The following is a 72,089-nucleotide window of genomic DNA, read 5'->3' on the forward strand; positions in this document are numbered from 1 at the left end:
GGTATTTTAGAAGGAGATCCTCATATCTCCTCCCCTAGGACTCTTACTCTAGCTGCTAACCAGGCCTTACAAAAGGTGGAAAAAGCCTTACAGAATGCACAATTACAACGTATTGAGGATTCGCAGCCTTTCAGTTTGTGCGTCTTTAAGACAGCACAATTGCCAACCGCAGTTTTGTGGCAGAATGGGCCATTGTTGTGGATCCATCCAAACGTATCCCCCAGCTAAAATAATAGATTGGTATCCTGATGCAATTGCACAGCTTGCCCTTAGAGGCCTAAAAGCAGCAATCACCCACTTTGGGCGAAGTCCATATCTTTTAATTGTACCTTATACCGCTGCACAGGTTCAAACCTTGGCAGCCACATCTAATAATTGGGCAGTTTTAGTTACCTCCTTTTCAGGACAAATAGATAACCATTATCCAAAACATCCAATTTTACAGTTTGCCCAAAATCAATCTGTTGTGTTTCCACAAATAACAGTAAGAAACCCACTTAAAAATGGGATTGTGGTATATACTGATGGATCAAAAACTGGCATAGGTGCCTATGTGGCTAATGGTAAAGTGGTATCCAAACAATATAATGAAAATTCACCTCAAGTGGTAGAATGTTTAGTGGTTTTAGAAGTTTTAAAAACCTTTTTAGAATCCCTTAATATTGTGTCAGATTCCTGTTATGTGGTTAATGCAGTAAATCTTTTAGAAGTGGCTGGAGTGATTAAGCCTTCCAGTAGAGTTGCCAATATTTTTCAGCAGATACAATTAGTTTTGTTATCTAGAAGATTTCCTGTTTATATTACTCATGTTAGAGCCCATTCAGGCCTACCTGGCCCCATGGCTCTGGGAAATGATTTGGCAGATAAGGCCACTAAAGTGGTGGCTGCTGCCCTATCATCCCCGGTAGAGGCTGCAAGAAATTTTCATAACAATTTTCATGTGACGGCTGAAACATTACGCAGTCGTTTCTCCTTGACAAGAAAAGAAGCCCGTGACATTGTTACTCAATGTCAAAGCTGCTGTGAGTTCTTGCCAGTTCCTCATGTGGGAATTAACCCACGCGGTATTCGACCTCTACAGGTCTGGCAAATGGATGTTACACATGTTTCTTCCTTTGGAAAACTTCAATATCTCCATGTGTCCATTGACACATGTTCTGGCATCATGTTTGCTTCTCCGTTAACCGGAGAAAAAGCCTCACATGTGATTCAACATTGCCTTGAGGCATGGAGTGCTTGGGGGAAACCCAAACTCCTTAAGACTGATAATGGACCAGCTTATACGTCTCAAAAATTCCAGCAGTTCTGCCGTCAGATGGACGTAACCCACCTGACTGGACTTCCATACAACCCTCAAGGACAGGGTATTGTTGAGCGTGCGCATCGCACCCTCAAAGCCTATCTTATAAAACAGAAGAGGGGAACTTTTGAGGAGACTCTACCCCGAGCACCAAGAGTGTCTGTGTCTATGGCACTCTTTACACTCAATTTTTTAAATATTGATGCTCATGGCCATACTGCGGCTGAACGTCATTGTTCAGAGCCAGATAGGCCCAATGAGATGGTTAAATGGAAAAATGTCCTTGATAATAAATGGTATGGCCCGGATCCTATTTTGATAAGATCCAGGGGAGCGGTTTGTGTTTTCCCACAGAATGAAGACAACCCATTTTGGATACCAGAAAGACTCACCCGAAAAATCCAGACTGACCAAGGGAATACTGATGTCCCTCGTCTTGGTGATGTCCAGGGCGTCAATAATAAAGAGAGAGCAGCGTTGGGGAATAATGTCGACATTTCCACTCCCAATGATGGTGATGTATAATGCTCAAGTATTCTCCTGCTTTTTTACCACTAACTAGGAACTGGGTTTAGCCTTGATTCAGACAGCCTTGGCTCTGTCTGGACAGGTCCAGACGACTGACACCATTAACACTTTGTCAGCCTCAGTGACTACAGTCATAGATAAACAGGCCTCAGCTAATGTCATGATACAGGGAGGTCTCATGCTGGTTAATCAACTCATAGATCTTGTCCAGAAACAACTAGATGTATTATGGCAAATAGCTCAGCTGGGGTGTAAACAAAAGTTTCCGAGATTGTGTGTTACTTCCATTCAGTATGAGAATTTTACTAGGGCAGCTAATTTGTCAAAAAGTCTTTTTCAGTATATGTTACAGAATTGGACGGCTGAATTTGAACAGATCCTTCGGGAATTGAGACTTCAGGTCAACTCCACGCGCTTGGACCTGTCCCTGACTAAAGGATTACCCAATTGGATCTCCTCAGCATTTTCCTTCTTTAAAGAATGGGTGGGATTGATATTATTTGGAGATACACTTTGCTGTGGATTAGTGTTGCTTCTCTGGTTGGTCTGTAAGCTTAAGGCCCAAACTAGGAGAGACAAGGTGGTTATTGCCCAGGCGCTTGCAGGACTAGAACATGGAGCTTCCCCTGATATATCTATGCTTAGGCAATAGGTCGCTGGCCACTCAGCTCTTATATCCCATGAGGCTAGTCTCATTGCACGGGATAGAGTGAGTGTGCTTCAGCAGCCCGAGAGAGTTGCACGGCTAAGCACTGCAATAGAAGGGCTCTGCGGCATAAAATGAGCCTATTCTAGGGAGACATGCCATCTTTCAAGAAGGTTGAGTGTTCAAGTGTCCTTCCCCCAGGAAAAACAACACGGGACCAGACCAGGACCCCTCTGGGTGATGAGCCTGGGAGGAGGTTATGTGTACGGCTCCTTTACCTACACACTGGGGATTTGACCTCTATCTCCACTCTCATTAATATGGGTGGCCTATTTGCTCTTATTAAAAGAAAAGGGGGAGATTTTGGGAGCCGCCCCCACATTCGCCGTCACAAGATGGCGCTGACATCCTGTGTTCTAAGTGGTAAACAAATAATCTGCGCATGTGCCAAGGGTATTTTACGACTACTTGTACTCTGCCTTTCCCGTGAACGTCAGCTCGGCCATGGGCTGCAGCCAATCAGGGAGTGATGCGTCCTAGGCGAAATATAACTCTCCTAAATAGGGAAGGGTTTTCGGTTTCGTTATTGGGGTGGCTTTCGCTTTTGGGGCTGGGGGTTTGCGCTCCTAGCTCCTGAAGATGTAAGCAATAAAGTTTTGCCGCAGAAGATTCTGGTCTGTTGTGTTCTTCCTGGCCGGGCGTGAGAACGCTATTAAGACATGAATCCAGTCTTTCAAAGGATAATAACCAGAAAACACCAACAAAAGGACAGAAACTACACCCTAGAAAAAGCAAGAAAGTAACCCTTCAACAAACCTAAAGAAGAGAGAAGAGAATCCCAACTTTAGCAACAAAATAACAGGAAGCAACAATTATTTTTCTTTAATTTCTGTTAACATCAATGGACTCAAATCCCCAATAAAAAGACATAGACTAATAAACTGGCTAAACAAACAGGACCCAACATTTTTCCCAATTTTTTATTAGGTATTTTCTTCATTTACATTTCAAATGCTATCCTGAAAATCCCACATACCCTGTGCTCCCTCCTTACTACCCTACCCACCTACTCCCATTTCTTGGCCCTGGTGTTCCCCTGTACAGGGGCAAATAAAGTTTGCAAGATCAAGGGGCCTCTCTTTCCAATGATGGCCAATTAGGCAGTCTTCTGCTTCATATGCAGCTAGAGACACAAGCTCTGAGGTTACTGGTTAGTTCATATTGTTGTTCCACTTATAGGGTTACAGAACCCTTCAGCACCTTGGGTACTTTCTTTAGCTCCTCCATTGGGAGCCCTGTGTTCCATCCTATAGGTGACTGTGAGCAACCTCTACTGTATTTGCCAGGCACTCGCATAGCCTCACTCGAGATAGCTATATCAGGGTGTTCCAGGGAAATCTTCCTCCCATATGCAATAGTGACTGCATTTGGTGGCCAATTATGGGATGAATCCCCGGGTGCAAGAAAATCCAGAACACCATCAGATCCCACTAAAAATGCCATACTCAACAAAACTGGAAATCCTGGAAGAAATGGACAAATTTCTAGACAGATACCAGGTACCAAAGTTAAATCTGGATCAGATTAATGACCTAAACAGTCCCAATCCCTTAAGGAAATAGAAACAGTCATGAATAGTCTCCCAACCAAAAAAAAACCCAGGACCAGATGGGTTTAGTGCAGAGTTTTATCAGACCTTCAAAGAAGACTTAATTCCAGAGCTTCTCAAGATATTCTACAAAACAGAAACAGAAGGTACTCAACCCAATTCATTCTATGAAGCCACATTTACTCTGATACCTAAACCACATAAAGACCCAATAGAGATAGAGAACTTCAGACCAATTTCCCTTATGAATATCGATGCAAAAATACTCAATAAAATTCTACCCACTTTCTCCATACCTATTCAACGTTGTAGTTGAAGTCCTAGCCAGAGCAATTCGACAACAAAAGGAGATAAAGGAATACAAATTGGAAATGAAGAATTCAAAATATCACTTTTTGAGGATGATATGATAGTATATATAAGTGACCCTAAAAATTCCACCTGAGAACTCCTAAACCTGTTAGACAGCTTCAATGAAGTAGCTGGATATAAAATTAACTCAAACAAGTCAATGGCCTTTCACTACACAAAGGATAAACAGGCTGAGAAAGATTTTAGGGAAACAACACCCTTCTCAATAGTCACAAAGAATATAAAATACCTTGGCATGACTCTAACTAAGGAAGTGAAAGATCTGTATGATATGAACTTCAAGTCTCTGAAGAAAGAAATTAAAGAAGATCTCAGAAGATGGAAAGATTTCCAATGCTCATGGATTGGCAGGATCAATATAGTAAAAAATAGCTATCTTGCCAAAAGCAATCTACAGATTCAATGCAATCCCCATCAAAATTCCAACTCAATTCTTCAACGAATTAGAAAGGGCAATCTGTATATTCATCTGGAATAACAAAAAACCTAGGAAAGCAAAAACTCTACTCAAGGATAAAGGAACCTCTGGTGGAATCACCATGCCTGACCTAAAACTGTACTACAGAGCAATTATGGTAAAAACTGCATTGTACTGGTATAGCGACAGAGACATAGGCCAATGGAATAGAATTGAAGACCCAGAAATGAACCCACACACCTATGGTCACTTGATCTTTTACAAGGGAGTCTAAACCATCCAGTGGAAAAAAGACAACAAATGGTGCTGGCACAACTGGTGGTTATCATGTAGAAGAATGCTAATTGATCCATTCCTATATCCTTGTATTAAGGTCAAATCTAAGTGGATTAAGGAACTCCACATAAAACCAGAGACAGTGAAACTTATAGAGGAGAACGTGGGGAAAAGCCTTGAAGACATGGGCACAGGGGAAAAATTCCTGAATAGAACAGCAATGGTTTGTGCTGTAAGACTGAGAATCAACAAATGGGACCTGATAAAATTGCAAAGCTTCTGTAAGGCACAAGACACCGTCAATAAGACAAAAAGTCCACCAACAGATTGGAAAAGGATTTTTACCTATCCTAAGTCAGATAGGGAACTAATATCCAATATATATGAAGAACTGAAAAAGATGGACTCCAAAAAAATCCAATAACCATATTCAAAAATGGGGTGCAGAGCTTAACAAAGAATTCACAACCGAGGAATAACGAATGTCTGAGAATCACCTGAAAAAATGTTCAGCATCCTTAATCATCAGGGAAATTCAAATCAAAACAACCCTGAGATTCTAGTTTACACCAGTCAGAATGCCTCAGAGCAAAAATTCAGGTGAGAGCAGATGCTGGCGATGATGTTGAGAAAGAGGAACACTCCTCCATTGTTGGTGGGATTGCAAGCTTGCACAACCACTCTGGAAATCAGTCTGGCAGTTCCTCAGAAAATTGGACATAGTACTACCGGAGCATCTCTCAATACCACTCCTGGGCATATATCCAGAAGATGTTCCAACCATTAAGAAGGACACATGCTCTACTATGTTCATAGAAGCCTTATTTATAATAGCCAGAAGCTGGAAAGAACCCAGATGCCCCTCAACAGAGGAATGGAAACAGAAAATGTGGTACATTTACACAATGGAGTAGTACTCAGCTATTAAAAAGAATGAATTTATGAAATTCCTATGCAAATGGATGGACCTGGAGGACATCATCCTGAGTGAGGTAACCCAATCACAAAAGAACTCACATGATATGTACTCACTGATAAATGGATATTAGCCCAGTTACGTAGAATTCCCAAGATATAAGATACAATTTGGGAAACTCATGAAACTCAAGAAGAATGAAGACCAAAGTGTAGACACTTTGCCCCTTTTTGAATTGGGAACAAAACACCCATTGAAGGAGTTACAAAGACGAAGTTTGGAGCTGTGACGAAAGGATGTATCATCTAGAGACTGCCATATCCAGGGTTCCATCCCATAATCAGCCTCCAAACGCTGACACCATTTCATACACTAGCAAGATTTTGCTGAAAGGACCCTGATATAGCTGTCTCTTATGAGACTATGCCGGGGCCTAGCAAACACAGAAGTGGATACTCACAGTCAGCTACTGGATGGATCACAGGGCCTCCAATGGAGGAGCTAGAGAAAGTACCCAAGGAGCTAAAGGGATCTGCAACCCTATAGGCGGAACAACAATACGAACTATCCAGTACCCCCGGTGCTTCTGTCTCTAGCTGCATATGTAGCAGAAGATGGTCAGTCAGCCATCATTGGAAAGAGAGGCCCATTGGTCTTGCAAACTTTATATGCCTCAGTATAGGGGAAATCCAGGGCCAAGAAGTGGGAGTGGGTGGGTAGGGTAGTGGCATGGGAGGTTATGGGGCACTTTTGGGATAGCTTGGAAATGTAAATGAAGAAAATAACTAATTTTAAAAAATAAAATTAAAAAAATATTTCAGTTCTAGTTCCATTAAGGGAAACAGTACTGGATTCCCTCCTAGTATCCATCTGCCCACAGAAAATATAAACAGTGACATTTATGAGTTCTAGCTTGTGGATAGGGTCTGTAGCCTAAGAAGAAAGTAGTTGGTCTCTCCTATAACATTTTTTTTCTATGTTTTTCTTCTTCAAACTTTTTTTTTATAATTCTGTCTTTATCTCCCTCCTGGTTTGCCCTGTGACTATTCTTCATCTCATGCTTTGTCCCCCTTCTCTAAAAGGATGTCTCCACCTCTATCCTCCCCACTCTCTGGGGCCTCAAGTCTCTCCAGGGTTAGGGGCATCTTCTTTCACTTAGTCCAGATTACACAGTACTCTGCTGTATATACATGTTGGGTGCTTCACATAAGCTTGTATATACTGCCGGGTTGGTGGCTCAGTGTCTGAGTCATCTCTGTGGTCCAGGTTAGTTGAGACTGCTGGTCTTCCTATAGGGTTGCCCTCCTCCTCAGCTTCTTCCAGCTTTAATCAATGGATAGATCTCATCAAGCCCATAATTGCTGAACATGTCAGGGTTCACAGAAGGATGGTATTGCTGAGTCCTTTTCTCCTGCAGTACTGTATGTGGCACCTTTAAAGAATGATTTCCACTTGACTTTTCAACCTGTTTCTATACCATCTATGGACAGATGGGCAGCATACAAATCTTCAAAGTAAGTGCCAGTTTGATTTCTTCATGTTCTGTGTGTTTAGTATGTGCTGTCTTCAGCCACCAAGTTTTGGAGAATTACCAGCACCAGGGGTAATAGCCTGTGAGTTTTGGTTGTGGCTTAGATAGTGCTTTGGGAGTTAATTGGCAAGCAACTAGAAAAAGAAATCACCTAAACCTGAAAGAGAAGTTTACACACTTCTGTAAGGCAAAGGACACTGTCAGTAGGACAAAAAGGCCACCAACAGAATGGGAAAAGATCTTTAACAATCCTACATCTAATAGAGGGCTAATATCCAATATATACAAAGAACTGAAGAAGTTAGACTACAGAAAATCAAGTAACCCTATTAAAAATTGGATACAAGGCTAAACAAAGAATTGTCAACTGGGGAATATCAAATGGATGAGAAGCATCTAAAGAAATGTTCAACATCCTTAGTCATCAGGGAAATGCAAATCAAAACAGCCCTGAGATTCCACTTCACACCATTCAGAAAGTTTAAAATAAAAAACTCAGGTGATAGAAGATGCTGGCGAGGATGCGGAGAAAGGGGAACACTTCCTCATTGCTGGTGGTATTGCAAGCTGATACAACCACTCTGGAAATCAGTTTAGCAGTTCCTCAGAAAATTGGACATAGTACTACCTGAGGACCCAGCAATACCACTCCTGGGCATATACCCAGAGGATGCTCAAACTTGTAATAAGGACACATGCTCCACTATTTTTATAGCAGCCTTTTATAAAAGCCTGGAGCTGGAAAGAACCCAGAAGTCCCTCAACAGAGATATGGATACAGTAAATGTGGTACATTTACACAATGGAGTACTACTCAGGTAGTAAAAAGGATGAATTAATGAAATTCTTAGGCAAATGGATAGAACTAGAAAATATCCTCAGTGAGATTACTCCATTTCAAAAGAACACAAGTGTTATGTACTCACTGATAAGTGGATACTAGCCTAAACGCTCCAAATAACCAAGATACAATTCACATACCACAGGAATCTCAAGAAGAAGGAAGACCAAAGTGTGGGTGCTTCAGTCTTTCTTAGAAGGAGAATAAAATACTCACAGGAGCAAATATGAAAATAGAGTAGAGCAGAGGCTGAAGGAAAGGCCATCCAGAGTCTGACCCATCTGAGGATTCATCCCATATACAGTTAGTTACCAAACCCAGACCCTATTGTGGATGCCAAGAAGTGCATGCTGAAAGGAGCCTGATATGGCTGTCTCCTGAGAGACCCTGCCAGAGCCTTACAAATACAGAGATGGATGCTTACAACCATCCATTGGACTAAGCACAGGGTCCTCAATAGGGAAGTTAGAGAAAGGACCAAAGGAGTTGAAGGGGATTGCAACCCCACAGTGAGAATAACATCAACCAACTGGTCCCCCAAGGGCTCCCAGGGACTAACCCATCAACAAAGAAGTATAGAAAGCTCCAGGTACATAAGTTGCAGAGGATGTCCTTGTCATGCATCAGTGAGAGGAGTAGTTCTCAGTCCTATGAAAGCTCGATAGATGCTCCAGTGTAGGGAAACTGAGGTCTGAGGGGTCGGAGTTGGTGGGTAGGTGGAGGAACATCCTCATAAAAGCAGGGAGAGGGAGGATGGGATAGAGGGTTTCCGGGGTGGGGGGACCATGAAAGGGTATAACATGTACAATATAGATAAAGAAAATATCCAAAATAATTACTCATACCCAAATAAAAAGAAATTACAAAAAATAAAAATCAAAGAAGCTTACATTATTTATCATGAGATGTCTACGTGAGGGACTGTCCAACTAGTATAGTGCTGATTTATTAAAACTCCTTTGAAATATGCAAGTGAATGTATTACAGGAAGCCCCAATAGCAGCAAGTGTCTGTATAGGTTTTCAAAAGACACTTAGTCAGAGTTATTCTTCTCCATATTTCTTGGTCTACTTTCTCTCTTACACACACCCAAATCGAACTCTTCATGTTCCATTATAGCCTTTCATCCTTTATAAGACTGTATTCTACCTCCTCATTTTTCATCATGCCATGACTCTTACAAATTCCTGAATTTGAAGGTTATTTCAATATAATTATTTATTAGGCTAATAAATGATATGTAATTGTCAATTAGCCAATATAAATTTCACAGTAGAAATTATGGATATGTGCTTGTCCTAGACAACCCTAAGGTCTCTAAGCAATTAATGACCAGTTATTCTTTCTTTTTGTCCTATTTCCACATATATCCCTTTTGAGTACTGGTAATTTCATTTGAAAAATAAAGTGCAATGATATCTTATTTCTCACACGTTTAAGTATATGTCCTTTGTGCCTGAGACAATATTGTTGCAAGTTTGAATATCAATAAATGTTTAGAACATACAATTCTTAGATTTATAATCAGAATTTTTACTTTTCATCACTGAAAATCAAAACTAAATCCCTAGTTTTTTATTATACCTAGAGCAGACATGTGTTGGAGCTATGTATTTATTAATGATTGCTAAATCCATATCTTTGCTTGTATGTCCAGGATTACTTAATTACAAATGAAATTCTCTAGATACTATCAATGTATATTAGATCTGTGATAAGAATTCATGAGTATATCAGAAAACAAGTCATGATCTTCCTGAAAACAAGTGGATATGGGAATAACCCCAGGATTCAGGTGGGAAAGACCAGTTTCTGTTAATAAATTCGTCATTTATAAATGTCCTGGGTCCAACATGGGAAAAGTTGTAATGAAGCAACTTCCTGGGAAATTACAGAATCTGAATGACACATTGCCAGTTTTCTAGAAGGACTTAGTGTCAGAATAATTTTGCAGAAGTGAAATAGTAGGGAGGAAAGTACTCTGTAGAAACTCACATAATGAGTCCCTTGTTCTACCCTGGAGCGCCCCAATTCACATCTGATGACAAACTCAATTCAGAACTTAGATTCTCCCGGAAGGAAACATGGAAACCCTTCCCTAACTTCTGCCCAGGTACTCATTAACATCTAACAAACTCCTAGACATCATCAGTAAACATCAGAAAGGAATGGAGATTTGCTCTGGGGATAAATGATATTCCTTCATTGGAGGTATCCCAAAGACACCATGCAGACAAATGTGCGGATGCCACAGATGATACAATAATAAACTCTCTGAAGGATGTCATGTCCCGGTGCCCTATTATTTTATGAGCCTGGAAACTAGGACTTTGTTGGGTTATCTTTACAGCATTGCGTGGAGAATAAGAAACCATTCCGAATTTCATTGCATTCTTTCTCAGGCAAAGAGTGACACAGAGAAGTTCCTCAATTCGGGCACTAGGAAATATGCTTCTATAGGAGCTGTGCTCTGCAGCTGGCCTTCAGATGAGCATCTTCATCCTGACTGAGTCTCAGAAGGTGGGATTCTTCCAACCATAGACTTCTACTTAAAATTCTTTCCTCTTTTCTTCAGTGAAAATTGTCTTCTGAAGCCAACATGAAACATTATTTCTTTCTGAAGTCTGCAGGTTAACTTGAATAGGTTAATATTTTGCTTTCATGTCAAAGAAATGTCTGTGTCCTAGATTAGTACTCAGGAGAAAACAGCATTTAGTGTAACATATGCATGTAAGATAATGAATTATACCTGGTGGATGGAGGCCCTCCTGCTCCTATAGAAAACATATAAACAAGTAAAGTGCAGACTAAGCATCAGCTTGCAAAGGGTATTGGGATTATATTATATTGTATTATATTATATTATATTATATTACTGCAAAGGGATTGTGTTAATAATTTTGGAGGGAATCTGCAGATGATGCAGGTAAGATTCTGGCACCTCACATTTAGAACAAAAATTATGATCAGTAAAATTAAGATTAAATGGAACTTGTTAGCAAGTTTTTTTTTTTTTTCATATGGAGGACATATATGTAAGCCTGTGTTCATCTGTGTCATTACAACACAGGTGGCTTTATCAGAAGTATTTGGTGTTTTTTTTTTTTAATTTTGAGGATGAATAGTATAAAATTTTCACAAAAGCCAACAACTTAATTTTCTACAACTGAATTCAGTTACACAACTTTATTATTGAGTGCAATATCATATTGTTCCCATACATACTATTTTTAATATGTTACTATAATACACAAAATTCAATTAATTATTTTTATGTTGCATTTATATATTCTTTTATTTGTTATTGATTTAGTTACATCCCAATTGAAGCGTTTCCTCCCTCCTAATTGTATTGAATTCTGATGATGGAATCACAGACTCATAGTAGACTCTTTACTGTCTGTATTCATATGCAAAGACCTTGGTGTGGCAAAATGTGTGTTATTGTGCTCTTGACCTACTGAACCAATAAAGATGTAGTTGCAATACAAAATTTACATTGAGGCAGGAGTAATAAAATCAGTATAAAATTTTATTTGAGTTATTATACATTCATTGTTTTTCAGGCAATTTGCCTGTAGTGTGATAGAATAGTGTCTCACTTATCAAGTGAAGAAATTGTGTCAAATCAATTGGTAAGTGTGGACAATAAAACAGAGACCCGAGGAGAGTAGTGTCCGACCTAATCATCACTCCAGGGTCCTGTAAAGCCCTCTCCATGTCTGCTCATGGTAAATCCGTGAAAACCACTGAGGAAGTGGCTCTCCAGATCCTCTTGCTTTGCCAGTTTGGGGTTGGAACTGTGGCCAATGTCTTTCTGTTTGTCCATAATTTCTCTCCAGTCTTGACTGGTTCTAAACAGAGGCCCAGACAGGTGATTTTAAGCCACATGGCTGTGGCCAATGCCTTGACTCTATTCCTCACTATATTTCCAAACAACATGAGTGCTTTTGCTCCCAAAACTCCTCCAAATGAACTCAAATGTAAATTAGATTTCTTCAGTCACATGGTGGCAAGAAGCAAAAATTTGTGTTCCACCTGTGTCCTGAGTATCCATCAGTTTGTCACTCTTGTTCCTGTTAATAGAGGTAAAGGTAAACTTATACTCAGAGCAAGTGTCCCAAATTTGTGGAATTATTCCTGCTACAGTTGTTGGTTTTACAGTGTCTTAAGTAACATCCACATTCCAATTAAGGTCACTGGTCCACAGATAACAGACAATAACACTGACTCTAAAAGCAACTTGTTCTGTTCCACTTCTGGATTCATTGTAGGCATGGTCTTCTTGCAGTTTTCCCATGATGCCACATTCATGAGCATCATGGTCTGGACCAGTGTCTCCATGGTACTTCTCCTCCATAGACATCGCCAGCGAATGCAGCACATCCTCACTCCCAATCAGGATGCCAGAGGCCAAGCTGAGACCAGAGCAACCCATACTATCCTGATGCTGGTGGTCACATTTGTTAGCTTTTATCTTCTAAATTGTATTTGTATCATCTTTCATGCCTTTTCTATACATTCTCGTCTCTTCATAAGGCTTGTCAGTGAGGTTCTGGCTGCAGTCTTCCCCAGTATCTGCCCCTTACTGTTGATCTTCAGAGATCCTAAAGATCCTTGTTCTGTGCTCTTCAAATGTTGAAAATAAGAGCCCATAAAAACTGCCAAATACAGAAGACACCTTCACTAATACCATTAAGTACTTTATTCCATAAATATGTTTTCAACATTTTGTATGAATAAGGTGTGGTGCTCACTGCTGTAATTTTAAAAGACTAAGGCTATACTCATTTGTTGATGTGAAATGATTTCTGGTTGGAATCTTACTGACATGGTAAGTGAGTTATTCACCATTCTCTGTTTTCCTGTATATAACTGCATTCTGCTGCAGGCTGGACTGAAACTGATGCAACCAATTTTCACTAAACAGTTAAATGTGTTAAATGGTCCTGATCAAACTGATACTCTCGCTCCATCTTAGTTGATACTTCAAACTTCGGACAAGAACAGAATCCCTCTCTATATTTCTCTATCTGAACAAACAAGGATGCATTGCTCTAATTAAATATTTTCAAGGATGAACATTTTGTATATAGTAAATATATTGCATGTTATTCCACTTTAGTTAGGAGATATATGCTTTGTACCTTGGGCCCTAAGGAGGTGAGAGTCAAGCACTGAACAACATAACTTTGTGCTCTCTAGAGCAGTACAATCTGCTGATCACATCAAGAGTAAATAGGAAAAGAGGCATAGACAGCTCCTGCTCAGAAGCCTTAAGAGATTTAAAGTCTCAGGACCAGGGAGGAATCCAGGATCCACACTGGAGATCTTCTCCTGAAAGACCTTGGTAAAGACTTGACTCTGAGCCATGGTGAAATTGTTTTTCCAATCATCACAAACACCTACGAATCAGACAGGAGACAAGAGATATCAGAACAACGAGGAAGCAAAGTTGTCATTCCATCTGTCAGTGGCTTTCTCAATCGCAAAATTATTTTCTCAGAAGATTAAAATCAAGCATCTAATATTTTCAGCTACCTGAGAATGACCAAGGCTAGAAAGACCACAAGATAAATACCAGGGGTGGTTATAGCTGTCAGTGTGATGAAACTTATAATCTGACTTGTGGTACTTACTTCTGTGAACAAAGAATATTTTAGCATTCATTTTTTTTTGTTCATATGTATTGGGTATGTATGTATTTGTGGGGATTCCCTCCTCTTAAGGAGAATAGGTGTCATACCCCTAGAGCTGGAGTTACAAACTGATGTAAGCCTACAAAGATAGTTTCTCAGAATCGAGCTCTGATCCAATGTAAATATGGCCAGGCTTCCAACCTGCTGAGCCATCTCTTGAGGCCCACACTGAAAAATTTATCCAACACACTTAACTATTCACTTACAATTTGGGGGAGTAGGAAATTATCAATATCAGGTATATTGAAAGAGCTTGAAATAATAGAATATGAACCAACAGTTTGTATGTTCTATATTGAGGATAGATTTGCACTGAGTTATGAAATTAATACCGAGACTCTTCATGTACTGACAATCCCACAGCACCAAGCCTTGATCATAACACTGGCCATAATAAGAATCAGCAAGACAGCTCAGCAGCTAAAGCACTCACAACTTAGAAATGATTATCCCAGGTCCTACCTAGTGGAGAGAACAAACTCCTACAATTGTCCTCTCCCTTCCTCAAATCTGTGCTTGAACATGTCCACACAATGAAAAGAAAAAAAGTGTATTTTCTAAGTTCACTTTATTCAGTTCAGTGTATCCTATAACACTGATCTCTGCCTGTTAATCTGTATATACCCTTATCTCTAAGCATTATTTTGGTGTACGTTATTGGACTGTATTATCTACTACCCTTCCAACAGTTTTTTTCAGCACAATATTTCCAACCAACACTCAGTAGTAAAGAATAGTTAGAGAGGAAAAGGAGTGTAGACCTCTGATGTTGGTTTTGGTAAGTCCAAAATCTATCATCATGATATATCTAACCAGAAGTCAAACAAGACAGCCAAACAATAATTCATTAATAGCAAATTCAGGAACAGGTACAGCAGCAAAGGGGACTGACAGCAGCAGGCAAAGCAGGAGCCACCACAGGCCATCTTGGGGATCTCACACAAATACCTTCTCAAGACCCCCAAGAATTCCAAACTAAAACTGTCTGCAGCTGGAAAAAATCATACCCCTCCTAAAGCATGAGACACTCATAATTATTCGTTGTGGACAATTGGAAACAGCCCCATATCCCATATCAGGGATTAAAACAAAAACATATTCATGTAACATAACTGGGTTTTTGACAAAATGAAAATTATCACATCAATCAAAATAAAGAACAAATACTGAAATGTTAAGAAAATTCAAAGGAGGCATGAATTATAATGAGATAACTTTGCAAAGGGCAGAAATTAGCAGGTAAAATTTCAAGAAAACATGCATAAATAAATAAATAAATAGATAGATAAACAAACAAACAAACAAACAAATAAACGCATGGCCTTTCTATGTTCCATCTAAAGTTCCACACACCAGTCTGCAATCTCTGATCTATTCTCCTCTCACTGGCCCATAGTTCTGCCTGCCTTCCAGGATGCTGAATCCTGCATGGTCATGAGGGTGATGGTGGGACATGATCGCAACTCTGGGATGGAGCCAGTAGGACATAGGACTCCACAAGTGTTGACAGTTATCAGGAAATATGATACTTGACAAGTTTATTGTGGAATGTCCTTTCTGGGAAGGTTAATACCTCTTAGGATGGGAGGGTATGTTTATGCCTTAGCAAAAACTATAAATGCTGTGGCTTTCACAGCAGCCCTTAATGATATAGAAAAGAACACTGAATACATGAATTTAAAAATATATAAACAGGATTTCTCAACTATTCAAAAAATAAAGATGTAATATGAGTTACAAGAGGGGTTTCATGTACCAAAAAAAGTACAGAAGCAGTTGCACTATGAGCAAGCTTGTCAGAAAGATGCAAAGGCAGGAAGACACAAAAGCAAGCAGGTTTCTGAGTTCAAGGACATCCTGGAACAGAGGAAATTTAGACCCAGCATGAGGGAGTAGTGATCTCATAGCTTATTGTATGTTCTTACAAAGCAAGCAGATTTCTGAGTTTGTTTGCCATGTTAAGAAAAATGTGCTTGCTGTCTTTTCTTAGCGGTTAAGGGGCTAAGTTCAAAATTTGTGATGTAATCAAAAGAGTATGTGGGGTGCATGATTGCATTGACATGAAAATAAAAGAATGGACTATTGTATGTTAGAGGTTATCTCTCTGGTCATCTTCAGAAAGCTGTCTTAGCAGAACACAAGGCTATCAGCTTGTACCCCAGAACTGACTTCAAGCCATTCTTTTTGTTGCTCCCAAACACCACTTCCTCAGAACCGCCCTCTAAGCTAAGGCTGGTCCTTGTCACCAGGAGGCCTACTGACATCCAGAACAACCAAGAACAACTCACTCTCCTATTTCCCATGTGCTGAACTCTATTACTCCCAGAAGCTGTGAGGTCTGCCCAATTCTCTCCATTCTTTTTATGCCCTATCTTCCTGTCCACACTTCTACATGCAATTGAGAACCTGCACTCCACACCCTTGTCCACAGCTCTGCATGCCTCCTGGTAGACCTGTTACCAAGTGGTACAATCAGTCCCAGAGGCCTACTGTGACCTTTTATGGCTAGGACAGCTAATACCAGAGACAACAAGATGGCTAAAGGATGAGCTAAAATATGATAAGGAAAAGCCAGTGAAATATGGCACCACAGGTAATCAGCTATCTTACTCTAGCAAGCATTAGGTACCCTGACACACCTGAAGAGCAAGAAAATGACCTTACATCTCATCGTATGAAGAAGATAGAGGCCTTTGATGAGGAAATAAGTAAATATCTTTTTAAAATACAGGAAGACAGGATCAAACAGGCATTTAAAAAGGAAACAAATAAATATGAAAGAATACAGGAAAATGCAACCAAACAGGTGAAGGAAATGAATAAAACTGTTCAGGACCTGAAAATGGAAATAAATGTAATACAGAAAACAAAAAAAGGAGCCAACCCTGGAGAAAGAAAACCTAGAGAAGAGAATTACAAGCCACAAGCATCATCAACAGACTACAAGAGAAAGAAGAGAGAAGCTCAGCCATCAGAGATACAATAGAAAAATTGCTGTATCGGTCAAAGAAAGTGTCAAATAAATTGATTCTAATACAACACACTCAGAAAATTTGGGACACTAGGAGAAGACAAAAACTAAGAATGGTAGAAATAAAGGGAGAATAATGCCAGCTCAAAGGCACAGAAAATATACTCAACAAAATCATAGAACAAAACATCCCTAACCTAAAGAAAGATATAACTATAAAACTACAAGAACCAAAATAGATTTGATGACAAAGAAAATCCTGCCACCATATAATAAAACATTAAATGTACATAACAAAGAAAGAAATTTAAAAGATGAAGGGGAGAAAAAGACAAGTAGCATATAGGGTAGTCCGGTTAGAATTACACCTGACTTCACATCAGAGGCTCTAAAAGCCAGAAGGGCATGGACAAGAGTTTTGCAGACCTTAAGAGACCACAGTATCTATCCATGAAAATGTTCAATTACCATAGATAGAAAAGTAAACATAATCCATGACAAAAATAAATTTAAGAAATATCTATTTACTAATAGAGCCCTTCAAAGATATAAGAAAGAAAACTTCAATTCAAGGAGTTTAACTGTACCCAGGAAAACATAAGAACTTAATCATTGAACAGCAAAACCAAAAGAATAGAATTATATACACACAATAACACCTCCAACAACAAAACACCAAGGAGTAACAATCATTGGGCATTAGTATCTCCTATCAGCAATGGACTCAAGTCACCAATAAAAACAGAGTAGTTAGGCAAAGAGAATCCATGATTTTACTATATACAAGAAATACAGCTCAGCAACAAAAATAAACACTGCCTCAGAGTAAAAGACTGGAAATAGGTTTTCCAAGCAAACAGACCCAGGAGACAAGCTGGCCTAGCCATTATAATATCTAATAAAACAGACTTTCAACCAGAAGTTATGAAAAGAGATGGAGAAGGACACCTTATATACATCAAAGGAAAAATCCAGCAAGATGATGCCTCAGTACACACACACACACACACACACACACACACACACACACACACACACTGCATGGCTGAAATAAAGTAGTCCAATAACTCATACAAATACATACACACATACATACATACATACATACATACATATGTTCATACAAACTTACATGCATACAGACCTACAGAGAGACATACACATTAATACATGGAATAGTTAGAGCAAGCACTAACTAACCGAGCCTTTCACACACACTTACATATATAAAAACAGTTGGTGGATGGAGCAAGCTCCAACACACACCCAGACAAGCTTTATATATATATATGTATATATACAGATACTTTCGCTCAAGGAACTTTGTTCCAAACTTCCACTTAAACAAACTTTACACATATACACACATACACATAGTTCTTGTATGAAAGGAACAATTTTCAGCTCTCCACTCTTTATTCCTTCTTCCATAGCTTATATATCCCAGCAAAAATTTTCAAGCAGTATAAAACTACAATGTGAGCATGTTTTAGTTTTCTTCTAGTAAATGATTATGAAAAACAGTGTGTTACCCAATACTGTTATGAGAAATAACATTATATAGTAAAGGTAAAGAAAACAAATTATCCCCAAACACCCAGGTACATTTTTTTTTAGATTTTATTTATTTTTTATTAGATTTTTCTTTATGTCCATTTCAAATTTCAAATGCTACCCCGAAAGTTCCCTATACCCTCCCCCCATGCCCTGCTCCCCTACCCACCCACTCCTGCTTCTTGGCCCTGGCATTCCTGTGTACTGGGACATATAAAGTTTGCAATACCAGGGGCCTCCCTTCCCAGTGATGGCTGACTATGCCATCTTCTGCTACATATGCAGCTAGAGATACAAGCTCTGGGGGTACTGGTTAGTTCATACTGTTGTTCCACCAATAGGGTTGCAGACCCCTTCAGCTCCTTGGGTGCTTTCTCTAGCTTCTCCATTGGGGGCCCTGTGTTCCATCTTACAGATTACTGTGAGCATCCACATCTGCATTTGCCAGGCCCTGGCATAGCCTCATACGAGACAGATATACCAGAGTCCCTTCATCAAAATCTTGCTGGCATATAACCTAGGTACATTTATAAGTAAGGAACTTATTATAAATTCACAAAGTGTACACATGCAAGGCAGTTTTCTCATCAAGTTTCTCTTCCTGGAAGGCAGAAATTACAAAGAAAGGGACAAGTATTTTATTATTTATCTCTAAAATAATCTGAAAAAAGCTTAAAGGAATCACAAATCTAAACTTTTACATAAAAATCAATCATGTCGATTTTGAATTCTTGAAGACCCCTTAGTTGAAAAGAGGTGGTCAGTTGGGACTCTGTATCCTCAGTTATTAGAAAATTTCAGTAGGATCACTTTCATATATGTTAGAAATTTCCACTGCCATAGGTTTTCATAACATCTCTCATATGCCCTCAAATTCCAGCTCTTTCTCTTCATTCCATCTCTCAACCCTATGTCTCCTTGCACTTCTGGCCCTTTTCCAACTCATCCCCCGAGTCCACTCAGAAGAGTCAATCTCTTCCCCCCTTTCATGAAATCCTCGTGTCCCTCACTAGAACATTTTTATGTATCAATCTCCTTTGTAGGTTGATTATTATTTATTTAATGGCTAATAACTATGTATAAGTGATGGTGATTGATAATAGTGATGCCCGTGATGGTGATGATGGTGAAAAATGTGATAATGGTGGTGATGGTAATGGTGGCTATGGTAATGGTGATCAGGATGGTAAAGTGGGAATGGTGAGATGCTGCTGCTGGTGGTGATCGTGATATTGATGTTGGTGGTTGTGATGATGTGTTTCTCTGTATAGCCTCGACTGTCCTGGAACTCACTCTGTAGACCAGGCTGGCCTCAAGCTCAGAAATCTGTCTGCCCCTGCCTCCCAAGTGCTGGGATTAAAGGCTTGGACCACCACTGCCCGGATTACTTTTTGTTAAATAAAAACATTTTATTTTCATCACAATACCACTATAATACATTTACTTTGTTATGAGCAAGTTTGTGTGTGTGTGTGTGTAATTTATCTTTGTACTGTAATAAGAAAATAATGTTCCTTTGATTTGGAAACCATCTTCACATAAAGTCTTATTTAAAGTAGAGTGTGGTGGTCCTTGGCTATCATTCTGGCTACTCTGAAAGCCAAGTAAAAACTCTCAAGTTCAAAGCCACATCACTCCAATCTCTGCCTCTGTGATTATATGGCTGTCTTCCCTCTGTATGTGTTTGCTGCTTCTTATAAGGAGACAGTCACTCTTAAAGGTTTTATTCTACTTGTGGCTTTCATCTTTTATTTCCAAATAGGTCATTCATGGACCAGGACTTTACATAGCAGAAATACCGTCCAACCCATAGCAGGCAATGATAGCTTTCCCTTCATTACCCCTCTCTGACCAGATGCCCTTCACAGGACCATCCCATGGCCCTTGTGTCTGCTGATTATCGAATTGCAGAGCTTCTCACAGAGCTCCATCAGCTGACCAAGCAAATCCAGGTAAGAGGAATGTTTGTATAAGTGAATACATACCGCAATTCTCCTACAAACATCATGATGCCTGTTCTTAAACAGCTGAGTAATGCTCCATTGTGCTAATGTGCCATACTTTTTTTTTCTTTTTTTTTTTTTCACTTCAGTCTTCATTTTTCTTGAGTTTCATGTGTTTAGGAAATTGTATCTTATATCTTGGGTATCTTAGGTTTTGGGCTAATATCCACTTATCAGTGAGTACATATTGTGTGAGTTCCTTTGTGAATGTGTTACCTCACTCAGGATGATGCCCTCCAGGTCCATCCATTTGGCTAGGAATTTCATAAATTCATTCTTTTTAATAGCTGAGTAGTACTCCATTGTGTAGATGTACCACATTTTCTGTATCCATTCCTCTGTTGAGGGGCATCTGGGTTCCTTCCAGCTTCTGGCTATTATAAATAAGTGTGCCATACTTTTTATCCTTTCTTTTGTTGACACTTCTTGGTTGATAACAGATTTATTCATATTGCGAATGAATAGAGCAGCAAAAAAAAAATCATGGTTGATCACATGTCCTTGTAGTAGGATGAAGTGCCCTTCAGGTATATATCCAAGAGTGGTGAGATAGATCTATTGCCTACTTTCTGTGGAACCTCTATTCTTATTCCCATAGTGACTGTACAAGTTTTTACTTTCACCAGCAATGGGTGAGCCTTTCCCTTATTGCACATCCTTGCCAGCATGAGCAGTCACCTGTGTTGTTGATCTTGGCCATTGTAATAGGTGTTAGAATCCCAATGTAGTTTTCATTTCCTTTTTCCTGATGTCCAAATATTGCCAAGGGTCATGCAGTAGGAATGACCAATGGCTTTAGAACTCAGGGAATGTGGTCACCCCACTGATTACCACAGCCACATGGGTTAATCTTGTTGTGTCATGGCCCCAAGAACTTCATGATGTTATGGAGTTCTGCTCTGCTTGCAGCCCTCACATCCCACTTAATATAAGAAGGACATAGCATTAAGAGGTCTAGACTCATTTTCCTCTCTAACATTTTCCTTTACTACTGGGTGTTAGTTTGTTGGAAGTAATTGAATTGAAAAGTTTTTGACGGGTGGTAGATAATAGAACCCAACAAAGTATCCCAAAATAATGCTTAGAAATAAGGGGATACACAGATTAACAGGCAGAGATCAGTGTTATAGGATACACTGAACTGATTAAACTGAACTTAGAAAATATACTTTTCTTCTCTTCGGAGTGTGGACATGTTCAAGCACAGATTTGAGGAAGGCAGAGTACAATTGTATGAGTTTGTTCTCTCCACTATGTAGGACCTGGGATAATCATTTCTAAGCTCTGAGTGCTTTAGCTGCTGAGCTGTCTTGCTGATTCTTATTATGGCCAGTGGTATGATCAAGACTTGGTGTTGTGGGATTGTCATTTTTATTGTTGGTAGAGGTCTGTGAAAATGTACATGAAGAGTCTCAGTATTAATTTCATAACTCAGTGTGAATCTATCCTCAATATAGAACATACAAACTGTTGGTTCCTATTCTATTATTTCAAGCTCTTTCAACATTTCATTACGATATCCTACTCCCCCAAATTGTAAGTGAAGGGTTAAGTGTGTTGGATAAATTTCTCATTGTGGGCCTCGAGGGATGGATCAGCAGGTTAGAACCCTGGCCACATTTACATTGGATCAGAGCTCGATTCTGAGAAATTATATTTGTAGACTTACATCAGTTTGTAACTCCAGCTCTAGGGGTATGACACCTATTCTCCTTAAGAGGAGGGAATCCCCATAAATACATACATACCCAATACACATGAACAAAAAATGAATGATAAAATATTCTTTGTTCATAGGACTAAGTACCACAAGTCAGATTATAAGTTTCATCACACTGACACCTATAAGCACTCCAGATATTTATCTTGTGGTCTTTCTTGCCTGGGTCATTCTCAGGTAGCTGAAAATATTAGATGCTTGATTTTGATATTCTGAGAAAATAATTTTGTGACTGAGAAAGCCACTGATTGATGGAGTGACAACTTTGCCTCCCCATTGTTCTGATATGTCTTATCTCCTGTCTGATTGGTAGGTGTTTGTGATGATTGGAAAACAATTTCACCATGACCCAGAGTGAAGTCTTTACCAAAGTCTTTCAGGAGAAGATCTCTAGTGTGGATCGTGGATTCCTCCCTGGTCCTAAGACTTTAAATCTCTGAAAGTTTTGGAACGTGAGCTGTTTTTGCCTTTTTACCTATTTACTCTTGATGTGATCAGCAGATTATGTTGCTCTAGAGAGCACAAAGTTTTGATTTTCAGTGCTTGACTCTCCCCTGAGTAGGACCCAAGGTAGCTAAGCATATATCTCCTAACTAAAATGGAATGACATGCAATATACTTACTATTTATATAAATTTCATCCTTGAAAATATTTAATCATAGAAAAGCACTCTCATTTATTCAAATAGGGAAATACAGAGATGGATTCTGTTCTTATCCGAAGTTTAAAGTATTAACTAAGAAGGAGCGAGAATATGCGTTTGATCAGGACCATTTAACACATTAAACTGTTTAGGGAAGATAGGTTGCATCAGTTTTAGACCAGCCTGCAGCAGGAGGCAGTTATATACAAAAGTACAGAGGGTAGTGAATAACTCACTTACCATGTCAGTCAGATTCCAACCAGAAATCATTTCACATCAACAGAGGTGTATAGCCTTATTCTTTTAAAATTACAGCAGAGAGGGCTGGTGAGATGGCTCAGTTGGGTAAGAGCACCCGACTGCTCTTCCAAAGGTCAGGAGTTCAAATCCCAGCAACCACATGGTGGCTCACAACCATCCCTAACGAGGTCTGACTCCCTCTTCTGGAGTGTCTGAGGACAGCTACAGTGTACTTACATATAATAAATAAATAAAAAAAAAATTACAGCAGAGAGCATCACACCTTGTTCATACAAAATGTTGAATACATATTTATGGAATAAAGTCCTTAATTGTATTAGTGAAGCTGTCTTTTGTATTATGCATTTTTTAGCCACTCTGATTTTCAACAGTCGAAGAGCACAGAACAAGGATCCTTGGGATCTCTGAAGATCAACAGTAAAGGAGAGATACTGGGGAAGACCGCAGTTAAAATCTCACTGACAAGCCTTACGAAGAAATGAGAATGCATAAAAAGGGCATGTAATATGATACAAATACAATTTAGAAGATAAAAGCTAACAAATGTGACCACCAGCATTAGGATAGTATGGGTTGCTTTGGACTAAGCTTGGCCTCTGGGGTTCTGATTGGGAGTGAGGATGTGCTGCATTCGCTGGCGATGTCTATGGAGGAGAAGTACCATGGAGACACTGGTCCAGACCATGATGCTCATGAATGTGGCATCATAAGCAAACTGCAAGAAGACAATGCCCACACTGAATCCAGAAGTGGAATAGAACAGCTTTCTTTTCCAGTCAGTGTTATTGTCTGTTATCTGTGGACCAGTGACCTTAATTGGAATGTGAATGTTACTTAAGACACTGAAAAACCAACAACTGTAAGAAGAATAACTTGCCATGTTTGTGACACTTGCTCTGAGTACAAGTTTACCTTTTCCTCTATTAAGAGGAACCAGAGTGACAAACTGATGGACACTCAGGACACAGGTGGAACACAAGTTTGTGCTTCTTACCACCAGGTGACGGAAGGATTCTAATTTACATTTGAGTTCATTTGGAGGAGTTTTGGGAGCAAAAGCCATCATGTTGTTTGGAAATATAGTGAGGAATAGAGTCAAGGCATTGGCCACAACCATGTGGCTTAAAATCACCTGTCTTGGCCTCTGTTTAGAACCAGTCAAGACTGGAGAGAAATTATGGACAAACAGAAAGACATTGGCCACAGTTCCAACCCCAAACTGGCAAAGCAAGAGGATCTGAAGAGCCACTTCCTCAGTGGTTTTCAGGGAGTTACCATGAGCAGACATCGAGAGGGCTTTTCCCAATCCTACAGTGATGAATAGATAGAACAGTACTCTCTGTGGGTCTCTGTTCTGTTGTCCACACTTACCAATTGATTTGTGTCAATTTCTTCACTTGATAAGTGAGACAGTATTCTAGTTACACATTACAGGTAAATTGCAGGGAAAACAATGCATGTATAATAACTCAAGTAAAATATTATACGTATTGAATTACTCCTGACTCAAGATTCAAAGTCAGGAATTTTTAAGAGTCATGGCTTGTCGAATACAGTCTTTTAAAGGGTGAAAGGGTGATAATGGAAGATGAAGGGTTAGATTTGGGTGTGTGTAGGAAGGAAAGTAGATGAGGAAATATTGAGAGGAATAACTAACACTAAGTGTCTTTTGAAAATCTGTACAGTAACATTGTACTGTTGGGGCTTCCTGTAATATGTTTACATGCATATTTCTTTTTTTTTCAATTTCTTATTAGATATTTTCTTCCTTTACATTTCAAATGCTATCCCTAAAGACCTCCATGCCCTCCCCCCACCCTGCTCCCCTACCCACCCACTCCCACTTCTTGGCCCTGACGTTCCTCTGTACTGGGGCATATAAAGTTTGCAAGACCAAGGGACCTCTCTTCCCAATGATGGCCAACTAGGATATCTTCTTCTACATATGCAGCTAGAGACATGAGCTCTGGGGGTACTGGTTACTTCATATTGTTGTTCTACCTATAGGGTTGCAGACCCCTTCAGACCTGCGTTCCATCCAATAGATGATTTTGAGCATCCACTTCTGTATTTGCTGGGCACTTGCATAACCTAACAAGAGAGAGCTATTTCAGGGTCCTTTCAGCAAAATCTTCCTCGCATATACAATAGTGTCTGTGTTTGGTGGCTGATTATGGGATGGATTCCCGGGTGGGGCAGTCTCTGGATGGTCCATCCTTTTGTCTTAGCTCCAAACTTTGTCTCTGTAACTACTCCCATGGGTATTTTGTTCCCCATTCTAAGGAGGGACAAAGCATCCACACTATGGTTCTTCTTGAGTTTCATGTGCTTTGTATCTTGTATCTTGGGTACTCTAAGTTTCTGGGCTAATATCCACTTATCAGTGAGTGCATATCAAGAGACTTCTTGGCCTGAGCATCTGCGGGAGACATATTGGTTCCCGGACACCACCGAGACTAGTCTGCACAGGTGAGAGTGTGGACTACAGAAGCTAACAGCTTCTGGGACACATGGGAGCCACAAGCTTCTGAGGCAGGCCCCTTTTCGGGCTCCAGAAATCCGGGAACCTTCCCTGCCAGAGGATAGGTGACTGCCCGGCCTAGGAGGGCTTTGCAGGAGTACCTGGGGGAGCCATCTTGGTTCCCAGATACTTTGAGACTAGTCTGTGCTTGTGAGAGTGTGGACTACAGAAGCTAACAACTTCTGTGACAGGCCAAAGTAACACAGCATCTGGGACAGGTCCTGTTTTGGGTCTTCATCTTCGGCCGGGAGGGAGGTCCAAAAGCCAGATATCTGTGCACCTTCCCTGGAAGAGGAGAGCTTGCCTGCAGAGAGTGCTCTGACCTCTGAAACTAGGAGAGAGCTAGTCTCCCAGATCTGCTGATAGAGGCTAACAGAAACATGAGAGCAACAATCTCTAACCAGAGACAACTATAACAACTAACTCCAGAGATTACCAGATGGCAAAAGGCAAACGTAAGAATCTTACTAACAGAAACCAAGACCACTCACCATCATCAGAACCCAGCACTCCCACCTCGCTCAGTCCAGGGCACCCCAACACACCCGAAAAGCTAGACCCGGATTTAAAAGCATATCTCATGATGATGGTAGAGGACATCAAGAAGGACTTTAATAACTCACTTAAAGAAATACAAGAGAACACAGCTAAACAGGTAGAAGACCTTAAAGAGGAAGCACAATATTCCCTTAAAGAATTGCAGGAAAACACGACCAAACAGGTGGTGGAATTGAATAAAACCACCCAAGACCTAAAAAGGGAAGTAGATACAATAAAGAAAACCCAAAGTGAGGCAAAACTGGAGATAGAAACCCTAGGACAGAAATCTGGAACCATAGATGCGAGTATCAGCAACAGAATACAAGAGATGGAAGAGAGAATCTCAGGTGCAGAAGATTCCATAGAGAACATTGGCACAACAATTAAAGAAAATGCAAAATGCAAAAAGATCCTAACTCAAAATATCCAGGAAATCCAGGACACAATTAGAAGACCAAACCTACGGATAATAACAATAGATGAGAATGACGATTTTCAACTTAAAGGGACAGCAAATATCTTCAACAAAATTATAGAAGAAAACTTCCCAAACCTAAAGAAAGAGATGTCCATGAACATATAAGAAGCCTACAGAACTCCAAATAGACCAGACCATAAAAGATATTCCTCTGACACATGATAACCAGAACAACAAATGCACTAAATACAGAGAGAATATTAAAAGCAGTAAGGGAGATAGGTCAAGTAACATATAAAGGCAGGCCTATCAGAATTACACCAGACTTTTCACCAGAGACTATGAAAGCCAGAAGAGCCTAGACAGATGTTATACAGACTGTAAGAGAACAGACATGCCAACCGAGGCCACTATACCCAGTCAAACTCTCAATTAACTCAGATGGAGAATCCAAAGTATTACACGACAGAACCCAATTCACACATTATCTTTCCACGAATCCAGCCCTTCAAAGGATAATAACAGAAAAAACCAATACAAGGACGGAAATCACACCCTAGAAAAAGCAAGAAAGTAATCCCTCAACAAACTAAACAGGAGACAGCCACAATAACAGAATGCCAACTCTAACAACAAAAATAAAAGAAAGCAACAATTACTTTTCCTTAATATCTCTTAATATCAATGAACTCAATTCCCCAATAAAAAGACATAGACTAACAGACTGGCTACACAAACAGGACCCAACATTCTGCTGCTTACAGGAATCCCATCTCAGGGAAAAAGACAGATACTACCTCAGAGTGAAAGGCTGGAAAACAATTTTCCAAGCAAATGGTCTGAAGAAACAAGCTGGAGTAGCCATTCTAATATCGAATAAAATCGACTTTCAACCCAAAGTTATCAAAATGACAAGGAAGGACACTTCATACTCACCAAAGGTAAAATCCTTCAAGAGGAACTCTCAATTCTGAATATCCATGCTCCAAATGCAAGGGCAGCCACATTCATTAAAGACACTTTAGTAAAGCTCAAAGCACACATAGCACCTCACACAATAATAGTGGGAGACTTCAACACACCACTTTCATCAATGGACAGATCATGGAAACAGAAACTAAACAGGGACACAGTGAAACTAACAGAAGTTACAAAAAAATGGACTAAACAGATATCTACAGAAAATTTTATCCTAAAACAAAAGGATATACCTTCTTCTCAGAACCTCACAGGACCTTCTCCAAACATAACAGTAAAATTGGTCACAAAACAGGCCTCAACAGATAAAAAAATATTGAAATTGTCCCATGCATCCTATCAGACCACCATGGACTAAGGCTGATCTTCAATAACAACATAAATAATGGAATGCCAACATTCATGTGGAAACTGAACAACACTCTTCTCAATGATACCTTGGTCAAGGTAGGAATAAAGAAAGAAATTAAAGGCTTTTTAGAGTTTAATGAAAATGAAGCCACAAAATATCCAAACTTATGGGACACAATGAAAGCATTTCCAAGAGGGAAACTCATAGCTCTGAGTGCCTCCAAAAAGAAACTAGAGAGAGCACACACTAGCAGCTTGACAACACACCTAAAAGCTCTAGAAAAAAAGGAAGCAAATTCACCCAAGAGGAGTAGACGGCAGGAAATAATCAAACTCAGGGGTGAAATCAACCAAGTGGAAACAAGAAGAACTATTCAAGGAATAAAGGAAACGAGAAGGTGGTTCTTTGAGAAAATCAACAAGATAGATAAATCCTTAGCTAGAGTCACTAGAGGGCATGGGGACAGCATCCTAATTAACAAAATCAGAAATGAAAAGGGAGACATAACAACAGATCCTGAAGAAATCCAAAACACCATCAGATCTTTCTACAAAAGGCTATACTCAACAAAACTGGAAAATCTGGACAAAATGGACAAATTTCTAGAAAGATAACAGGTACCAAAGTTAAATCAGGATCAAGTTAACAATCTAAACAGTCCCATATCCCCTAAAGAAATACAAGCAGTCATTAATAGTCTCCCAGCAAAAAAAAAAAAAAAAAAAAAAAAAAAAAAAAGCCCAGGACTAGATGTGTTTAGTGCAGAGTTGTATCAGACCTTCAAAGAACATCTAATTCCAGTTCTGCACAAACTATTCCACGAAATAGAACTAGAAGGTACTCTACCCAACTCATTCTATGTAGCCACAATTACTCTGATACCTAAACCACAGAAAGATCCAACAAAGATAGAGAACTTCAGACCAATTTCCCTTATGAATATTGATGCAAAAATACTCAATAAATTTCTCACTAACGGAATTAAAGAACACATTAAAACAATCATTCATCCTGACCAAGTAGGTTTTATTCCAGAGATGCAGGGATGGTTTAATATACAGAAATCCATCAACGTAATCCATTATATAAACAAACTCAAAGACAAAAACCACAGGATTATCTCCTTAGACACGGAAAAATCATTCCACAAGATCCAACACCCATTCATGATAAAAGTCTTGGAAAGATCAGGAATTCAAGGTCCATACCTAACCATGATAAAAGCAATCTACAGCAAACCAGTAGCCAACATCAAAGTAAATGGTGAGAAGCTGGAAGCAATCCCACTAAAATCAGGGACTAGACAAGGCTGCCCACTTTCTTCCTACCTGTTCAACATAGTACTTGAAGTCCTAGCCAGAACAATTCGACAACAAAAGGAGATCAAGGGGATACAAATTGGAAAAGATGAAGTCAAAATATCACTGTTTGCAGATGATATGATAGTATACATAAGTGACTCTAAAAATTCCACCAGAGAACTCCTAAACCTGATAAACAGCTTCGGTGAAGTAGCTGGATATAAAACTAACTCAAACAAGTCAATGGCCTTTCTGTACACAAAGGATAAACAGGCTGAGAAAGAAATTATTGAAACAACACCCTTCTCAATAATCACAAATATTATAAAATACCTTGGCATGACTCTAACTAAGGAAGTGAAAGGTCTGTATGATAAGAACTTCAAGTCTCTGAAGAAAGAAATCAAAGAAGATCTCAGAAGATGGAAAGATCTCCCATGCTCATCGATTGGCAGGATCAATATAGTAAAAATGGCTATCTTGCCAAAAGTAATCTACAGATTCAATGCAATCCCCATCAAAATTCCAACTCAATTATTCAACGAATTAGAAAGGGCAATCTGCATATTCATCTGGAATAAAAAAAACTTAGGATAGCAATATCTCTTCTCAAGGATAAAAGAACCTCTGGTGGAATCACCATGCCTGACATAAAATAGTACTAGAGAACTATTGTGATAAAAACTGCATGGTACTGGTATAGCGACATAGAAGTAGACCAATGGAATAGAATTGAAGACCCAGAAATGAACCCACACACCTATGGTCACTTGATCTTTCACAAGGGAGCAACAATCATCCATTGGAATTAAGACAGCATTTTCAACAAATGGTGCTGGCACAACTGGCGGTTATCATGTAGAAGCATGTGAATTGATCCATTCCTATCTCCTTGTACTAAGATCAAATCTAAGTGGATTAAGGAACTCCACATAAAACCAGAGACACTGAAACTTATAGAGGAGAAAGTAGGGAAATCCCTCGAAGATGTGGGTACAGGGGGAAAATTCCTGAATAGAACAGCAATGGCTTGTGCTGTAAAATCAAGAATCAACAAATGTGACCTCATGAAACTGCAAAGCTTCTGCAAGGCAAAAGACACCGTCAATAAGACAAAAAGTCCACCAACAAATTCGGAAAGGATGTTTACCTATCCTAAATCAGATAGAGGACTAATATTCAATATATATAAAGAACTCAAGAGGTGGACTCCAGATAATCAAATAACCTCATTAAAAATGCAGCTCAGAGCTAAACAAATAATTCTCACCTGAGAAATACAGAATGGCTGAGAAGCCCCTGAAAAAATGTTCAACATCCTTAATCATCATGGCAATGCAAATCAAAACAACCCTGAGATTCCACCTCACACCAGTCAGAATGGCTAAGATAAAAAATTCAGGTGACATCAGATGCTGGTGAGGATGTGGAGAAAGAGGAACACTCCTCCATTATTGGTGGGATTGCAAGATTGTACAACCACTCTGGAAATCAGTCTGGTGGTTCCTCAGAAAATTGGACATAGTACTAGCAGAGGATCCTGCAATACCTCTCCTGGACATATATCCTGAGATGTTCCAACTGGAAAGAAGGATACATGCTCCACTATGTTCATAGGAGCGTTATTTATAATAACCAGAAGCTGGAAAGATCCCAGATGCCCCTCAACGGAGGAATGGATACAGAAAATGTGGTACATTTACACAATGGAGTACTTGTCAGCTATTAAAAAGAACAAATTTATGAAATTCCTATGCAAATGGTGGACCTGAAGGGCACCATCCTGAGTGAGGTAATCCAATCACAAAAGAACTCACATGATATGTACTCACTGATAAGTGGATATTAGCCCAGAAACTTAGAATACCCAAGATATAAGATACAATTTGCTAAACACATGAAACTCAAGAAGAAAGAAGGTCAAAGTGTGGACACTTTGCCCCTTTTTATTATTGCTAACAAAACACCCATGGAAGGAGTTACAGAGACAAAGTTTGGAGCTGAGACGAAAGGATGGACCATCTAGGGACTGCCATATCCGGGGATCCATTCCATAATCAGCCTCCATACGCTGACACCATTGCGTACACTAGCAAGATTTTGCTGAAAGGACCAAGATAGATCTGTCTCTTGTGAGAATATTCCGTGGTTTAGCAAACATAGAAGTGGATTCTCACAGTCAGCTACTGGATAGATCACAGGTCCCCCAATGGAGGAGCTAGAGAAAGTAACCAAGGAGCTAAAGGGATCTACAACCCTATAGGTGTAACAACAATATGAACTACCCAGTAACCCCCAGAGCTCGTGTTTCTAGCTGCATAGGTATCCATCAGTAGAAAGAGAGGCCTATTGGTCGTGCAAACTTTTTCTGCCTCAGTACAGAGGAATGCCAGGGCCAAGAAATGGGAGTGGGTGGGGGAGCTTGGGGTGAAATTTTGGGATAGCATTGGATATTGAAATGACATAAATACCTAATTAAAAAAAGAAATTGGAAAAAAAAAGACTTCTTTTGTAATAGAGTTATCTCACTCAGGATGATACCCTCCCGATCCAACCATTGGCTTAAGAATTTCATAAATTCATTGTTTTTAATATCGGAGTAGTAATCCATTGTGTAAATGAAACACATTTTCTGTATCCGTTCCTCTGTTGAGGGACATCTGGATTCTTATCACCTTCTGGCCATTATAAATAAGGCTGCTATGAACATAGTGGAGCATGTGTTCTTCTTACCAGTTGGAACTTCTTCTGGATATATGCCCAGGAGAGGTATTGCTGCATCTTCTGGTAGTATTATGTCTAATTTTTCTGAGCAACTGCCAGACTGATTTCCAGAGTGGTTTTACAAGCTAGATCCCACCAACAATCGAGGAGTGTTCCTCTTTCTCCACATCCACTTTCTCTACATTCTCACCAGCATCTGCTGTTACCTCAATTTTTGATCTTAGCCATTCTGACTGGTGTGAGGTGCAATCTCAGGGTTCACATGCATATTTCAAAGGAGTTAAAATAAACCAATACCATATTAGTTGGACAGTACCCCTTGTAGACATCTCATGATGAATAATGTAAAATTCTTTAATTCTATTTTTTGTAACTTTTTCAGGTATTAATAAGTTTTTATTGGATATTTTCTTCATTTTCATTTCAAACGTTATCCCCCTCCCCCACAAGCCCTCTATCCCATCCCCTCTCCCCTGCTTATATGAGGGTGTTCCTCCACCCACCCACCCACCCACCCACCCACCAACTCCCACCTATTTGTCCTCAGTTCCCCTACACTTGGTCATCTATTGAGCCTTCATAGGACAAAGAACCACTCCTCCCACTGATGCATGACAAGGACATCCTCTGCAACTTCTGCTGTTGGAGCTTTGTGTACTCCTTAGATGATGGCTTAGTCCCTGGGTGTTCTTGGAGGACTAGTTGATTGATATTGTTCTTCCTGTGGGGTTGAAATCCCCTTCAACTCCTTTGGTCCTTTCTCTAACTCCTCTGTTGTGGACCCCACTCTCAGTCCAGTGATTGGTTTTGAGCATCTGTCTCTGTGTTTGTAAGGCTCTGGCAAGTCACTTAGGAGACAGCCATACCAGCCTCTTTCTCGATGCACTTCTTGGCATCCACAAAGGTGTCTGGGTTTGGTAAGTTATATGGGATGAATCCCCAGGTGGGACAGTCTCTGGATGGCCTTTCCTTCAGTCTCTGCTCTACTCTCTATCTACATATTTGCCCCTGTGAGTATTTTGTTCTCCTTCTAAGAAGGACCGAAGCACCCATACTTTGGTCTCCATTTTTCTTGAGCTTCCTATGGTCTGTGAATTGTATCTTGGTTATTCTTAGCTTTGGGTTAATATCCACTTATCAGTGAGTACATACCACGTGTGTTCTTTTGCCATTGGGTTACCTCACTCAGGATAATATTTTCTAGTTCTACACATTTGCCTAAGAAGTTCATGAATTCATCACTTTTATTTTTATTAGATATTTTCTTACTTTATTTACATTTCAAATGTTATTCCCTTTCCTAGTTTCTCCCCACAAAATCCCCTATCCTCTACCCCCTCCTCCTGCTCACCAATCCACCCACTTCTGATTCCTGGCCCAAGCATTCCTCTATACTGGAGCTTAGATCCTTCACAGTACAAAGGGCCTCTCCTCGGATTGATGACCGACTGGGCCATCCTCTCCTACATACACAGCTAGAGCCACGAGTCCCGTAATAAATTTTCTTTGATTGATGGTTTAGTCCCAGGGAGCTCTGGGATTCCTGGTTAGTTCATATTGTTGTTTCTCCTAGGGGGCTGCAAACACCTGCAGTTGATTGGGTACTTTCTCTAGCTTCTTCATTGGGGACCCTGTGCTCCATCTAATGGATGACTGAGCATTCACTTCTACATTAGTCAGGCACTGGCAGAGTCTCTCAGGAGACAGCTATACCAGTCTCCTGTCAGCAAGCTCTTGTTGGCATCTGCAATAGTATCTGGTTTGGTGGTCGTTTAAGGGATGTATCCCCAGGTGAGGCAGTTTCTGGATGGTCATTCCTTTAGTCTCTGCTCCAAACTTTGTCTCTGTAACTCCTCCCATGCGTATTTTCTTCCCCATTCTAAACAGTATCAATGTGTCCACACTTTGGTCTTCCTTCTTCTTGAGTTTCATATATTTTGCAAATTGTATCTTGGGTATTTGGATCTTCTGGCCTAATATCGACTTAACAGTGGGTGTATATCATGTGTGTTCTTTTGTGATTGTGTTAAGTCACTTAGGATGTTATACTTTAGATCTACCTATTTCTCTAAAAATTTTATGAATTCCTTGTTTTTAGTAGCTCCATTGTGCAAATATGCCACATTTTCTGTATCCATTCCTTTGTTTAGGGACATCTGGGTTCTTTCAGCTTCTTGCTATTATAAATAAGGCTTCTATGAATGTATTGGAGCATGTGTCCTTATTACAAGTTGGAGCATCTTCAGGGTATACGCCTAGGAGAGGAATTGCAGGATCTTCTGGTAGTACTATGCCCAATTTTCTGAGGAACTGCCAGACTGATTTCCAGAGTGGTTGTACAAGCTGAGTTTGATTATTTTCTGCTGTCTACTCATTCTTGGGCATATTTGCTTACTTTTGTTCTAGAGCTTTTAGGTGTGCTGTGAAGCTGCAAGTGTGTTCTCTCTCCAGATTCTTTTTGGAGGTACTCAGAGCTTTGAATTTTCTTCTTCGAACTGTTCTCATTGTGTTTCATAAGTTTGGTTATGTTGTGGCTTCATTTTCATTAAACTCTAAAAAGTCTTTAATTTCTTTATTTCTTCCTTGATCAACTTATCATTGAGTAGAGTGTTATTCAGCTTCCATGTCAACATTGGCTTTCTATTATTTATCTTGTTATTGAAAATCAGTCCATGGTGATCTGATAGGATGCATGGGATAATTTCAATATTTTTGGATCTGTTGAGGCCTGTTTTGTGACCAATATGGTCCATTTTGGAGAAAGTACCATGAGGTGCTTAGAAGAATGTATATTCTTTTGTTGTAGGGTAAAATGTTTTGTAGATATCTGTTAAATACATTGATTTCATAACTTCTCTTAATTTCAATGTGTCTCTGTGTAGTTACTGTTCCAGGATCTGTCCAATGATGAGAGTGGGGTGTTGATGTCTCCCGCTATTATTGTGTGAGGTGCAATGTGTTCTTTGAGCTTTACTAAAGTTTCCTTAATGAATGTGGCTGCCCTTGCATTTAGAGCATAGATATTCAGAATTTAGAGTTCATCTTGGTAGATTTTACCTTTGATTAGTATGAAGTGCCCCTACATGTCTTTTTTGATTACTCTGTTTTGGAAGTCGATTTTATTTGATATTAGAATGGCTACTCTAGCTTGTTTCTTCAGACCGTTTCTTTGGAAAATTGTTTTTCAGGCTTTTACTCAGAGGTAGTGCCTGCCTTTTTCGCTGAAATGGGTTTCCTGTATACATCAAAATGTGGGCTCCTGTTTGTTTAGGCAGTCTGTTAGTCTATGCCTTTTTATTGGGGAATTGAGTCCATTGATATTAAGAGATATTAAGGAAAAGTAATTATTGCTTCCTGTTATTTTTGTTGTTAGATTTCGGGGGTTCTTTACTTGCGGCAGTCTTATGTTTGTTGAAAGATTACTTTCTTGGTTTTTCTTGAGTGTAATTTCTGCCTTTGTATTGGCGTTTTCCCTTTATTATCATTTGAAGGGCTGGATTCATGGAAAGATATTGTGTGAATTTGTTTTTGTCATGGAATACCTTCGTTTCTCCATCTACGGTAATTGAGAGTTTTGCTGGGTATAGTAGCCTGGGCTGACATTTGTGTTCTCTTAGGGTTTGTATAACATCTGTCCAGGATCTTCTGGCTTTCATAGTTTCTGGTGAGAAGTCTGGTGTAATTGTAATAGGTCTCCCTTTATATGTTACTTGACATTTTTCTCTTACTGCTTTTAATATTCTGTCTTTATTTAGTGCATTTTATGTTCTGATTATTTTGTGTTGGGAGGAATTTCTTTTGTGGTCTAATCTATTTGGTATTCTGTAGCCTTCTTGTATGTTCATGGGTATCTCTTTCTTTAGGTTAGGGAAGTTTTCTTCTATAATTTTGTTGAAGATATTTACTGGCCCTTTAAGTTGAAAATCTTCATTCTCATCTACACCTATAATTGTAAGGTTTGGCCTTCTTATTGTGTTCTGGATTTCATGGATGTGTTGAGGTAGGATCTTTTTGGATTTTGCATTTTTTTGATCGTTGTGTTCATGTTTTCTATGTAATCTTCTGCACTTGAGATTCTCTCTTCCATCTCTTATATTCTTTTGCTAGTGCTCACATGTATGTTTCCTGATTTCTTTCCTAGGAGTCCAGCCTTTTAGTTTTTTTTTTTTTTTTGTATATTGGATATTAGTCTCCTATCAGATTTAAGATGGGTAAAAATCCTTTCCCATTCTGTTGGTGGCCTTTTACTCCTGTTGACAGTGTCTTTTACCTTACAGACACTTTGCAATTTCATGAGGTTCCATTTGTCAATTCTTAATCTTACAGCATATGCCATTGCTATTCTGTTCAGTAATTTTTCCCCTTTGCCCATATCTTGAAGGGTTTCCCCACTCTCCCCTCTATAAGTTTCAGTGTCTCTGGTTTTCTGTGGAGTTCCTTGATCCACTTAGACTTGAGCTTTGTACATGGTGATAAGAATTTTTTCAATTCGCATCCTTCTACATGATAACAACCAGTTAAGCCAGCACCATTTGTTGAAAATGTCTTTTTTCCACTGGATTCTTTTAGCTCCTTTGTCAAAGATCAAGTGACCATATGTGTGTGGGTTCATTTCTGAGTCTTCAGTTCTATTCCATTGGTCTACCTGTCTGTCAGTCTACCAGTACCATGCAGTTTTTTTTAAAATCACAATTACTCTGTAGTACAGCTTTAGGTTAGGCATGGTGATTCCCCCAGAGGTTCTCTTATTTTGCGAATTGTTTTTGCTATCCTAGGATTTTTGTTATTCCAAATGAAGTGCAAATTGCCCTTTCCAATTCGTTGAAGAATTGAGTTGAAATTTTGATGGGGATTGCATTGAATCTATAGATTGCTTTCAGCAAGATAGCCATTTTTTTCTATATTAATCCTGCCATTCCATGAACAAGAGAGATCTTTCCCTCTTCTGAGGTCTTCGATTTCTTTCTTCAGAGACTTGAAGTTCTTATCATGCAGATCTTTCACTTCCTTAGTTAGAGTCACCCCAAGGATATTGTATATTATTTGTGACGATTGAGAAGGGTGTTGTTTCCCTAATTTCTTTCTCAGCCTGTTTATTCTTTGTGTAGAGAAAGGCCATTGACTTGTTTGAGTTAATTTTATATCCAGCTACTGCACTGAAGCTGTTCATCAGGTTTAGGTGTTCTCTGGTGGAATTTTTAGGGTTACTTATATATCCTATATATCATCTGCAAATATTGATATTTTGACTTCTTCCTTTCCAATTTGCATTCCCTCGATCTCCTTTTATTGTCTAATTGCTCTTAAAGGCTTTCAGGTACTATATTGAATATGTAGGGAGAAAATGGGCAGCCTTGTCTAGTTCTTCATTTTTAGTGGGATTGCTTCAAGTTTCTCTCCATTTAGTTTGATGTTGCCTAGTAGTTTGCTGTATAAGGCTTTTATTATGTTTATGTATGGGAATTGAGTTCCTGATTTTTCCAAAATTTTTATCATGAATGGGTGTTGGACTTTGTCAAATGCTTTCTCAGCATCTAACTAGATGATCATGTGGTCAAAGAGTTAGTTGTAAAGTGGCCTTCATTCTCTTTTGCTCTGTTAACCTTTCTTTCCTGAACCTCTGGAAAGTGATGGGGTAGAATGTACATTAAATCATTTAAGAGCCCTTAATAAAAAGTAGGTTTTAAAAAATTCTAAGTTTATATTCACCAAATCACATAGAGGAGATACTGGGAAATACCCTTGTTCAAATTGGTATAGGAGAAAATTTCCTGAACAGAACACCATTGGCTCAGGCTCTAAGATCAACAGCGAATAAGTAGGACCTCATGAAATTGCAAACCTGCTGTAAGGTAAAGGACACTGTCAGTAGGATAAAATGGAAACTTACAAATTAAGGAAATATCTGTACCAATCACACATCTGATGGTGGCCAATATCCAAAATTATAAAGAATTCAAGAGGATAGATACCAACTACCCAAATAACTCAATTTAAAAAATGGGATACAGAGCTTAACAGAGAATTCTCAACAGAGGAATTTTGAGTAGCTGAGAAGTACTGCAGGTAGAGCAGGGGAGAGATAAGTGATATCAGTGATTGAGGAGGTCAGTCCCTAGAATGTTCCAGAGACTCGGGATGAGGAGAGGCTTCAGAGCATCTATGGGTGACTCTAGCTGAGACTCCAATAGTCGGAAATGTGAATCCTGAAGAGCCAGCTTCCTGTAGCCAAGCAAAGCTCCCACTGGAAGGATAAGGACAACAAACTACTCAAAAATCTTTTGCCCCAAAATGTACCCTGACTACTATATGTATAGGGACAAATAAAGAGCATAGACTGAGGGAATGGCCAACCAATGACTGACCCAAATTGAGACCCATCCCATGGGCAAGAACCAATTCCTAAACAGTATTGATATTGCTCAGTTAGGCTTGCAGGTAGAAACCAGCAAACACAGAAGTGGATGCCCACAGTTAACTATTGGATGGATCACAAGACCCCCAATGGAGGAGCTAGAGAAAGTATCCAAAGAGCTAAAGAGATCTGCAACCCTGTAGATGCAACATTATGAACTAACCAGTACCCCGGAGCTCTTGACTCTAGCTGCATATGTATCAAAAGATGGCCTAGTCGGATGCCTGACCTAAAGCTTTACTACAGAGCAATTGTGATAAAAACTGCATGGTACTGGTATAGTGACAGACAAGTAGACCAATGGAATAGAATTGAAGACCCAGAAATGAACCCACACATCTATGGTCACTTGATCTTCGACAAGGGAGCTACAACCATCCAGTGGAAGGAAGACAGAATTTTCAACAAATGGTGTTGGCACAACTGGTTGTTATCATGTAGAAGAATGGGAATCGATCCATTCCTATCTCCTTGTACTAAGGTCAAATCTAAGTGGATCAAGGAGCTCCACATAAAACCAGAGACACTAAAACTTATAGAGGAGAAAGTGGGGAAAAGCCTTGAACATATGGGCACAGGGGAAAAATTCCTGAATAGAACAGCAATGGCTTGTGCTGTAAGATCAAGAATTGACAAATGTGACCTCATGAAACTGCAAAGCTTCTGCAAGGCAAAAGACACCGTCAATAAGACAAAAAGACCACCAACAGATTGGGAAAGGATCTTTACTTATCCTAAATCAGATAGGGGACTAATATCCTATATATATATATATATATATATATATATATATAAAACTCAAGAAGGTGGACTCCAGAAAATCAAATAACCCCATTAAAAATGGGGCTCAGAACTGATCAAAGAATTCTCACCTGAGGAATACCGAATGACAGAGAAGCACCTGAAAAAATGTTCAACATCCTTAATCATCAGGGAAATGCAAATTAAAACAACCCTGAGATTCCACCTCACACCAGTCAGAATGGCTAAGATCAAAAATTCAGGTGACAGCAGATGCTGGTGAGAATGTGGAGAAAGAGGAACACTCCTCCATTGTTGGTGGGATTGCAAGCTTGTACAACCACTCTGGAAATCAGTCTGGTTGTTTCTCAGAAAATTGAACATGGTACTACCGGAGGATCCAGCAATACCTCTCCTGGGCATATATCCAGAAGATATTCCAACTAGTAAGAAAGAAACATGCTCCACTCTGTTCATAGCAGCCTTATTTATAATAGCCAGAAGATGGAAAGAACCCAGATGCCCCTCAGCAGAGAATGGATACCGAAAATGCGGTATATTTAAAGAATTGGAGTACTACTCAGCTATTAAACAGAATGCTTTCATGAAATTCCTAGGCAAATGAATGGACCTGGAGGGCATCATCCTGAGTGAGGTAACTCAATCACAAAAGAACTCACATGATATGTACTCACTGATAAGTGGATATTAGTCCAGAAGCTAGAATACTCAAGATACAAGATTCAAAGAACATGAAACTCAAGAAGAACGAAAATCAAAGTGTGGACACTTTGCCCATTCTCAGAATTGGGAACAAAACACCCATGGAAGGAGTTACAAATCAAAGTTTGGAGCTGAGACAAAAGGATGGACTATCTAGAGATTACCATATCCGGGAATCCATCCCATAATCAGCTTCCAAACACTGACACCATTGCATACACTAGGAAGATTTTGCTGAAAGGACCCTGATATAGCTGTCTCTTGTGAGACTATTCCAGGGCCTAGCAACCAGAGAAATGAATGCTCACAGTCAGCTATTGGATGGATCACAGGGCCTCCAATGGAGGAGCTAGAGAAAGTACCCAAGGAGCTAAAGGAATCTGCAGCCCTATAGGTGGAACAACAATATGAACTAACCAGTACCCCCCTGAGCTTGTGTCTCTAGCTTCATATGTATCAGAAGATGACCTAGCCGGCCATCAGTGGAAAGAGTGGCCCATTGGTCGTGCAAACATTATATGCCTCAGTACGGGGGAACAGCAGGGCCAAGAAGTGGAATTGGCTGGGTAGGGGAGGGGGGGAGGGTATGGGGGACTTTTGGGATAGCATTGGAAATGTAAGTGTGGAAAATACCTAATAAAAAATTAAAAAAAAAAACCTGACAACCAATTAGTTTGGAGGTTTATGGAAAGTTCTTTTGCAAGAAAATAAGCATATAGTTAGTCTTATTAGAATATCCCATTCTAAAGACATTCTTAAAATGTATTACTTTTCGCCAAACCATGATTGGGGATCTTATCCCTTTCTATCGATTTTAAAGCAAGGGAAAACCAGAGGCTGAAAGAGTAGACTTCCTCCATTCAAGAAAGTACCCAAGGAGCTGAAGGGGTCTGCAACCCTATAGGTGGAACAACAATATGAAGTAACAAGTACCCCCAGAGCTCGTGTCTCTTGCTGCATATGTAGCAGAAGATGACCTAGTCGACCATCACTGGGAAGAGAGGCCCCTTGGTCTTGCAAACTTTATATGCCTCAGTACAGGGGAACACCATGGCCAAGAAGTGGGAGTGGGTTTTGTAGAGGAGTGGGGGGAGAGAGGGTATGGGGAACTTTTGGAATAGCATTTGAAATGTAAATGAGGAAGATACATAATAAAAAAATATATACATATATAAAAGAAAAGAATTACTTTCTAGGAGACAAAAAAATGGGACAAAAGAGAATATAATATAAGACAAAATCCATCACATTATACCTGGTCTAGACAATAAAACAGAACAAAATGTACCCCGAGGGAAGGCATAGTAATCAGTGACTCATTCGTTCACACACTCAGGTGTTCCATAAAAATACTAAGCTGAAAGCTTTAATATATATGCAGGTAATCTGATGCAAACCCTTGCAGGCCCATTCTTGATGTTTCAATCTCTGTGTATTCATGTGTACTTTGCTCAGTTGATTTAGTGAGTCCAGTTCTCCTGGTGTCTTCATCCCCATGGCTCTTACTCTCTTTCTCGACTCCTCTTCTTCAGAATTCCCTGAGCTCTGAGAGGTAAGATTTGATGGAGAAATTCCATTTAGAGCTGTGTGTTTTGAGAAATCTCTTTCCACATGTTGCCAGTCTGTGATTCTCTGAATCTGTTTCTGTCTGCTGTAGGAGGATTCTTCTCTGATGATAAGCGAAAAACACACTGATCTATGAATATGGCAAAATATAATTAGAAGTCATATTATTGATGATTTTATTTTATTTTATTTTATTTTATTTTATTTTATTTTATTTTATTTTATTTTAGAGAGGTAGTATTTGGTCTTACCGTAGGTATGTTTGTTGACTATCTAATTTCTGGTTATTGGTCACCTGACAGTGCTGTGTATGTGTTCTGTATACGACAAATTTGATATTGGTTGGGTACTCCCACAAGTTCCATGCCACCATTGCATTAACATATCTTGTGTGCAGGACAGATTAAAGGCCAAACGTTTTGTGGCTGAGTTGATGTTCATGTGTCTCATTTGGTAGCGTGCAGAGTACTTTTCCATACCAAACACTATTATAGGAATAAAGGCTCTATGTTGGTACCAGGTCTACTTTTCCATGTTGAAGGAGTGTATGGGTGTTGTCTTAGGTATGGGTATCCCACTTTCAGTTTGTAGAGAGCAAACCTTTGTCTTAACATCAGCCTGTGTGTGTTTTTTAAAAAAGATTTATTTATTTCATTGATATGTGTACAATGTATCTGTCTTCAACATACCAGAAGAGAGGATCAGATTCCATTGAAGATGGTTGCGAGTCACCATGTGGTTGCTCAGAATTGAACTTAGGATCTCTGGAATAGCAAGCCGCCAGTGGTCTTAATCATTGAGCCATCTCTCTAGTCCTAGCCTGGGTTTTGTAGGCATTTCCACGGGACATCTTTGGCCAACAACTCAGTTGAATGCAATATAGTCCCTGTACTTGAAAAGACCCCTTAGTTGAAAATAGGTGGTCAGTTGGGTGTTTCATACCCTCAGTTATTAGAAAATTTCAGTAGGATCACTTTCATATATGTTACTAAATTTCCACTGCCATGGGATTTCATAACATTTCTCATATGTTCCCAAATTCCAGCTCTCTCTCCACTCATTCCCTCTCTCAACCCTATAACTGTTCCAACCCACCCGCCTAGACCACTCAGAATAGCTAATCTCTTTCCCCTTTCCATGAAATCCATGTGTCCCTCACTTGAACATTTCTATGGATCAATCTCCTTTTTAGCTTGATTATCATTTATTTAATGGCTATGTATGTATAAGTGAATACATACCATAATTACCTTTCTGGGTGTTGGTTTCCTCACTCAGGATAGATTTTTTTTCTAGCTTTAGCCGTTCTCTTATAAACATCATGATGCCTGTCTTTAAACAGTGGAGTAATGCTGTATTGTGCTAATGTGCCATATTTTTTATCCTTTCTTTTGTTGTGACTTCTTGGTTCTTTCCAGGTTCTGGCTATTATGAATGAATAGAGCAGTAAGAATCATGGTTGAGTACATGTCCTTGTAGTAGGATGAAGTGTCCTTCAGTTATATATCCAAGAGTGGTGAGATAGATCTATTGCCAATTTTCTGTGGAATCTTTACTCTTTTTTAAAAATATTTTTATTAGATATTTTCCTCATTTACATTTCCAATGCTATCCCAAGAGTCCCCCATACCCTCCCCCCCCCACTCCCCTACCCACTTTTTGGCCCTGGTGTTCCCCGTACTGGGGCTTATCAAGTTTGCAAATCCAATTGGCGTCTCTTTCCACTGATGGCCGACTAGGCCATCTTTTGATACATATGCAGCCAGAGTCAAAAGCTCCGGGGTACTGGTTAGTTCATAATGTTGTTCCACCTATAGGGTTGCAGATCCCTTTAGCTCCTTGGGTACTTTCTTTAGCTCCTTCATTGGAGGCCCTGTGATCCATCCAATAGCTGACTGTGAGCATCCACATTCTTATTCCCATAGAGACTGTACAAGTTCTTACTTTCACCAGCAATGGTTGAGCAATTCCCTTATTGCACATCCTTGCCAGCATGAGCAGTCACCTGTGTTGTTGATCTTGGACATTCTAATAGATGTTAGATAGAATCCCAAGGTGGGTTTCATTTCCTTTTTTTTTTTTTTTTTGATGTCCAAATATTGCTAAGGGTCATGCAATAGGAATGACCAATGGCTTTAAAACTCAGGTAATATGGTCAGCCCACTGATTATCACAGCCACATGGGTAAGTATTTGTGTGGCAAGGCCCCAAGTACTTCATGCTATTATGAAGTTCTGTTCTGCTTACTGCCCTCATATCCCTCTTAATCTAAGAAAGAATTAGCATTAAGAGGTCTTCACTCCTTTTCCTCTCTAACTTTTTTCTTCCCTAATGGGTGTTAGTAGGTTGGAAGCAATTGGGGTGAAAAAAGTGTTGGAAGATCATAGAACCCAATAAACCACCCCATAACAATGCTTAGGGATAAGGAGATACACAGATTAGCAAGCAGAGATCAGTGTCATAGGATACACTGAACTGATTAAACTAAATTTAGAAAATACACTTTATTATGGCTAGTGTTATGATCAAGACATGGTGCCATAGTTTGTCAGTTTAGGGTCGGTGCAAGTCTGTGAAAATGTACATGGGATGTCTCAGTATTAATTTTGTAACTCAGTGTGAATCCATTCCTCAATATGGAACATACAAACTGATGGTACCTATTCTATTATTTCAAGCTCTTTCAATATAGCTGTTATTAATGATTTCCCATTCCTCCAAAACTGCAAGTGAAGTGTCAAATGTGTTGGATAAATTTCTCAGTTTGGGGCTGGAGCGATGCCTCAGTAGGGTAGAACCCTGGCCACATTTACATTGGATCAGAGCTTGATTCTGAGAAACTATATTCATAGGCATACATATGTTTGTAACTCCAGCTCTAGGGGTATGACACCTATTCTTCATAAGAGGAGGAAATCCCTACAAATACATACACACCCCACACACATAAACCAAAAAAAAAAAAAAATGAATGCTAAAGTTTTCTTTATTCACAGGAGTAAGTATCACTGGTCAGATATTAAGTTTCATCACACTGAGAGCTATAATCACTCCTGGATTTATCTTTTGGTTTTCACTGCCCTGGTCATTCTCATGCAGCTGAAATTGTTAAGTTCTTGAATTTAATCTTCTGAGAAAATAATTTTTTGACTGGCAAGCCACTGACAGACAGAGTGACAACGTTGCCACCTCATTGCTCTATATGTCTTGTCTCCTGTCGGATTGGTAGGTGTTTGTGATGATTGGAAAAACAATATCACCATAGCCCAGAGTGAAGTCTTTACCAAGGTCTTTCAGAAGAACATCTCCAGTGTGGATCCTGGATTCCTCCCTGGTCTTCTTAAGGCTTCTGAGCGTGAGCTGTTTCTGCCTCTTTTCCTATTTATTCTCGATATGCTCAGCAGATTGTACTGCTCTAGAGAGCACAAAGTTATGTTGTTCAGTGCTTGACTCTCACCTCAGTAGGGCCCAAGGTAGCAAAGCATATATCTTCTAACTAAAGTGGAATGACATGCAATATATTTACTATTTATAAAAATTTCATCCTTGAAAATATTTATAATAACAATACATTCTAATTTGTTCAGATAGGGAAATATAGAGAGGGATTCTGTTCTTGTATGAAGTTTGAAATATTAGGTAAGAAGGAGCAGAGAGTAAAATTTGGTGAAGACCGTATACACATTAAACATTAGGAAAAATCGGTTGCATCAGTTTTAATCCAGCCTGCAGCAGAATGCAGTTATATACAGGATAACAGAGGATGGTGAATAACTCACTTACCATGTCAGTCAGATTCTAACCAGAAATCATTTCACATCAACAAATGATTATAACCATAGTCTTTTAAAATTACAGCAGTGAGCACCACACCTTGTTGAAAACAAAATGTTGAAAACATACTTATGGAATAAAGTACTTAATGGTATTAATAAAACTGTCTTCTGTATTTGGCATTTTTTAAGTGACTCTGGTTTTCAACATTTGAAGAGCACAGAACAAGGATCTTTAGGATCTCTGAAGATCAACAGTAAGGGGCAGATACTGGGGAAGACTGCAGCCAGAACCTCACTGACAAGCCTTATGAAGAGTCGAGAATGTATAAAAAAGGCATGAAAGATGATACAAATACAATTTAGAAGATAAAAGCTAACAAATGTGACCACCAGCATCAAGATAGTACGGGTTGCTCTGGTCTCAGCTTGGCCTCTAGGGTTCTGATTGGGAGTGAGGATGTCCTGCATTCGCTGGCAATGTCTATGGAGGAGAAGTATCATGGAGACACTGGTCCAGATCATGATGCTCATGAATGTGGCATCATGGGCAAACTGCAAGACAATGCCTACAATGAATCCAGAAGTGGAACAGAACAAGTTGCTTTTAGAGTCAGTGTTATTGTCTGTTATCTGTGGACCAGTGACCCTAATTGGAATGTGGATGTTACTTAAGACACTGAAAAACCAACAACTGTAACAAGAATAACTCGCCAAATTTTGGACACTTGCTCTGAGTATAAGTTTACCTTTACCTCTACTAAGAGGAAAAAGAGTGACAAACTGATGGATACTCAGGACACAGGTGGAACACAAGTTTGTGCTTCTTGCCACCAGGCGACTGAAGGATTCTAATTTACATTTGAGTTCATTTGGAGGAGTTTTGGGAGCAAAAGCCATCATGTTGTTTGGAAATATAGTGAGGAATAGAGTCAAGGCATTGGCCACAGCCATGTGGCTTAAAATCACCTGTCTGGGTCTCTGTTTATAACCAGTCAAGACTGGAGAGAAATTATGGACAAACAGAAAGACATTGGCCACAGTCCCAACCCCAAACTGGCAAAGCAAGAGGAGCTGAAGAGCCACTTCCTCAGTGGTTTTCACGGATTTATCATGAACAGACATGGAGAGGGCTTTACAGGACCCTGGAGTGATGATTAGGTCGGACACTACTCTTCTAGGGTCTCTGTTTTATTGTCCACACTTACCAATTGATTTGACACAATTTCTTCACTTGATAAGTGAGACACTATTCTATCACACTACAGGTAAATTGCCTGGAAAACAATGTATATATAATAACTCAAATAAAATTTTATCCTGATTTTATTACTCTGGCCTTGAGATAAATTTTGTAATGCAACTAAAAATTTATTGGTCCAGTAGCTCAAGAACACAATAACACAATTTTAACACACATTGGTTCTTGCATATGAATACAGACAGGAAAGAGAGTAATTTGAACATGTGATCCCATCATCAGAATTCAATACAATTAGGAGGGAGGGGAGGCTTCAATTGGGATATAACTAAATCATTAAAAATAAAACAATATATAAATGCAGCATAAAAACTATTAATTGAATTTCCTTATGTTATAGCAACATATTAAAAATTATGTGTATCAGAATAACATGTAAGATTGCTAATAATAAAATTGTGTAATTGAATTCAGGTGTAGAAAATTAAGTTGTTGGATTCTGAAAAAATTTTATACTACTCATCCACACGAACAAACACACACACACACACACACACACACACACACACATACACACACACACACAAACACACCACATATTTCTAATAGCCAGCTGTCTTCTGATCACACTGATGAACATATACAGACATATATGTCCTCCATGTAAAAAAAAATCCAACTTGCTAAGACGTTTCATCTATTCATATTTTTCCTGATCTTAATTTTTGTTCTAAAATGTCAGGTGCCAGAGCCTTAGCTGTGTCACCTGAAGCTTCCCTCCAAAGTTACTAACACAATCACTGTTACACCCTTTGCAAGCTGATGCTTAGTCTGCATTTTACTTGTTTATATGTTTTCTGTAGGAACATGAGGGCCTCCATCCACCAGATAAAATTCAACATCTCACATACATGTTACACTGAATGCTGTTTTCTCCTGAGTACTAATCTAGGACAGAGACATTTCTTTGAGACAAAAGCAAAATATTAAGCTATATAAGGTTACCTGCAGACTTCAGAAAGGAATAATATTTCATGTTGACTTCAGAAGACAATTTTCACTTAAAAAAAAAGAAGAGAATTTTAAGTAGAAGTCTGTGGTTGGAAGAATCCCACCTTCTGAGCCTCAGTCAGGATGAAGATGCTCATCTGAAAACCAGCTGCAGAGCACAGCTCCTATAGAAGTATATTTCCTAGTGCCTGGATTGAGGAACTTCTCTGTGTCACTCTTTGCCTGAGAAAGAATGCAATGAAATTTAGAATGGTTTCTTATTCTCCATGCAAATCTGTGAAGGTAACCCAACAAAGTCCAAGTTTCCTGTCTCATAAAATAATAGGGCACTGGGACATGACATCCTTCAGAGAGTTTATTATTGTGTCATCTGTGGCGTCCACACATTTGTCTGCATGGTGTCTTTGGGATACCTCCAATGAAGGAAAAATCATTTTTCCCCAGAGCAAACCTCCATTCCTTTCTGATACTTACTGATGATGTCTAGGAGTTTGTTAGATGTTAATGAGTACCTGGGCAGAAATTAGGGAAGGGTTTTCATGTTTCCTTTGGGAGAATCTAAGTTCTGAATTGAGTTTGTCATCAGATGTGAATTGGGGCGCTCCAGGGTAGAACAAGGGACTCATTATATGAGTTTCTACAGAGTACTTTCCTCCCTACTATTTCACTTCTGCAAAATTATTCTGACACCAAGTCCTCCCAGAAAACTGGCAATGTATCAGTCAGATTCTGTAATTTCCCAGGAAGTTGCTTCATTACAACTTTTCCCATGATTGACCCAGGACATTTATAAAAGTCAAATTTATTAAGTAAAGCTGGTCTCTCTCACCTGAATCCTGGGGTTATTCCCATATCCACTTGTTTTCAGGAAGATCATGCCTTGTTTTCTGATATACTCATGAATCCTTATCACAGGTCTAATATACTTTGGTAGTATCTAGAGAATTTCATTTGTAATTAAGTAATCCTGGACATACAAGCAAAGATATGGATTTAGCAATCATTAAGAAATACATAGCTCCAACTCATTTCTGCTCTAGGTATAATAAAAAACTAGGGACTTAGTTTTGATTTTCAATGATGAAAAGTAAAAATTCAGGTTATAAATCTAAGAATTGTATGTTCCAAACCTTTATTCATATTTAAGCCTGCAACAATATTGTCTCAGGCACAATGAACTTATACTTTCATGTGTGAGAATTAAGATATCACTGTACAATATTTTTACAAATGCAAATACCAGCATTTAGAATGGAATATATGTGGAAATAGGACAAAAAGAAAGAATAACTTATCATTAATTGCTCAGATACCTTATGTTTGTCTAGCACAAGCACATTTCTATGATCTCATCTGTAAAATTTATATCGGCTAATTGATATTTACATATGGCTTATTAGCCTAGTACATAATTATATTGGAATAACCTTCCTAGTCAGGAATTTGTTAGAATCATGGCATGTTGAAAAAATGAGGAGGTAAAATACAGTCTTCTAAAGAATGAAAAGGTGATAATGGAAGATGAAGAGTTAGATTTGGGTGTGTGTAGGAGGAAAAGTAGACGAGGAAATATGGAGAGGAATAGCTAACATTAGGGTTATTTTTTTGCAAATATGTACAGAAACATTGTACTGTGGGGCTTCCTGTAATATGTTGACACACATAGTTCAAAAGAGTTTTAAAAACCAGCACTATATTAGTTGGACAGTTTTCCACATAAATGTCTGACGTTGAATAATGTAAAGTTCTTTTCTTTTCTTTTTTGTAATTTCTTTTTTTCAGGTATTAATAAGTTCTTATTGGATATTTTCTTCATTTTCATTTCAAATATTATCCCTCCTGGAAACCCTCTATAGCATCCCCTATCCCCCTACTTATATGAGGGTGTTCCTCCACACACCCACCCACTACCACCTCTCTGTCCTCAGTTCCTTCCCCTACACTGGGGCATCTCTTGAGTCTTCATAGGACCAAGAACCACTCCTCCCACTGATGCATGACAAGGACATCCTCTGCAACTTCTGCTGTTGGAGCTTTGTGTACTCCTTAGATGATGGCTTAGTCCCTGGGTGTTCTTGGGGGACTAGTTGATTGATATTGTTCTTCCTGTGGGGTTGAAATCCCCTTCAACTCCTTTGGTCCTTTCTCTAACTCCTCTGTTGTGGACCCCACTCTCAGTCCAGTGATTGGTTTTGAGCATCTGTCTCTGTGTTTGTAAGGCTCTGGCAAGTCACTTAGGAGACAGCCATACCAGCCTCTCTCTCGATGCACTTCTTGGCATCCACAAAGGTTTCTGGGTTTGGTAAGTTATATGGAATGAATCCCCAGGTGGGACAGTCTCTTGATGGCCTTTCCTTCAGTCTCTGCTCTACTCTCTATCTACATATTTGCTCCTGTGAGTATTTTGTTCTCCTTCTACGAAGGACTGAAGCACCCACACTTTTTCTCCCATCTTCTTGAGCTTCCTGTGGTTTGTGAATTCTATTTTGGTTATTTATAGCTTTTGGGCTAATATCCACTTATCAGTGAGTGCATACCAAGTGTGTTATTTTGCCATTGGGTTACCTCACTCTGGATGATAACTTATTGTTCTATAATTTGGCTAAGAAGGTCATGAATTCATCACTTTTGTTTATTTATTTATTTATTTATTTATTTATTTATTTATTTATTTATTTGTATTAGATATTTTCTTTATTTACATTTCAAATGTTATCCCTTTTCCTAGTTTCTCCCCTGAAAATCCCCTATCCTCTACCCCCTCCTTGTGCTCACCAATCTACCCTCTTCTGATTCCTGGCCTAGGCATTTTCCTATACTGGGGCTTAGAACGTTCATAGTCAAAGAGCCTCACCTCCCATTGATGACCGACTAGGCCATCCACTGCTACTAATGCAGCTAGAGCCACGATTCCCATAATGCATTTTCTTTTATTAGTGGTTTAGTCCCAGGGAGCTCTGGGGTTACTGGTTATTTCATATTGTTGTTCCTCCTATGGGGCTGCAAACCCCTGCAGCTGAAAGGGTACTTTCTCTAGCTTCTTCAATGGGGGCTTTGTGCTCTCTCTAATGGACGACTGTGAGCATCCACTTCTATATCAGTCAGGTACTGGCAGAGCCTCTCAGTAGACAGTTATACCAGTCTCCTGTCAGCAAGCTCTTGTTGGCATCTGCAATAGTATCTGGGTTTGGTGGTGGTTTATGTGATGGATCCTCAGGTGAGGCAGTTTCTGGATGGTCACTCCTTCAGTCTCTACTCCATACTTTGTCTCTGTAACTTCTTCCATGGGTATTTTCTTCACCCTTCTAAGAAGGATTGATGTGTCCACATTTTGTCTTCCTTCTTCTTGAGTTTCATGTGTTTTGCAAATTGTATCTTGGGTATTCTGAGCTTCTGGGCTAATATTCACTTATCAGTCGGTGCATATCACATGTGTCTTTTTGTGATTGGGTTACCTCAATCATGATGATATCCTCCAGATCTATCCATTCCTCTAAAAATTTCATGAATTCCTTGTTTTTAATAGCTGCATCGTACTCCATTTTGTAAATGTACCACATTTTCTGTATCCATTCCTTTGTTGAGGGACACTAAGTTTTTTCCAGCTTCTGGCTATTATATATAAGGCTGCTATGAACATAGTGGAACATGTGTCCTTATTAAAAATTGGAGCATTTTCTGAGTATACGCCCAGGAGAGGAATTGCTGGATCTTCTGGCAGAACTATGTCCAATTTTCTGAGGAACTGCCAGATTGATTTCCAGATTTGTTGTACTAGCTTGTACTCCCACCAGCAATGGAGGAGTGTTCCACTTTCTCCACATCCTTGCCTGCATTTGCTGTCACCTGAGATTTTTATCTTAGCCATTCTGACTGGTGAAGTGTAATCTTAGTATTTTTTGATTTGTATTTCCACCAGAGTTTCTTTTATCCTTGAGAAGAGTTTTTGCTATCTTAGGGTTTTTGTTTTTCCATATGAATTTGCAGATTGCACTTCCTAATACGTTGAAGAATTGAGTTGGAATTTTGATGGGGATTGCATTGAATCTGTAGATTGCTTTTGGCAAGTAGCCATTTTTACTATATTGATCCTGCCAATCCATGAGCATGATTTGTATTTCCCTGATGAAAAAGGATGTTGAACATTTTTTTTAGTGCTTCTCAGCCCGATATTCCTCACTGAAGAATTCTTTGTTTACCTCTGTACCACATTTTGAAATATGATTATTTGATTTTCTGGAGTCCAACATCTTGATATATATATGATTGGTACAGGTCTTTTTCCAATCTGTTGACTGCTATTTTGTCTCACTGAGAGTGTCTTTTACCTTACAGAAGCTTGGCATTTTTAAGAGGTTCCATTTGTTGATTCTTGATCTTACACACAAGCCCATTGCTGTTCTGTTCAGGAATTTCCCCCTGTGCCCAGGCTCTTCCCCACTTTCTCCTCTATAAGTTTCCATGTCTCTGGTTTTATGTGGAGTTCCTTGATCCATGTAGACTAGAATTTTGCACATAGAGATAAGAATGGATCAATTCGCATTCTTGTACATGGTAACTGCCAGTTGAGCCAGCACCATTTGTTGAAATGCTGTCTTTTTTCCACTGGATGGTTTTAGCTCCCTTGTCAAAGATCAATTGACCATAGGTGTGTGGGTTCATTTCTGGGTCTTCAATTCTATTACCTTGATCTACCTGTCTGTCTTTGTACCAGTATCATGCAGTTTTTATCATAATTGCTCTGTAGTACAGCTTGAGGTCAGGCATGGTGATCCCATCAGAGATTCTTTTATCATTGAGAATAGTTTTGCTATCCTAGGTTTTTTGTTATTCCAGATGAATTTCCAAATTGCCCTTTCTAATTCACTGAAGAATTAGAAATTCTTGGAATTTTGATGGGGATTGCATTGAATCTGTAGATTTTTTTCAGCAAGATAGTAATTTTTACTATATTAATCCTGTCAATCCATAAGAATGGGAGATCTTTCCATCTTCTGAGATCTTCTTTGATTTGTTTTTTTTTTTTCAGAGACTTTAAGTTCCTTTCATACAGATCTTTCAGGTCTTTAGTTAGAGTCACACCAAGGTAATTTATATTATTTGTGACTATTGTGAAGGGTGTTGTTTCCCTAATTTCTGTCTCAGCCTGTTTATCCTTTGTGTAGAGAAAGGCCATTGATTTTTTTTTTTGAGTTAATACTATATCCAGCTACTTCACTCAAACTGTTCATCAGGTTTAGGAGTTCTCTGGTGGAATTTTTAGAGTCACTTATATATACTATCATATCATCTGCAAATAGTGGTATTTTGACTTCTTCCTTTCCAATTTGTCAATTTGTCTCCCCTTAACCTCCTTTTGTTGTCTAATTTTTCTGGCTAGGACTTCGAGTACTATATTGAATATGTAGGGAGAAAGTGGGCAACCTTCTCTAGTCCCTGATTTTAGTGGGATTGCTTCCAGCTTCTCTCCATTTACTTTGATGTTGGCTACTGGTTTGCTGTATATTGTTTTTATTATGTTTAAGTATGGACTTTGAATTCCTGATCTTTTCAAGACTTTCATCATGAATGGGAGTTGGATTTTGTCAAATGCTTTCTCGGCATCTAATGAGATGATCGTGTGGTTTTTGTCTTTGTTTATATAGTGGATTGTGTTGATGGATTTCTGTATATTAAACCATCTCTGCATCCCTGGGATGAAGCCTACTTGATCATGATGAATGATTGTTTTGATGTGTTCTTGAATTCTGTTAGCCTAAATTATATTGAGTATTTTTGCATTGATAAACATAGGGGATATCGGTCTGAAGTTCTCTTTCTTTGTTAGGTCTTTATGTGGTTTAGGTATCAGAGTAATTGTGGCTTCATATAATGAATTGGGTAGAGCACCTTCTGTTTCTACTTTGTGGAATAGTTTGAGGAGAACTGGAATTAGGTCTTCTTTGAAGATCTGATAGAACTCTCCACTAAACCCATCTGGTCTTGGGCTTTTTTTGGTTGGGAGACTATAAATGACTACTTCTATTTCTTTAGGGGATATTGGACTGTTTAGAACATTAATCTGATCCTGATTTAACTTTGGTACTTGGTATCTGTGTAGAAATTTGTCCATGTTATCCAGGTTTTCCAGTTTTGTTGAGTATAGCCTTTTGAAAAAGGATCTGATGGAGTTCTGGATTTCCTCAGGTTCTGTTATTATGTCTCCCTTTTCATTCCAGATTTTGTTAATTAGGATGCTGTCCCTGTGCCCTCTAGTGAGTCTGGCTAAGGGTTTATCTAACTTGTTGATTTTTCTCAAAGAATCAGCTCCTGGTTTGGTTGATTCTTTGAATAGTTCTTTTTGTTTCCACTTCCTTGATTTCAGCCCTAAGTTTGATTAATTCCTGCAGTTTAGTCCTCTTGGGTAAATTTTCTTCCTTTCGTTCTAGAGCTTCTAGGTGTTCTGTCAAACTGCAAGTGTATGCTCTCTCTAGTTTCTTTTTGTAGGCACTCAGAGGTATGATTTTTTCTCTTAGTACTGCCTTCATTGTGTCCCATAAGTTTGGGTATGTTGTGTCTTCATTTTCATTAAACTCTAAAAAGTCTTTAATTCCTTTCTTTATTTCATCCTTGACCAAGGTATCATTGAGTAGATTGTTCTTCAGCTTTCACGTGAATTTTGGTGTCTTAGTTAGGGTTTTACTGCTGTGAATAGACACCATGACCAAGACAAGTCTTATCAATGACATTTAATTGGGGTGGCTTACAGATTCAGAGGTTCAGTCCATTATCATCAAGGTGGGAGCATGGCAGTATCCAGGCAGGCATGACACAGGCAGAGCTGAAAGTTCTATGTCTTCCTTCAAATGTTGCTAGTGAAAGACTGACTTTTAGGCACCTAGGCCTTGAGTATTAAGCCCACACCCTCAGTGACACACCTACTCCTACCAGGTCACACCTATTCCAACAAGGCCACACCTCCAAATATGTGCAAGAATATACAAACCATCACAGCTGGCTTTCTATTATTTATGTTGTTATTGAAGATTAGCCTTAGCCCCTGGATGGGATAATTCCAATATTTTTGTATTTGTTGAGGTCTGTTTTGTGACCAATTATATAGTCAGTTTTGGACAAGGTACCATGAGGTGCTGAGAAGAAGGTATATCCTTTTGTTTTAGGATAAAATGTTCTGTAGATATATGTTAAATCCATTTGGTTCATAACTTCTGTTAGTTTCATTGTATCTCTGTATTCTGTTGCTGATGCTTGCATCTATGGTTTCTGATTTCTTTCCTAGGGTTTCTATCTCCAGAGTTGTCTTCCTTTGGGCTTTCTTCATTGTTTCTACTTCCATTTTTAGATCTTGGATGGTTTTGTTCAATTCCATCGCCTGTTTGGTTGTGTTTTCCTATAATTCTTTAAGGGATTTTTGTGTTTCCTTTTTAAAGTCTTCTACCTGTTTAGCAGTGTTCTCTTTGATTTCTTTAAGTGAGTTATTAATGCCCTTCTTAAAATCCTCTACCAGCATCATGAGTTATGATTTTAGATCCTAATCTTGCTTTTTGGGTGTGTTGGGGTATCTAGGACTTGCCGTGGTGGGCGTACTGAGTTCTGATGATACCCAGTGTTCTTGGTTTCTGTTAGTAAGATTCTTTTGTTTGCCTTTCACCATGTGGTAATCTCTGGTGTTAGATGTTCTAGCTGTCTCTGGCTTGATATTCCTGTGATTCTTTAGCCTCTGTCAGCACTCCTGGGAAACTCTCTCCTGCATCCCAGTGGTCAGATCACTCTCTGTAGGTAAGCTCTCCTCTTGCAGGGAAGGTTCACAAAAGTCTGGAGCTCAGATCCACCTCCTGAGTCCCGGGGTCAGAGCCCTCCCTAGAGGCAGACTCTCCTCTGGCAGGAAAGGTGTCCAGGGTTCTGGTTCTCAGCTCTGTCTCCTGGCTGAGGATGAAGGCAGAAGGGACCCTGTCCAGGAAGCTCTATTACTTCTGCTGCCCACATGCTCTCCTGCATAGACTGGTCTCAGTGATCCCAAGGTTCTGGGTGTGCTAGGGCCTGCCTTTATCCTTTGACCCCATCAAAATTCCAACTCAATTCTTCAACAAATTAGAAAGAGTAATCTGCAAATTCATCTGGAATAACAAAAAACCTAGGATAGCAAAAACTCTTCTCAAGGATAAAAGAACCTCTGGTGGAATCACCATGCCTGACCTAAAGCTGTACTACAGAGCAATTGTGATAAAAACTGCATGGTACTGGTATAGCGACACACAAGGAGACCAGTGGAATAGAATTGAAGACCCAGAAATGAATCCACACACCTATGGTCAACTTGATCTTTCACAAGGGTGCTAAAACCATCCAGTGGAAAAAAAGACAGCATTTTCAACAAAATGTGCTGGCACAATTGGCGGTTAACATATAGAAGAATGTGAATTGATCCATTCCTATATCCTTGTACTAAGGTCAAATCTAAGTGGATCAAGGAACTCCACATAAAACCAGAGAGAGTGAAACTTATAGATGAGAAAGTGGGGAAAAGCTTCGAAGATATGGGCACAGGGGAAAAATTCCTGAATAGAACAGCAATGGCTTGTGCTGTAAGATCGAGAATTCACAATGGGAACTCATAAAATTACAAAGCTTCTGTAAGGCAAAGGACACTGTCAAGAAGACAAAAAGGCCACCAACAGACTGGGAAAGGATCTTTACCTAACCTAAATCAGATAGGGGACTAATATCTAATATATATAAAGAACTGAAGAAGGTGGACTCCAGAAAATCAAATAACCCGATTTAAAAAGGGGGCTCAGAGCTATAAAAAAATTCTCACCTGAGGAATACTAAATGGCTGAGTAGCACCTGAAAAAATGTTCAGCATCCTTAATCATCAGGGAAATGCAAATCAAAACAGCCCTGAGATTCCATCTCACACCAATCAGAATGGCTAAGATCAAAAATTCAGGTGACAGCAGATGCTGGCGAGAATGTGGAGAAAGAGGAACACCCCACCATTGCTGGTGGGATTGCAAGCTTGTACAACCACTCTGGAAATCAGTCTGGCGGTTCCTCAGAAAATTGGACATTGTACCACAGGAGGATCCCGCAATACCTCTCCTGGGCATTTAGTTCTTAATTTGTGTTCTTTTTACTGTGTCTCTGTTTAGTTTCTACTTCCATGATCTGTCCATTGATGAGAGTGGGGTGATGAAGTCTCCCACTAGTATTGTGTGAGGTGCAATGTGTGCTTTTTAGCTTTAATAATGCTTCTTTTATGAATATGTGTCTCCTTGCATTTGGAGCATAGATGTTCGGAATTGAGAATTCTTTTTGGTAGATTTTTCCTTTGATCAGTATGAAGTGTCCTTTTATACCTTTTATGATAACTGTTGGTTTAAAGTTGATTTTATTCGATATTAGAATGGCTACTCCAGCTTTTTTCTTGGGGTCATTTGGTTGGACACAACAATCAAAGAAAATGCAAAACCAAAGATATCTTAACACAAAATATCCAGAAAATCCAGGACACAATTAGAAGACCAAAGCTAAGGATAATAGATATAGATGAGAATGAAGATTTTCAACTTAAAGGGCCAGCAAATATCTTCAACAAAATTTATTGAAGAAAACTTCCCATACCTAAAGAAGGAAATGCCAATGAACATATAAGAAGACTACAGAACTCCAAATAGACTGGATCAGAAAAGAAATTTCTCCTGACACATAATAATCAGAATAACAAATGCACTAAATAATGACAGAATTAAAAGCACTAAGGGAACAAGGTCAAGAAACTTATAAAGGCAGGTCGTATTAGAATTACTTAAGAATTCTCACCAGAGACTATGAAAGCCAGAAGATACAGGGCAGATGTTATACAGACCCTAAGAGCACACAAATGCCAGCCCAGGCTCCTATACCCAGCAAAACTCTCAATTACCATAGATGGCAAAACAAAAGTATACCATGACAAAACCAAATTCACACAATATCTTTTCACGAATCCAGCCCTTGAAAGGGTAATAATGGGAAAACACCAATACAAGGACAGAAACTACACCCTATAAAAAGCAAGAAAGTAATCCTTCAACAAACCTAAAATAAGACAGCACAGGAACAGAAAGAATCTCAACTCTAACAACAAAAATAACAGAAAGCAACAATTACTTTTCCTTAATATCTCTTAATATCAATGGACTAAATTCCCCAATAAAAAGACATAGACTAACAGACTGGCTACACAAACAGGACCCAACATTCTGCTGTTTACAGGAAACCCATCTCAGGGGAAAAGACAGACACTACCTCAGAGTGAAAGGCTGGAATACAATTTTCCAAGCAAATGGTCTGAAGAAACAAGCTGGAGTAGCCATTCTAATATCGAATAAAATCGACTTCCAACCCAAAGTTATCAAAAAGACAAGGAGGGACACTTCATACTCATCAAAGGTAAAATCTTCCAAGAGGAACTCTCAATTCTGAATATCTATGCTCCAAATACAAGGTCAGCCACATTCATTAAAGAAACATTAGTAAAGCTCAAAGAACACAATGTACCTCACACAATAATAGCAGGAGACTTCAATGCCCCACTCTCATCAATGGACAGATCTTGGAAACAAAAACTAAACAGAGACACAGTGAAAGTAACAGAAATTATGAAACAAATGGATTTAAAAGATATCTACAGAACATTTTATCCTAAAACAAAAGGATATACCTTCTTCTCAGCACCTCATGGTAACTTCTCCGAATTGATCACATAATTGGTCACAAAACAGGCCTCAACAGATACAAAAATACTGAAATTATTCCATGCTTCCTATCAGATCACCAAGGACTAAGACTGATCTTCAATAACAACATAAATATTAAAAATACAATGTTGACCTGGAAGCTGAATAACACTCTACTCAATGATAAGTTGGTCAAGGAAGAAATGAAGAGATATATTAAAGACTTTTTAATGAAAATGAAGCCACAACATACCCAAACTTATGAGACACGATGAAGGTAGTCCTAAGAGGAAAACTCATAGCCCTGAGTGCCCCCCAAAAGAAACTAGAGAGAGCATACACTAGCAGTCTGACAGCACACATAAAAGCTCTAGAACGAAAGGAAGCAAAGAGGAGTAGACGTCAGGAAATAATCAAACTTAGGGCTGAAATCAACCAAGTGGAAACAAAAAGAACTATACAAAGAATCAACCAAATCAGGAGCTGGTTCTTTGAGAAAATCAACAAGATAGATAAACCCTTAGCCAGACTCACTAGAGGGCACAGGGACAGCATCCTAATTACCAAAATCAGAAATGAAAAGGGGGACATAACAACAGATACTGAGGAAATCCAAAACACCATCAGATCCTTCTACAAAAGGCTATACTCAACAAAACTGCAAAACCTGATTGAAATGAACAAATTTCTAGACAGACACCAGGTACCAAAGTTAAATCAGGATCAGATTATTGACCTAAAGTGTTCTATATCCCCTAAAGAAATAGAAGCAGTCACTAATAGTCTCCCAACCAAAAAAAGCCCAGAACCAGGTGGGTTTAGTGCAGAGTTCTGTCGGAGATTCAAAGAAGACCTAATTCCAGTTTCCTCAAAATATTCCACAAAATAGAAACAGAAGGTACTCTACACAATTCATTCTATGAAACCACAATTACTCTAATAGCTAAGCCACACAACAATCCAACAAAGAAAGAGAGCTTCATCACAATTTTCCTTATGAATATTGATGCAAAAATACTTAATAAAATCCTTGCAACCCGAATCCAAGAACACATCAAAATGATCATCCATCATGACCAAGGAGGCTTCATCCCAGTGATGCAGGGATGGTTTAATATACGGAAATCCATCAATGTAATCCACTATATAAACAAACTTAAAGACAAAATCCCATGATCATCTCATTAAGTGCTGAGAAAGCATTTGACAAAATCCAACCCCCATTCATGATAAAAGTCTTGGAAAGACCAGGAATTCATGGCCCATACCTAAACACAATAAAAGCAATATAAAGCAAACCACTAGCCAATATCAAAGTAAATGGAGAGAAGCTAGGAGCAATCCCAGTAAAATCAGGGACTAGACAAGGCTGTCCACTTTCTACCTACCTGTTCAATATAGTACTTGAAGTCCTAGCCAGAGTAATTAGACAACAAAAAGAGATCAAGGGAATACAAATTGGAAAGGAAGACTTCAAAATTCCATTATTTGCAGATGATATGATAGTTTATAGAAATGATCATAGAAATTCCCCAGAGTACTTCTAAATCTGATAAAAAGCTTCAGTGAAGTAGCTGGATATAAAATTAACTCAAACAAATCAGTGGCCTTTCTTTACCCAAAGGATAAATAGGATGAGAAAGAAATTAGGGAAACAACATGCTTCTCAATAATCACAAAAAATATAAAATACCTTGTGACCGTAACTAAGGAAGTGACCGTAACTAAGGAAGTGAAAGATCTGTATGACAAAAACTTCAAGTCTCTGAAGAAAGACATTGAAGAAGATCTCATAAGATGGAAAGATCTCCCATGGTCATGGATTGGCAGGATTAATATAGTAAAAATGGCCATCCTGCCTAAAGCAGTCTACAGATCGAATGCAAACCCCATCAAAATTCCAACTCAATTCTTAACTGAGTTAGAAAGGTCAATTTGGAAATTCATCTGGAATAACAAAAAACCTAGGATAGCAAAATATATTCTCAACAATAAAAGAATCTCTGAGGGAATCACCATGCCTGACCTCAAGCTGTACTACCAAGCAATTGTGTTAAAAACTGCATGGTACTGGTACAGAGACAGACAGGTAGATCAATGGAATAGAATTGAAGACCCAGAAATGAATCCACACTCCTATGGTCACTTGATCTTTGACAAGGGAGCCAAAACCATCCAGTGGAAAAAAGACAGCATTTTCAACAAATGGTGCTGGCACAACTGGCGGTTATCATATAGAAGAATGCAAATTGATCCATTCTTATCTCCCTGTACAAAGCTCAAGTCTAAGTGGATCAAAGACCACACAAAGCAGAGACACTGAAACTTATAGAGGAGAAAGTGGAGTAAAGCCTTGAAGATATGGGTACAGGGGAAAAATTCCTGAGCTGAACAGCAGTTGCTTGTGCTGTAAGATCAACAATCGACAGATGGGACCTCATAAAATTGTAAAGCTTCTGAAAGGTAAAATATACTGTCAATAAGACAAAGTGGCCACCAACAGATTGGGAAAGGATCTTTACCAATCCTAAATCTGATAGGGGACTAATATCCCCTATACAAAGAACACAAGAAGCTTGACTCCAGAAATTCAGATAACCCCCACCAGTCAGAATGGGTAGGGTAAAAAATTCAGGTGACGGCAGATGCTGGCGAGGATGTGGAGAAAGAGGAACACTCCTTCCATTGTTGGTTGGATTGCAAGCTTGTACAACCACTTTGGAAATCAGTCTGGCAGTTCCTCAGAAAATCGGACATAGTATTACAGTAATATCCAGCAATACCTCTCCTGGGCATATACCCAGATGATGTCCCAACTGGTAATAAGGACACATGCTCCACTATGTTCAGGGCAGCCTTATTTATAATAGCCAGAAGCTGGAAAGAACCCAGATGTCCCTCAACAGAGGAATGGATACAGAAAATGTTGTACATTTGCACAATGGAGTACTACTCAGCAATTAAAAAGAAGGAATTTATGAAATTCTTGGGCAAGTAGATATACCTGGAACATATCATCATGAGGGAGGTAACCCAATCACAAAAGAAGTCACTTGATATGCACTCACTGATAAGTGGATATTATCCCAGAAACTTAAAATTACCAAGATTCAATAAGCAAAACACAAAAAATCAAGAAGAAGGAAGGCCAATGTTTAGATACTTCATTCCTCCTTATAGGGAATAAAATACCCATGGAAATAGTTAAAGAGACAAAGTTTTGAGCTATGCCAAAATGATGGACCATTTAGAGACTACCCCACCCGGGGATTTATTCCATAGTCAGCCACCAAACGCAGACATTATTTCCTATGCCAGCAAGGTTTTGCTGAAAGGACCCTGATATAGCTGTTGTGAGGCTATGCCGGTGCCTGGCAAATACAGAAGAGGATGCTCACAGTCATCTAAAGGATGGAACACAGGGCCCCCAATGGAGAAGCTAGAGAAAGTACCTTAGGAGCTGAAGGGGTCTACAACCCTATAGGTGGAACAACAATATGAACTAACCAGTACCCCCAGAGCTTGTGTCTCTAGCTGCATATGTAGCAGAAGACGGCCTAGTCGGCCATCATTGGGAAGTGAGGCACCTTGGTATTGCAAACTTTATATGCCCCAGTACAGGGAAACACCAAGGCCAAGAAGTGGGAGTGGGTGGGGAGAGGAGCAGGGCAGGGGGGGAGCAGGGACGGTATAGGGGACTTTTGGGATAGCAATTGAAATGCAAATGAAGAAAATACCTAATAAAATTGAAAAAAAAAAGAAAAAAATTTATTGGCCGATCTTGTATAGGACCCAAGTTCAATTATCAGCATCCACATGACAACTCATGACTATCTGCAACTTCAGTTCTAGGGAATAAGAGCTGTTTACTTACCTCCGTAGAAACCAGTCACATGTGGCAAATATACATCACACACACACACAGACAGAAGAATCACACACATAAAAATAAGTTTATATTTTTAAAATAAAATTTAATTTAATTTCAAATTTTTATTCATTTTATGTGAATGATTGCTCACCTGCATGCATCTTTGTGACTCTAGAGGTCAGAAAGTTTCGTGGGACTGCAGTTACAGCTACTGCTGGGAGCTGGGAACACAATCTGCAGCACAGTCAAGTCTCTTAAAGGCTGAGCCATCTCTGCAGCTCAGAAGAATAAATGTTAAGAAACACTGCTTTCAGCCATATGGTGGTAGTTGTGCATGCCTTTAATCCCAGCACTCCAGGGCCTGAAGTAGGAAACTCTCCAAGGTTGAGACTGGCATGGTCTACAGAGTGAGTTCCAGGCTAGCCAGCCTACACAGAGAAACCCTGACTCAAAACAAAACAAACAAAAAAGAAAAAAGAAAAAGAATAAAAAAACTAAATAGCTCCTACATCCTGTAGGCCTAGATTAACAGCCCTGTATAGGATTGTGAGGGATTTAATTTGAGGAGAGAGTGATATAGCTCAGGCTGTCCTGGAATTTAATATGTAGCTGAGGCTGGCTCCATGATCTCATAGTGAAGCTGATTCTCCTGCCTCAGCTTCCTAACTAATGGAATTTCAAGCAGCAATACTAAGACCTACCATTTTGTTACATTATTCAAACTTTGAATTCAGGGCGCCAGAAAGACATGGGAGCAGTGAAGAACAGCTGGTTGCTTCTTCCAGGGCACTGGGATTCAAGACCTACTACCTACATAGTAGCTCACAACTGTCTATATCTCTAGTCCCCGGAGAAGCTAAGGCCATCTTCTGGTCTCCACTATGAATTGCACACAAGTAGTGCGGAGACATACATGCACGTAAACACCCATACACATATGTAAGTAAGTAAGTAAGTAAGTAAATAAATAAATAAATAAATAAATAAATAAATAAGACATTCAAAGAGCCTTAAAAAGGGAGATATAGAGGCTGGAAAGATAGTTCAGTGGTTAAAAGCACTGGCTGCTCTTCCAGTGGTCCTCAGTTCAATTACCAGCAACCACATGGTGGTTCACAGCCATGTGTAATGGGATCACATTTTCTCTTCTGCTCCTCCTGAAAGAAACCACAGTGTACTCACATATGTGCAATAATTTTTTTAAAAGACTCTAACAAGACTCTCTATGCCTACTTTTGTTTAAGAAACTTTCCTTGTCCTGGCTTTCTTCCTCAGTATGTTAATGTGTGTGTTTATACCTGGGTGACTGGGTGTGTTCAGAGGTTTTAGGGGGTGGAGGCCAGAGGACAATGTTTATTGTTATTCATTTCATGCATGGCCTCCTTTTAAAAAGTGTTTTTTTTTGTTTTGTTTTGTTTTGTTTTGTTTTGTTTTGTTTTGTAAGTAGGTTTCCCTCTGTGTAGCTCTGTGTGTTCTGGAACTCACTCTGTAGACCTGACTGGCCACAAACTCAGAGGGTCACCTGCCTCTACATCCTGAGTGCTAGAATTAAAGGCATCACTGCTGTCTGGCCAAGACAGGGTTTCCCTGTGGAGCCCTGGATGTCATAGAACTAGCTTTGTAAACCAGGCTGGCCTGGAACTCAGAAATCAACCTGCTTCAGCCTTTGGAGTCCTACATTAAAAGCAAGCACCATGCCTAGCCACCTAGCATTATCTCTTCTTTTCCTTTTTATTAATTTATTTATTTCCATTTTAAACAATATTTCCTTTCTTAGATTCCCCTCTGCAAACCACCCTTTCCGTGCCCCACTTTTTGCCTGTTTGAGAATGCTCCACCAACCACTTACACACTCCTGCCTCACCAATCTAGCATCCCCCTACATTGAGGCATCAAGCTTCTGTAGGACCAAGGTCCTCTCCAACAATTGATGCCAGATAAGGCCATCCTCTGCTACATATGTAGCTGGAAGCATGGATTCCTCCATGTGTACTCTTTCGTTGCACACCTAGCATTTTCAATGTGTGTTCTTGTCCTGCATGCTATCATCTCACCAGCAAGAACACATGCGGACAACCGGATCCTTCTGCAGCAATGCTTTATTACGCTAGCTTCAGCATGAAGAGGAAGACCCCGAGCCCCAAAAAGGCGCTGCTTATATATACCTCAGTGCGGCGTGTCCACACCTGATTGGCTGCTCTCTCAGCACACCCCGGGTTTGGGCAGTGACTCGGCGTGAACACACTCTTGCACATGCGCATATTGCTTGTTTACCAGTTAGGCCAAGCAGGCACAGTGGAAACTGCTTCCCACATGTTCTGGGGTTCAAACTCATCAAGGCAAGCCTGTGACTGACTGGGCTATCTCTCCACCTCCACCTTTTTTTCTTTCCTGCATTACATTTTGTCTTGAAACAGGGTCTCATATAGAGTAGCTGACCTTGAGCTTGCTTTATCTGTTGAAGGTCCTTTTGGAAATAAGTTAACAAATTCAAGAGACTAGTGATAACTGAGTAGTTTTAAATATACAATTCTGCAGAAAGGGAACTTTGGCATACAGAAAAGGCATGAATCGCTAAGGGGATGATTTGACAACATTTGAGAGTGTTTTTTTTTTTTTAAACGTAGATAGAGAAAGTCCAGTTCTCTCCTCCTATAGGCCTATAGAGCTTGCATCTTGATCCCTATCTCATTGGCCTAGGATAAAAGCCTCAGCCAGTAAAAAAAAATTGGGACTGGAGAGTGGCCCCCTCCAATTGCTGGCCTCCCTATATGACCCAGATAAGTGACTAGGCCTAACACTTGTAACTTTCTAAAACAAAGAGGGGCTAGCCCGTAACCTGCATGCCTGTAATTTGGATGTACTCTAGCTTACCTCATGCAACAAAGCAATCCATGTCTTACACTCCTTATCCTCCTCCAAGAGCTCCAGAGTTCTGAGAAGTCTTGTTTGAGATTATGAAGTGTTTTTTGAGATGCATGAGACAGGTTACAAGATAAGGCTGCTGTTCACAGTTCCCAGCGCATCAAGGTGTGTTTTTACTCAAGATGGGTCTTGTTCATGAGATTGTTGTGATTTTCAGCCTTTCTTTTGGCCCGTGTGTCATTTATTTGTTCTGTCTGCCCAGCATCTCCTGGGAGAGCTGCTGTGCTCTTCCAGAGAAGGCTTCAGAGTGCAAGGGACCACAAGCTCTACACAGGCAAGGACTTAATCCAAGGCAGTCACTGGTCACTTCCTGGTATGTCCCCTATGGATGAAGACAAACCAACCCTGGAGGAGGAAGCTGATTTGGGAACAGGTTAGAGATTAGGAACATGTGTCCCAGAAAGGACTGATCTTCTTGTGCAAGCAGCCCAAGGGGAACCTGGAAGCTCTGGGGGACTGGGATGTCCTGCTGAGCCAAGCCTCCCTGGCTATTGGTCACCTTTTTTACCCAACCCAAGTGGATGCTGGCCTGAATTTCCTCTCTCCCAGACCAAGGGGAGTGAGAGGTGCTGCCCCATGCCAGTTAAGTAGATGCTTTTGTTGTTAAGTTCCAGGCCTGGAGGAAGTAGGCTGGGCTGCCCTGTGTGTGTGCTGAGGGGTCCCACCTAGGGTTTGGGGAAAGCCCTGGCCCCACAGCTGGCCTGGTTGTTGTCTCCAGGTTCATTGCTCCTAAGTGCAAGCAGTGACTCAGTGCTGCAGTTACTGAAGGCAGAGATGGCCAAGCAACAGCCTGGCCTGTGAGTGGTGTTTACAGCCCCCTATCTGGACTCTAAGGCCATTGGGCAGCAGTTTCTCTGCTCTGGGCATGAGCTCCCTAAGACTGAGCTGATGTAAAGCCTGCTGCTCATCAACCATGCAGGTGAGACTCCTTTCCAGACCAGGACTGTGAGCTCTAACTTCAATGCCCTTTGTGTAGGTAGAGAGTCAGTCCTGAAAATTCCAAAGTCCAATAGGAGAGAGAATGGACCAGTGTTACTATAGGCTTAGCCTTACCTGGTTATCTAAGGGGAGGAACTGTGGAAAGGGGAGGGAAGGAGAAGAGCACCCTTCTGCTGTGCCATTTTTTCCATCATGTTTACTGTTTGTTTTGTTTTTCAGGAACTAATAGGGACGTTTCTAAAGGCTTCCTGAATGTGAAGGACCTAGCTAAGGTGAACAATTTGACTCTGAACCTGACCTCTATGTGCTGCTTGACTTGGGTACCCCGAATGCCTTTCCAGATAGTCCTGGCCTCAGTAAGACTGTGGTTACCAACTCATCTCTGTGTGCACAGCAGCCTTTCAAGGGCTGAAGGCTGTACTGGCATGAATTGCTGCCTGAGACATGGTGTACCAGGTCCTGGCTATTGAGGAACCCAGTGACACGGTGCTGAGCTACTCCCAGTGTAGATGGCTCAGACTGACATTGCTATCCCCAGACCTAGCTGGTACCTCTCTGGAGGCTGAGCAAGGAGGAAAGTCTGATCTGTTTTCATTAAAGAATCCAAAGACTATAGTGCCCCTGCCTCTGGTCAGGATTCCTCACTTTGCAAGAACATTACAGAATCCCAAGAAGTTGGAGTAGTCGGGCAGAGCCACTCAGCCTTGGGAGTTGCCTAATTAGCAGGTGGGATAAAATATTTATACAAATAAAAATGATAGAGAGTTAAAAATTAAAAACAAAACTCCTTCTCTTTGTTAATGGCAGGCAGCAGCACAGATTTCAGAGACAGTTCATGGTTATCTTCCTTATTTCCTTCCAATGGTGTCACCAGATACAAGGGGAAGTGCTGCAGATGAACCTCACTTGGGTCCTAGATCCAAGGGTGAAACTCGGGGTTCCAGTTATCAGTGGGCATGGAGTTGGCCTGGATGACAAACAAATACGAACACAAGGGAGTGTGCTATCTGAATGTAATTTGTCAAATTGAGTACCAGACTTTTAATACAGAAGAAAATAGGGGAATTAGGTGACACATCGGCAAGGTACAATGAGGTTACCGGATGCTTAATGACTTTTACACAGAACAGAGAAATGCAAACATAAAAACTGGCAGGAACTGGGCAATAAAACAATTGAGACAAAGTCCTCTCTATCTAAGATCAGCTATATTCTTAGAAGCCAAGTGTTTGAGGTCTTTACACTCTCGAGGCAAGGGCTTTCATGCCCAAGTCATGGTTCTAATTAGGGAGTTCCGCTCTAGCTAACCTTCTCATCAATAATGCAATACTCTAAAACCACAGCCCGATCTACTTCCTAAACCATTGTAAATTCCTGTATATGGGAACAGCTTGGCTTTTATTCTAAGTGATAGTATTGGGGGGACTTTCTACTAATAAGTAATGTAGTATGCCATACATAACTATAATAAGAATTCTAAACTTACATTGTTAAGCTTGCCCTGAGATTTCTAGCTCTATGTAGTAGATAGTAATGCCTGATTTCTTTCACTATCTCTCTTACAATACTAGAGGCAATTCTGAATGTCACTGAATGGGCAACATTTTTACTGAATTCCAAGCCCAGGGCCAGCTCAAGACTAGGGCATTGTTGAAGGCCAGGGAGCAAAGTTCGATTTGGCTTAGATATTGAGCAAGTCATTGCTTGGAGGCACCTATAATAAAACAATACTGAAAGAAAACACACAGATCCATTCGCAAGGACAAGTTTGGAGCATTTATTATACGGGATGCTATGGTTCCAGGAGACTAAGTTTCCGTGAAACTCTTTGCCTCAGGACTGCTTCCAGGTTTCTAAGCCTGTCAAGTGAGTCACTACTAGAGTAGATGTAGCAGGGTGGCTCCACCTCCATCCTGAGGCTGGCCACCAATAATGGGTTCTTCTCAAATGACAGCAACTTTCTGATGGACAACCTCTTCTTGTTTGATGTCCTCTTCCTGGGTGAGGTTCTTTTTTCCATGAGGGTCTCTTTCTCTAAGATATCCCCAGAGGAGGATCCTGGAACACCTACACTCTTAGGTGGCTGCAGGTATCCACAGAGCTCCTCTTGGGGACTGCAGGAGGACATATTCCTGTCAGGCTTCTATGTGATGACTCTCATGGTCCTGACAATGCTGTGGCTTGGGGTGCCTGGGAAATCTGTGTGGAAGTAGGTGGTAAACATGCCTCACTGCCCCTGATCATGGGGTGCCTCATGATTTGGTGGATGGTTGGCCTCCTGCTGGGATTGATCATCAGCAGTTCAATGATGACATTGAGAATATCAATGGAAACATGGGAAGGGATGCTGAAGTTTGCAGAGATGATCTCCTGCTTTAAGTCCACAAAATACCTGCCTTGGAAAGGCAAGTTCCCAGATACCATGAGGAACAGGAGGACCCCTAAACTCCAGATATCTACAGGGGGGGCCCTCATATTTTTTTGCTTGCAAGAGTTCCGGGGCACAGTAGGGCAGCGTGCCACAGAAACCTGCCAGCTTTTGTCCAGGAATCACTTCAGCAGCCAAGCCAAAATCACACAGCTTGGCATTTCCCCTGTAGTTGATCAAGATGTTGCTGGCCTTTATGTCTCTATGGACAATGTGATGGTCATGGCAGTACTGCACCGCATGTACTATCTGGGCAAACAACCTTCGAGTCTCGCTCTCCTCTAAAGACCCCACTTTGATGATGCGATCTTGTAGCTCTCCCTTTGAGGCATACTCCATCACCAGGTAGGTAGTCTCTCTTCTCTGGACCACATGAAACAGCTTGATAATGTTAGGATGGCTAAGTGATTTCATAATCCTGGCTTCCCTGCAGATGGGTGAGGTGTACTCCTTGGTGTTTTGGAGAATTTTTACAGCCACAGAGGTACTTGTGGGGACATGGAAGGCTCGTTTCACCACTGAAAATTTTCCTTCACCCAGTGTGTTCAGCATCTTATAGTTAGTGTCGAAGTTCTCTTCAATTGAGTAGCAGGCCTTCAGATCCTGCTCCATCATCTTCAGATCCTGCTCCGTCATCAGGCCCTCTATGACTTGCCTAGAACCAAACTTGCAACGAGAAAGTAAAAAAAAAAAAAAGAGGAACAAAACAAAAACAAACCATTTAAAATCAGGCTGAAGAGAATTTTTACATTTAAATCTTCTTACCTCCAAAAGACAAGAAAAATGCCAGAAACATGTCAGACAACCTAATCAGGTATTTGGAATGCTTGGGAAGAGAAGAGCAAAGCACCTTCTAAAGCAGTAGACACAAACTATGACATAGATCAGTTTGACAGCAACCAAGTGCAAACTGATAGAACAAAACAAGGGATCACGAACAGTAAGAGCTGCTCATTGGAAAGAACCATCCTCTCCCCTGGTCTCAGCACACACTGAGAGCCAGTGCACCAAGAAAATCAGGTTCTAGAGGAGTGCATAAGACAACAAACAGACACTCCAACACCCACAGTGTCCAGGCTGGAGAGCTGGCTCTGGAGTCCAAAATGTCAGCTACTCCTGTAGAGGACCTGCACTTGGTTCTCAAGACCCAGGTCAGATGGCCCACAACTGCCCTAAGTCCAGCTCTCAATCTTACACCTCTGGCCTCTAAGGCCACTTATACAGCAGACTCACCATCACTACATGCCACTTAAAATACTGATACAAATCTTTCTATATAATGTTATTTATGAACCTTGTTGGTCAGAAGAGGGCATCAGATTCTCTGGAGTAGAACTACAGGCAGTTGTAGTGAGAGCTTCGTTTGGTTTAAAACCTAGGTATGGTATATGAACATGTTATTGCTTTAATTCCGGGTGTTTGACAAGAGGCTCACAACCATCTATAAATCCAGTTCCAGAAAACTCTGACTCCCTCTTCTGACCTCCATAGCAGAGACCAGGAAGGTGGTGCTCAGACACACATGGAGGCAAAATACTCAAGCACATTATTGAAGACATAAAATATTCTAATTTATCAAATGTAACTTTAAAAAGTAAAATAGAAGATAATAAAGAACATTGAAAAGTAAACACATAAATCAAGCCATCAAACACACAAACCATAACCACAAAAGCCTATCATAGTCACCAAAGTGTAGAGAAACTCACTATTTTGGGATCTGAAGCTCCTGAAGTCCAAGTCTAATCGCTCAGCATCATTGAACGCCAGTTGCTTTCCAATCAACTTACAGCTTCTGTCCTGTAATGACAGGAAGCAGCCTCATTCAGAGCTGTAAGTGGACAGGTGTCTATCATTCCTTACAATGGCTCCTGGTGTTGTCAAACCATGAAATTGATCAATGGTGTCCAGGCACAACCCACTGGCTTTCCCCACATTCTTTCTTGAAAGACAGGATGTCTGATCTTGGTCATTGGGGCAGTAGAGGGCTGGTTACACTCAAATATCTGTCCCCAGTGTTGCCCAGTGACCCTTCGTCCTGCTAGGTCCACTGCCGAAGTTTCATAATTTTCCCTAAGCTATGCAAACAGGTAGGAACAATGTTCAAACAACTTGACACTTTGTGGAACTTTTGACACCCCAACTTTAACAAGGAATCTCCCCTTGTTAACAAGGAGTCCTAAGACTGATGATGGGCTCCAGAGCTTTGGTCCTCCCTCAGTTATGGATTCTGGCATTCATTGGCTACAGATGGACAGTGTTCAGCTTTTCACTTAGACCCTAGCCTTCATGACAACTTTGTAATAACTCATGTGTACACTAAAAGGATTCAATTATTAATTTTTTTTAAACACACATTCATAGGTGCTAAAGGATGGTAGCTATTTACTACATTGGTAGTTAGAACAAAATACTGTTTTCTATGGTAACCCAGGGTTTGAGACTAACACCTGTGAGGTTTAGAGGAAGATGATAACATTCATCCCATGTTCTCCATTAGGCCTGAGACTTCTCACCATAGCCCAGGATCCAGAGACAGTAACAATTCCCCTCTGTTTTTCCAAAGGGACAGGAGTTTGTAACGGAGTTCTGTGAAATGAGAGGTACACCATCCAAGCAGTAGGCAGCTTTTGTTCCTCAACATGTTTTTGAGTTCTTTGGCCAGTGGGACTCAAGGGCACAGACTTGATTCTTTGCTTCAAAATTACTATTGCCCCCATCTCCTATGCCTGAGAAGACACTAGCTTTCATAGCACATTTGCTCTACTTAAGACAGAAGATACATCATGGGATGACAGCTGCAGACAGAGGGACCCAAGTAGGTTCAGGGACAAGCAATTTTATCTTCCACAAAGGAAAGTTCTTCAAGGAAGTATAGTTGTGGCTCCTTTTAGACTTACATTTGTTCTGGCCTTGAACCTTTTCAGCTGCCCACTTCCTTAAATAGAATCAACAGAATAGGATCTGAGCATTGCCTTTGCTCCTTGCATGGAGTAATGATGTTTGAACTTCCAGGAAGATCAGAAGATAACCAGCCAGGAGGAATCTTTCTGCTAAAGCAGAGACACATTGGTGCCCTTGCTTAAGAGACCATCCAATCCTGTCAGTCCTCTGAACAGGAGGACTTGATGTGATGTGGCCTCTACTTGGAAAGTAAGGGTGTGAACAAAACAGGGAAACAGTGAAAGACTTGGATGGGGCAGGCATAAGAAAGTGTGATGGGGAGGAGAATGTGATCAATGTTCTTCATGTACATGTATGGAAATATCACTGAGAATGAACATGTTGTGTAGTTAACATAAACTAATGTTCCAAAATAGTGAAAGGAATATAGCCATGTAAAATAGAACATTTTAAAACAAAGTCAAAAAACTAAAGAACAAAGAAGATATAAATTCTTCCAATCATACGAACCAACAAAGGACTGGAAGAGAGAGTTAGTATAAAAGCAGAAAACAGAAACTTCGGGATGACAAGATGACTTAGTGGGTAAGAGGACTCTTCTGAAGGCCCTGAGTTCAAATCCCAGCAATCACATGGTGACTCACAACCCCCTGTAATGAGATCTGATGCCCTCTTCTGGTGCATCTGAAGACAGCTACACTGTACTTATGTATAATAATAAATAAATCCTTGGACCAGTATGAGCAGG

General features: G+C 39.8%; 2 protein-coding genes and 3 pseudogenes across 2 annotated transcripts; 2 read left to right on the forward strand and 3 right to left on the reverse strand.

The window, feature by feature from the left end:
- Window positions 1–12,155: 12,155 nt before the first annotated feature.
- On the forward strand, window positions 12,156–13,079 carry Vmn1r130 (vomeronasal 1 receptor 130). The gene has a single exon (NM_001166848.1). It carries the CDS (start codon window positions 12,156–12,158, stop codon window positions 13,077–13,079), a length of 924 nt encoding a protein of 307 aa, NP_001160320.1.
- Vmn1r-ps76 (vomeronasal 1 receptor, pseudogene 76) lies at window positions 23,653–24,576 on the reverse strand (annotated as a pseudogene).
- Vmn1r131 (vomeronasal 1 receptor 131) lies at window positions 45,546–46,466 on the reverse strand. Its single transcript, NM_001166839.1, has one exon. It carries the CDS (start codon window positions 46,464–46,466, stop codon window positions 45,546–45,548), a length of 921 nt encoding a protein of 306 aa, NP_001160311.1.
- On the forward strand, window positions 65,701–66,510 carry Gm18056 (predicted gene, 18056; annotated as a pseudogene).
- Window positions 68,049–69,073, reverse strand: Gm4545 (annotated as a pseudogene).
- Window positions 69,074–72,089: the final 3,016 nt, after the last annotated feature.

Source organism: Mus musculus, chromosome 7, assembly GCF_000001635.26.
Source record: "Mus musculus strain C57BL/6J chromosome 7, GRCm38.p6 C57BL/6J".
NCBI lineage: Eukaryota > Metazoa > Chordata > Mammalia > Rodentia > Muridae > Mus > Mus musculus.

Excerpts from the sequence above, each read along its gene's own strand:
- Vmn1r130 (NM_001166848.1), top strand. The coding sequence starts at position 12,156 with ATGTCTGCTCATGGTAAATCCGTGAAAACCACTGAGGAAGTGGCTCTC.
- Vmn1r131 (NM_001166839.1), bottom strand. The coding sequence starts at position 46,466 with ATGTCTGTTCATGATAAATCCGTGAAAACCACTGAGGAAGTGGCTCTT.